Source organism: Nicotiana tabacum, chromosome 4, assembly GCF_000715075.1.
Source record: "Nicotiana tabacum cultivar K326 chromosome 4, ASM71507v2, whole genome shotgun sequence".
In the NCBI taxonomy this organism is placed as follows: Eukaryota; Viridiplantae; Streptophyta; class Magnoliopsida; order Solanales; family Solanaceae; genus Nicotiana; species Nicotiana tabacum.
In genome coordinates, this window is record NC_134083.1 from 90243336 (window position 1) to 90315424 (window position 72089).

At 40.1% G+C, this 72089-nt stretch overlaps 1 protein-coding gene across 1 annotated transcript; it reads right to left on the reverse strand.

The window, feature by feature from the left end:
* Window positions 1-13785: 13785 nt before the first annotated feature.
* On the reverse strand, window positions 13786-49611 carry LOC107765341 (putative ABC1 protein At2g40090). Its single transcript, XM_075252179.1, has 12 exons — window positions 49188-49611; window positions 36360-36514; window positions 36123-36248; window positions 35866-35961; window positions 35687-35787; window positions 24730-24766; window positions 22946-23164; window positions 17996-18107; window positions 16206-16297; window positions 15942-16121; window positions 15246-15359; window positions 13786-14449 (listed from the first exon to the last, which is right to left on the reverse strand). The coding sequence occupies exons 1-12, from the start codon at window positions 49369-49371 to the stop codon at window positions 14249-14251; spliced, it is 1617 nt and encodes a 538-aa protein (XP_075108280.1). The 5' UTR covers window positions 49372-49611; the 3' UTR covers window positions 13786-14248.
* Between the last annotated feature and the right edge of the window lie 22478 nt (window positions 49612-72089).

Sequence of the window (72089 nt, forward strand, 5' to 3'; positions counted from 1 at the left end):
GTATTGCTGGTTGTTTAAAACTTGAAGGATAGCTAACAAAGTCATTGCTGTAGCTATTAGAGCCATCCCCTACATGTTGTGTTACGAAACAAAATGTTTAATATGTATATGATATTTGAAAGAGAGCAGGAGAACGGACAGTGTATGCTAAAAGACAGCTAACTTATTGATTCCTCTCTTTGTAGGTGGCAAAGTAATTATAATCGCCCATTGCCTCTCTTGGCTGGGCTTGGGAGATTAGTGGGAATGCTGATAGTATGTGGACTAGGAGAGGTAACTGTATTAGGCAAATAACTAGAGAGGTGTTACGGGTCTGTGATGACCCAAAAGGTCATCTTATGTTTTAGAACTCGAATCTGCGCTCTTAAGCCTTAAAAATCTCATTTTTTACCCTCCTCGATTTGCGTGCGCAATCCGGGCAGATTTTCGGAAAGCTTTTATATTGAAAACTAATGAAAATAAGAATTTTTGCCTTAAAAGTTGATTTTAGTTGATTTCGGTCAACTCTTTTGGTAAACTAGCCCGGATTCATATTTTGACGATCCTGGTGGGTCCGTGTCGAATTATGGGACCTGCGCGTATGCCCGAAATCGAATTCGGAGGTCCCTAACTCAAGTTATGAATTTTTGATAAAAATTAAAATTTTGAAAATTATTTGTTTTTAAGAATTGATTGATATTTGGCATTGTTAATATCAGGTCCGTATTTTGGTTCCGGAGCCCGGTACAGGTTCATTATGATATTTAAGACCTGTCTGTGAAATTTGGTGAGAAACGGAGTTGATTTGACGTGATTCGGACATCCAGTTGAGAAAATAGAAATTTTAAAGTGTTCTTGAGAATTTCATTTGATTTGGTGCTAAATTCGTAGTTCTATGTGTTATTTTGGCGATTTGATCGCGCGAGCAAGTTCGTATGATATTTTTAGACTTGTGTGCATGTTTGGTTTGGAGCCCCGAGGGCTCGGATGAGTTTCGGATAGGCCACGGAATGTTTTGGACTTTGAAAATCTGGTATTTTGCTGCAGCAGGTGTTCTGGCATGTCCTTCTTCGCGTTCGTGAAGGTCCTCTCGCGAACGCGAAGAGTAAACTGATGAGGCAGGGATTTCTTCTTCGCGAACGCGAAGGCTTGGTCGCGAACGCGAAGCGATGGGGGCATTACCCTTCGCGAACGCGACAAGCCCATCGTGAACGCGTAGTGTTAGGCATTTGGGGAGGGGGAGTCAGTCGTTCCTTCATCGCGAACGCGAGCAGTGCCTCGTGAACGCGAAGGCCAGGGAGGAGTAACCATCGCGAACGCGAGCTAGGTCTCGCGAACGCGAAGGCTTGGCAGCCAGTACCCTTCGCGAACGCGACAGTGCTCTCGCGAACGCGAAGGCTTGGCAGCCAGTACCATTCGCGAACGCGACAGTGCTCTCGCGAACGCGATGAACATTGTCGCCCAGCACTTAACAAAATCCAAAAACGGGATTTTAGCCAAAAATTCATTTTCTCAAAAACCTAAACCTCAAGGGGCGATTTTTCAAAGACCAATTCTTTCCCAAATCATAGGTAAGTGATTTTAAACCATTTTCTTTCAATTACCCATTACATTTTATGAATTATCAACCTAAAATCTAGAGTTTTCATGGTAGAATTAGGGGTCAGGGTAGAAATTAGGGATTTCGGAAATTTGAGGATTTAGACCTCAATTTGAGGTCGGATTCCAAAACTAATTATATATTCGGGCTCGGGGTGAATGAGTAAAAGGATTTTGGTCCGAACCTCGGGTTTTAACCAAGCGGGCCCGGGGTCGATTTTTTAACTTTTTGGAGGAAAATTTTGGGAATTTAATTTATGCAACATAATTGATTTCTTAAGTAATATTTGATATTATTGAGTCATTTTTGAATAGATAAGAGTAGTTTGGAGGTGAGTTAAGAAGAAAAAGCTGTGATTGAGAATTAAGTGGCATTCGGAGCGAGGTAAGTATTATGTCTAATCCTGACTTGAGGGAATTAGGAACCTTAGATTACTTGCTAAGTGAAATTCATGTGAGCGATGTATATGTGAGGTGACGAGTACTTATGCACCGCCAATTTACCTGTTTTTTCATGTTTCTCAGTTTTTCTTATATTGTCTCATTCCTATGCCTAATTGCTTTGTGTTAAACTAGTGTTATTCAATTTATCGTTTTTATCATGTTTATGAATTTTCTGGTGATAATTGAGTTTTTATTTCAAAGTTGAGATTGATGTTATGGAACCAAATGTTGAAGTAAGGTTTGTACTTGTTATTCTATCTCCCTATTGATATTTATGCATTGCATTATGGTAAGGGAGAGTGTTAATGCACGAAGGGTGATGTCGTGCCTTATTGTGAGTGTTAATGCACGAAGGGTGATGCCGTGCCATATTTTGAGTGCTAATGCACGAAGGGTGATGTCGTGCCATATTGTGAGTGTTAATGCACGAAGGGTGATGTCGTGCCATGATATGAGAGTTAATGCACGAAGGGTGATGCCGTGCCATTTCTATTTATTTTATGGTGAGATTGAGAGTAAAAGCACGAAGGGTGATGTCGTGCATTTTTTCTTACTGTATTCACTATTCCTGTTGATTCATGGTATATTGACTGTATCGGTGATCATTCTGTTGTAGTTCTTTATCTTGTATTCCCCTCAGTATGTTCCCCTCCCGACATTTCCGGTTTAGTTCTTCATTTATGTTATTTGTATATATACATTGTTAAATTATACAGGTTGATTTGTAGGTGCCTTGCCTTAGCCTCGTCACTACTTCGTCGAGGTTAGGCTCGATACTTACCAGTATATGGGGTCGGTTGTACTGATACTGCACTCTGCACTTTCTGTGCAGACTTTGATACCGGCTCAGGTTGATCGAGATTTTACTATCGGTCCGCTGTTCGGAGACTCAAAGAGATCTGTCGGCGTTCACAAACCTTGAAGTCCCCGTCTATTTTTTATGTCACTGTTGTTTTCTTTCATTCAGACAGTTGTATTTTTTCTAGACTATTACTTGTAAATTCTACAATGCTCGTGAATTGTGACTCCAAATACGGGTGGTAGTAATTAATACAGTTTTATAAAATTTTGCCCCTTTTATATTTCATCTTAGTTAATTATTGTTATTTACTGAATGGAAATAAGGAATTGGTTTAACGATTTTCTAACGTTAGCTTGCCTAGCAAGTGAAATGTTAGGCGCCATCACGGTCCCGTCGGTGGGAAATTTTGGGTCGTGACAGTTAGTATCAGAGTACTAGGTTACATAGGTATCACGAGTCATGAGCAAACTTAGTAGAGTCTGAAGGATCGGTGCGGAGATGTCTGTACTTATCTCTCAGAGGCTATGAAGTTTAGGAACAATATCACTTCTTTCATTCCTTATCGTGCGGCATTGATTTTTGCTTGAAACCTATATCTCGTATTCCTTTGTATCCACTTGTGTATGACATTGCGCACTCGGTATCAGTTGTGCGTCGACAGTTCGTGATGCCGCAGATGAACTACGAGGGAGCTAGAGATGCTTAAACAATGCCTCAACATGTGATTCCGACTGAAGATGCAGACGTATAAATAGATCGCCCAGTGAATAATGTGGGGGTGTAATGTACCTTGGCATCTGGTTGATTTATACGAGTTGTGAAGGTTAGCATTGTGGACCATCGGACGTGGTGAACTATGACTTCGCGCCGAGTGGGGGAGTCCACTATCGATGAATGGATTGCGAGTCATGTGTTACATCAGTTTTGGCCTGAAATGTATACATGTGGTACTGAAAGGTTCCCCTAAAATTTGCATGTGTTTAAGGCCTGATATTTTGTAGAGGATAAGATTGGGACTTGCGGTATGTCCGCCTCCGTAATAATCTTATACTTCAGTACCAAAGGAGTTAGAGAAACAACATTAAATTTACAGAAGGTCTACTCAGCGTGGACGTCATGGTTGTGGATTTTGGGATGCTTCGGAGGAAGTACAGTGGTTGACGAGATTCTGGACTATGTGGTTTGTGCCAAGATTTGTCTGTATGGAGCTCTACTTTTGTGATCGTTATGTATAAATAGGGGTAAGGGTTACCTCTGAGAAGAATCGAAGAGTATGTTAAGAAATGGGTCAGCTCAACAGTGTTGAGACAGCATAACAAAAGAAGAAATTGGCCTTGGGAGAGATAATTCTCCATAGGTGTCCGTGGCAAGCCTATGAAGAGGGCAGACCAGTCAATACAACACCGCCCACTTGGCTCGGTTCTCAGAAATACTTTTGAAAGAGTTTATTTCCTGGACTCTCCGTAATGCATGGCGCATAGGGTTTGAACGATTGCGTCAGGTCACCATGACGGTGTCATAATATGCCATCGGGTTCAATAAGTTAGCCCGTCATATTCCTACTTTGCTTCCTGCAGCCAGAGAGCGAGTCCACAGACTCATTAAAGGACTTAATTATGATCGTAAAATTTTGTATGACTCGGGAGCTTCAGGCTGATACTTCATTTCCGCTAGTAGTATAAATTTCCAAGTTATTAGAACGTGTTCGGGGTGAGGAAAAAGAAAACTAAGGAGAACAAGACGTCTCGAGGTTTTGGGGGATTCAGTGAATTCTACTTTGCGAGTATAAATCATTATGGCGGGGGCTCGGGTAGTCAGCCAGCCCAGTTCGCACATCGGATTAATCGAGGTGCTACAGTAAGTTCTTTTAATGCACCACTGACATGAGTTTCCTACAATGGTTATTCAAGTTATCTGGCACAGACTCAATATGAGCAGCCAAACCCGCAAATGGGTTGTTATGAATACGGCGATACTAGACACATCATGAGAAAAATTATCCCAAACTTGGGAGAGGCATATTTCATCAAAGCACTTAGGCTACGTGCCTCAAATCAGTTACTACACCACCCACACGATCAGTTAAGGGTAGAGGACATGCGGGTAGAAGGCGTCCTAGAGGTGGAGACCCACCCGTTGTTATATTTGTTTTATGGTATGGTGGAGGTCGTTACATCAGATGGTGTCGTTATAGGTACGACCTCGATTTAAAATAAAGGAATAATTTCCTTAACTTGATTAGGTTCTGAGTATCAAGACGATTCCTCCTATTGTGCTCCACTTATGAGTGAGCTTCGTAATTCTATAATCTACTTATGTGTTTACTTCTGTTGGGAGGTTTTATGGAGATAACTACACCTATCATTCCATGATGGACTCTAATAAGATCTGTGAGGCTAAAGGTGCCTTTCTGGTACTTATTTCGATATGTTTTGATGTATTTCCGTATAATTAATTACAAATTGTGCATTATATACCCTACCGGTGTGGGGTTCATTATGTGTTGTGATTTTGTTTAATGAAAGGTATTTAAAAGGAGAAAATGGAAAGTTTCGATTGGCAAGATGTGCATATTACTTGTGATTCAAAACTGAGGCCGAGGTCCTCGTATTTTAAAATAAATTGATATGTTTAAACCTGGCTATAAGCTGCAGTGGAAATTATATAAGGACGAGATCCTTGTGATAAAAAAAATTCTTGTGTTTAAATTCTTCCTTGTGAAATTAAATTTGTACGATAGTACTAATAGGGAGTCATGCCTGCTAGGCTTATTTATAAATATTTGTATGAAATTCCCTGTGCATACTTGCCAAATTCGTGTTGTAATATTGAGTTGTAACCTACGAGGTAGGTGCTCGCCCAGGTGGCGTTAAATGTGACTCGTTAATTCGGGTAAATAATTATGAGGTCTTCATGCCTCGCATCTCGTTATTAGTATTGTGAAGGTTTGAAACGAGATTTTTGTTAATATGAAGTTAATTGATGATTCTGTAATTGATTATGAACAACTATTAAGACCAGATTGACCCAGAAGGGTGCCCCATTTAGATGGTCAGACGAGTGTGAGTTGAGCTTTCAGAAGCTCAAGAACGCTTTGGCTACAACGCTAGTGTTGGTATTACCCACAGGTTCAGGATCATATACGGTATATTGTGACGCCTCTCACATTGGGCTTGGTGCAGTATTAATGCAAGATGGCAAGGTAATTGCATATGCGTCGCGGCAATTGAAAGTTCACGAGAAGAATTATCCTATTCATGACTTAGAACTGGCAGCCATTGTTCATGCGCTAAAGATTTGGAGGCATTACCTCTACGGTGTCTCGTGTGAGGTATTTACTGATCATCGGTGCCTTCAATATCTGTTCAAACAAAAAGATCTTAATTTGAGGCAGAGAAGATGGTTGGAGTTGTTGAAAGACTATGATATCACCATTTTGTATCACCCCGGAAAGGACAATGTGGTGGCCGATGCTTTGAGTAGAAAGGCTGTGAGTATGGACAGTCTTGCATATATTCCGGTTGGTGAGAGGACATTAGCTGCATATGTTTAGACTTTGGCTAACCAATTCGTGAGGTTAGATATTTCAGAACCCAGTCGAGTTCTAGCTTGCACAGTCACTCGGTCTTCTTTATATGAGCGCATCAGAGAGAGGCAGTATGATGATCCTCGTTTACTTGTCCTTAAGGACATGGTGCAACACAGTGATGCCAAACATGTTGTTGTGGGGGAAGATGGAGTTCTGCGAATGCAGGGTCGAATTTGTGTGCCTAATGTGGATGGGCTTCGTGAATTAATTCTTGAAGAGACACACAGTTCTAGGTATTCTATTCATCCAGGTATTGCCAAAATGTATCAAGATTTGCGGCAACATGATTGGTGGAGGAGAATGAAAAAAAAAGGATATAGTTGCATATGTAGCTCGGTGTCTGAATTGTCAGCAAGTTAAGTACGAGCACCAGAGACCTAGTAGGTTGCTTGAGAAGTTAGAAATTCCTAAATGGAAATGGGAGCGTATCACTATGGATTTTGTTGTTGGACTCCCACGGACTCAGAGAAAATTTGATGTAGTTTGGGGTCATTGTGGACAGGTTGACCAAGTCAGCACATTTCATTCCAGTGGCGCTACCTATTCTTCAAAAATGTTAGCTGAAATTTACATTCGTGAGATTGTCCGCCTTCACGGGGTGCCCATGTCTATTATTTCAGATTGAAGTACGCAGTTTACCTCGCACTTTTGGAGGGCAGTACAGCGTGAGTTGGGTACGCAGGTTGAGTTGAGCACAACATTCCATCCTCAGACGGACGGACAGTCCGAGCATACTATTCAGATCTTGGAGTATATGCTTCGCGCCTGTGTTATTGACTTTGGAGGTTCTTGGGATTAGTTCTTGCCGTTAGAGGAGTTTGCCTACAATAACAGCTACCATTCGAGCATTCAGATGGCTCCATATGAGGCATTATACGAAAGGCGATGTCGTTCGCCAGTTGGCTAGTTTGAACCGGGAGAGGCTCAGTTATTGGGTACCGATTTGGTACAAAATGCCTTGGATAAGGTCAAGATTGTTCAGGATCGACTTCGCACAGCTCAGTTTAGGCAAAGAGTTATGCCGATCGTAAAGTTCATGATATTGCATTCATGGTTGAAGAAAGAATATTTCTTCGGGTATCGCCCATGAAGGGTGTTATGAGAGTTGGGAAGAAGGGCAAGTTGAGCCCTAGGTATATCGGGCCATTTGAGATCCTCGAGAGAGTGGGGGAGGTAGCTTATAGACTTGCGTTGCCTCCAGGGTTATCCTCAGTTCATCTGGTATTCCATGTGTCTATGCTCCGGAAATATCATGGTGACCCGTCCCCCGTGTTAGATTTCAGCTCTATCCAGTTGGACAAAGATTTGACTTACGAGGAGGAGCCGGTGGCAATTCTAGCCCAGCAAGTTCGCCAGTTGAGATCAAAGAGTTATCCTTCAGTTCGAGTGCAGTGGAGAGGTCAGCCTATTGAGGCAGCTACTTGGGAGTCTGAGTTCGATATGCGGAGTAGATATTCCCACCTTTTCACCAGCCTAGGTACTTTTCTATGTCCGTTCGAGGACGAACGGTTGTTTTAGAGGTGGAGAATGTGATGACCCAAAAGGTCATCTTATATTTTAGAACTCGAATCTATGCTCTTAAGCCTTAGAAATCTTATTTTTTACCCTCATCGATTTGCGTACGCAGTCCGGACAGGTTTCCGAAAAGCTTTTATGTTGAAAACTAATAAAAATAAGAATTTTTGCCTTAAAAGTTGATTTTAGTTGACTTCGGCCAATATTTTTGGTAAACGAGCCCGAATCCATATTTTAACGGTCTCGGTGGGTCCGTGTCGAATTATGGGACCTGGGCGTATGCCCGGAATCGAATTCGGAGGTCCCTAGCTCAAGTTATGAATTTTTGATGAAAATTATAAGTTTGAAAATTATTTGTTTTTAAGAATTGATTGATATTTGGCATTGTTGGTATCGGGTGCGTATTTTGATTTCGGATCCCGGTATAGGTTTATTATGATATTTAAGACCTGTCTGTGAAATTTAGTGAGAAACGGAGTTGATTTGACGTGATTCAGACGTCCAGTTGAGAAATAGAAATTTTAAAGTGTTCTTGAGAATTTCATTTGATTTGGTGCTAAATTCGTAGTTCTAGGTGTTATTTTGGCGATTTGGTCGCGCGAGCAAGTTCATATGATATTTTTAGACTTGTGTGCATGTTTAGTTTGGAGCCCCGAGGGCTCGGGTGAGTTTCGGATAGGCAACGGGATGTTTTGGACATTAAAAATCTGATATTTTGCATCAGCAGGTGTTCTGGCATGTCCTTCTTTGTGTTCGCGAAGTTCCTCTCGCGAACGCGAAGAGTAAACTAATGAGGCAGGGATTTCTTCTTCCCGAATGCGAAGCGATGAGGGCGTTACCCTTCGCGAACGCGACAAACCCATCGTGAACGCGTAATGTTAGGCATTGGGGAGGGGGAGTCAGTCGTTCCTTCATCGCGAACGTGAGCAGTGCCTCGCGAACACGAGCAGTGCCTCGGGGGGAGTAACCATCGTGAACGCGAGCTGGGTCTCGCAAAAGCGAAGGCTTGGCAGCCAGTACCCTTCGCGAATGTGATGAACACTGTCGCCCAACACTTAACAGAATCCAAAAACGGGATTTTAGCCAAAAATTCATTTTCTCAAAAACCTAAACCTCAAGGGGCGATTTTTCAAAGACCAATTCTTCCCCAAATCATAGGTAAGTGATTTTAAACTATTTTCTTTCAATTACCCATTACATTTTATGAATTATCAACCTAAAATCTAGAGTTTTCATGTTAGAATTAGGGGTTAGGGTAGAAAATAGGGATTTCGGAAATTTAAGGATTTAGACCTTAATTTGAGGTCAGATTCCTAAACTAATTACATATTCGGGCTCGGGGGTGAATGGGTAAAAGGATTTTGGTCCAAACCTCGGGTTTTGACCAAGCGGGCCCATGGTTGATTTTTTAACTTTTTGGAGAAAAATTTTGGGAATTTAATTTATGCAATATAATTGATTTCTTAAGCGATATTTGATATTATTGAGTCATTTTTGAATAGATAAGAGTGGTTTGGAGGTGAATTTTAAAGAAAAAGCTGTGATTGAGAATTAAGTGGCCTTCGGAGCGAGGTAAGTGTTGTGTCTAACCCTGACTTGAGGGAATTAGGAACCTTAGATTACTTGCTAAGTGAAATTCATGTGAGCGGTGTCTATGTGAGGTGACGAATACTTATGCGCCGCCAATTTATCTGTTTTTTCATGTTTCTCAGTTTTTCTTATATTGTCTCATTCCTATTCCTAATTGCTATGTGTTAAACTAGTGTTGTTCAATTTATCGTTCTTATCATGTTTACGGATTTTCTGGTGATAATTGAGTTTTTATTTCAAAGTTGAGATTGATGTTATGGAACCAAATGTTGAAGTAAGGTTTGTACTTGTTATTCTATCTCCCTATTGATATTTATGCATTGCATTATTGTAAGGGAGAGTGTTAATGCACGAAGGGTGATGTCGTGCCATATTGTGAGTGCTAATGCACGAAGGGTGATGACGTGCCCTATTGTGAGTGTTAATGCACAAAGTATGATGCCGTGCCATGATATGAGAGTTAATACACGAAGGGTGATGCCGTGCCGTTTCTATTTATTTTATGGTGAGATTGAGAGTAAAAGCACGAAGGGTGATGTCGTGCATTTTTCCTTACTGTATTCACTATTCCTGTTGATTCATGGTATATTGACTGCTCCGGTGATCATTCTGTTGTAGTTCTTTATCTTGTATTCCCCTCAATATGTTCCCCTCCCGATATTTCCTGTTTAGTTCTTCATTTCTGTTATTTATATATACATTGTTAAATTGTACAGGTTGATTTGTAGGTGCCTTGCCTTAGCCTCGTCACTACTTCGTCGAGGTTAGGCTCGACACTTACCAGTACATGGGGTCGGTTGTACTGATACTGTACTCTGCACTTTCTGTGCAGACTTTGATACCGGCTCAGGTTGATCGAGATTTTGCTATCGGTCCGCTGTCCGGAGACTCAAGGAGATCTGTCGGCATTCACAGACCTTGAATTCCCCGTCTACTTTTTATGTCACTGTTGTTTTCTTTCATTCAGACAGTTGTATTTTTTTCTAGACTATTACTTGTAGTAAATTCTAGAATGCTCGTGAATTGTGACTCCAGATCCGGGTGGTAGTAATTAATACAGTTTTATAAAATTCCGCCCCCTTTTATATTTCATCTTAGTTAATTATTGTTATTTACTGAATGGAAATAAGGAATTGGTTTAACGATTTTCTAACGTTGGCTTACCTAACAAGTGAAATGTTAGGCGTCATCATGGTCCCGTCGGTGGAAAATTTTGGGTCGTGACAGGGTCTTCAAGAGTAACTTTGATGGTAGAATAGAGAGGTCTAAAGGAAAGTAGAGGCCAAGAAGGCTGCTTTATGAAATTAGTGGAGAGCAAAAACGAGCAGGATAAGAGGACGAATAGGGAAAGGTATAAGACAGCATAAAGTAGGCAAGGATAGCTATTACGGAGGCTAAAACAGCAGCATTTGAACACTTGTATGAAGAACTAAAGTGGAAAGGTGGGGAAAAGAAGTTGTATAGGCTTGCTAAGGCAAGAGAGATGAGGGCTCGTGGCATAAACCAAGTGAGGTGCATTAAAGATAAGGATGACAAAGTATTGGTAGAAGAGGCACACATTAAATGAAGATGGACGACATACTTCTATAAACTCTTAAATGTAGAGGGGGCATGGATATTATGTTGGGTGAATTATAGCACTCCGAGAGCCATCGAGATTTTGGGATTGTAGGTGCATAGAGCTTAAGTAAGCTAAGGGGGCAATTGGAAGATGAGAGGGGGAAGAGTGTCCGGGCCAAATGAGATTCTTATGAAATTTTAGAAGAGCGCAGGGCAAATGGGTATAGAGTGGCTAACTGGATTGTTTAACGTTATTTTTTGGACGACTAAAATGCCTGAATAATAGAGATGGAGTTTGGGATCCCGTTGTACAAGAATAAGGGTTATATTAAATATTTTAATAACTATCGGGGTATCAAACTACTAATTGTCTCACTATAAAAGTTTGGAAGAGGGTGGCAGAGATGTGTCTATTTCCAAGAAGGATTCATGTCGGGATGTTCAACTACGAAAGCCATTCATCTTTTAAGGAGATTGTTAGATCAGTATATGGATAAGAAAAAAGAGTTACATATGGTGTTCATTAACCTAAAAAAATCATACGAGAAAGTCTCAAGGGAAGTTTTATGGAGATGCTTGGAGTCTAGAGGTATACCTGGGGCAAACATTAAGCAATTAAGGACATGCATGATGGAGCCAAGACCCAAGTGAGAGTAGTGGGAGGAGACTCATAACACTTTCTAGTCTAGATGGGGTTGCATCAGGTATCAACTCTTAGCCCATTTTTATTTACCTTGGTGATGAATGAGTTAACACGACATATTCAATGGGAGGTACTATGGTATATATTATTTGCATATGATATAGTACTGATTGATGAGACACCTGGCGAAGTTAACGATAGACTGGAGGTTTGGCGATAGAACCTAGAGTCTAAAGGATTCAGGTTGAGTAAGAATAAAATATAATATATGGAGTACATGTTCAGTGATGCATCACATGAGACGGATGTGGAAGTGAGTATTGATATACAAATCATCCATAAGAGAGGAAGCTTCAAGTATTTTGGTTCAATAATCCAAGAAAATGGGAAGATCACCAATGGTGTCGCATATTGTATTGGAGAGGGATGGATGAAATGGAGGTTCGTATTCGGTATCCTATGTGATAAGAATGTACCACCAAGACTTAAAGATAAGTTCTATTAAGTGGTTGTTAGACCAACTATGTTGTATGAGATAGAGTGTTGGCCAATCTAGAACTCACATGTTCAGAAAATGCAAGTAGCAAAAATAAGGATGCTTAGATAGATGTGGGCATACAAAGAGAGATAAGATTAGAACGAAGATATATGGGGCAAGTTGGGAGTGGCCCCCGTACGTGATGGACAAGATGCAGGAAGTGAGGCTGAGATGGTTCGGACATGTGAATAGGAGGAGCACAAATGCCCCAGTAAAGAGGTGCGAGAGGATGGTAGTGATAGATTTAACTTCTAAGGAAAGGTAGAGGTGGACCGATGAAGAATTGGGGAGGGGTGATTAGACAGGAAATGACACATCTTCAGCTCTCTGAGGCCATGACCCTAGATAGGAGAACTTGAAGGTCGAGAATAAGGGTAGAAGGTTAGTAGGTAGCCGAGCGATTTCTCTCTTTTCAATTGGGAAGCATGGTTCTAGTTTAAACCACCTTAACTACTTCTCTTTTATTTATTAGTATTATTTTAGTATTCTAGTATTATCTAATTTTTCAATTTTATTACTACTATCATTTCTTTTGCTTTGGTTCTCTTTATTATTTTTGCTCGTAATACTTTTCTTTTATTTTCTTCAGTATTTTCATCATAACTTTTTTATTCATGTATTTTTCAAACCTGTTAGGTTTATAAAATTCTTTTTTTGAGTCGATGGTCTATTAGAAATAGTCTCTCTGTCTCACATAAGGTAGAGGTAATGTCTCAGAGGCGGATACAAAATTTAAATTTTATGGGTTCAAACCAATTATATTTTTAAAGTTATGGGTTCATATCTACTATATGTTATAATTTTAGTAATTTTTTACACATAAAGTTATACTCCGCACTGAAAGTACTGGGTTCAGTTGAACCCAGTATCAAAGGGCTGGATCCACCCGTGAATGTCTGCATACACTATATCCTTCCCAGACCCCACCTATGAATGAAAGCACACTGGGTATGTTGTTGTATTGCCTCTCTTGGCTGCTCAATATTGCTAGTGACTTTAGCAGGAGTACCAATATAGATTCGATATCACCAATATAACTAGCCCCCAGTTAACATGCAACAGTCTTTATCTTTTTTATATATACTTGTGAGGTATTGTTCGTGACTTTAGCAAGATACGTGGTTGTTGCAGGAATTTGGTAGCAAAGTTACTCCGCATGAGGTTTGATGCACCTGCGCCATTTCAGCTCAAATAACAAAAGTAAGCTAAGTTTTGAACGAAAGAAGAACTTGTGGGCTATCAAATACGTTAAATGATTCTTCATCTCTTTTAACTCACAGGATGACAAGTCACTGATTGCATCTCTCTGAGAGGGGAGGAATGGGAGCTAAAACAGACTGTCGTTTATTCCAAGGGTACACCTGTTAAAACAGCAAAGGGCCAATATTGCCCATGAAACTATACGAAATGCTACAAGGATTAGAAGTTAGCACCCCCCTCCCCCCCAAAAAAAACGTGAGGGTACAAACATCAAGAGTAGGAGTACTCAAAAAGTTAATGTCGTGAGAGCTAAAGTCGCAAAAACAAAAAACAAAAATTGCACATTTTATTGCCAACTTACCACAATATTCCACAAGTAGGGGTAACGTTTGCGTACACACTACCCGAGACACCATAGTGTGGGATAATACTGGGTATGTTGTTACCACAATATTCCAATAAATATGTTCTCATCTTACGATATCCTCTAAAGGATTGTACAACCAGAAGCCGCTCTTTGGACTAATCCATTTTTCTGTTTCCCTTTCCTACTGTAAAAGAATCATTCTGCTTAAAAAATGTAAACGCGACTTATTACAAAAGAATTGCGATCTTCCAGGCTCTGCTCCAACGGGAGATCAAGCTGAGAGGATGAGTTTGAAAAAGAATCGGTGTATCCGCTCTCTAAATTATAACAAAATTCCAGATTTACCATCTCCTGATTGTTAGTTGCTTTCAGTATGTCAGCTCATTCACGGACATCCAATAAAATTGGAACAATACTTGCTTTCACAATGTCAAGGCTTTCCGAAGTTGCAAAAGCCACACTGCTATATGCATTGCGCAAAGTCGGCCTTCCAACAAAAACTTCTGTACCCAAAAATTGATCCAAGATAACAACGACCTCTTTTGCGACAGCATAGACTCAAGAACGGCTTCAGATGAAACCCTTCCAATGATCAAGAATGACTCAAGAGAAGGCCCTTGAACCTGTTGATAATGCATGAGAGAAATATCAGTTGATAATTCCTGAAGTCAGGTTAGAAAAGGGAAGAAGAAGAATTAACCTTAATAGCCGCTCACTTAATCACTTAAACTAAAAGTAGCCTGGGGATGTATAATATATGTGTAATCCATGTATAGTACGTGTATAACCATGTACAATCAGTGTATGATCCATGTGTACCGGCTAAAAAAAGGAAGCAGTGAATTCGGCCGGCTATTTATGTAAAGATCCCGAAGAAGAATCCACAAGATGCTTCATATAGCAAATTCTTTCAAGAGAGGACAAACAATTTGGGAATACATTCATTTACTAGTTTCTTTAAAATCAGCTTTTTTGGTAGTTCTAGTTATGAAGGTGTTGCAACTAATCTGACTGATATATTTCTAAGATGCAATTAAAATGAAACCTTTTGGAAGACAAGGGAGGGATTGCCTAGTGGTTATGATCTATTGATCTTCCACACCTAACGTGGGGATTTCGAGTCACCAAGGAACAAGGTGGAAACATGCCACCATTGGGCTCACAGTTTTGGGTAATGGATTTTACATTATCAAAATAAAAAAAATAAAGAAAAATAAACCTTTTGGAGAAGGGATGAAAGTTTTTTCCTCAATTTGCCGTCTCAGGAAGGTTGACAGTTAACTAAATAAGGGTCGAGAAGTATTGAATTTCTTATTTCAAATAAGTTGGTTTATGAATCCGACAAAAGAAGGTTCTCAGAGTTTGTAAGATTTTCATTCTAGTCTAACCATATTAATAACAGCAAAAATAAACTCGTACCAATGACCCATTAACTGCTCGTAAGCAGTCATTTGTCTTGAGCATTAGAAGAATAACCCGGGGCAATCTCCTCAGTAGTTCAGTGATTTGCGGAAAATATTGAGAAGCATACATCTGCGGAACAACAGAAATAGTTGATAAAAGCAAATGAAATTAGAGAGATTCAGACCTTCAGTGACAGCAGGCACTAGGACATATTAAATAATAAGAGAATACTTGGTGTTTTACAAGGTAAATAAGACTTCTCTGTCACAAATCATTTTCTCTTCCTATCTTTATTTCAACATAGACCCAAAAAGAGAGGAGCACAGACAGGAAGAAGTTACAGGAGTTAAGGTGAATGCACTATAATTTTCACACAAGCATTACATGATACAGTACTATAATGTTATGTTTGCCCCACAAAATTCAGCTAAAGCTAAAATGAATCAGCCTGCATGACAGAAATATCTCTGTAACCCATTTTACTTACCGGCTTTTTTGAAAATATTCCGTGCAGACTATCCAGAAAAAATAAAAAGGAATTAAGGAAAATATTGCATTGCTAGATAATAAAGCTAAGCCGCCAAAGCTAAGGAGAAATAAGAACTCATCCTAGATTCAGGGAGTGCTTATTTTATTTTCTCCCTGAATCTAGGACGAGATTCTTCGGAGATTCATAATCTTAACTAGCTCCATACTGATAGAATAAGTCACCTGCAGTTCTGAACGGTCACTGTCCGTGCCTTTGACAACAAGATGATCAACTGAAGGATCTATCACTTTATTCCATGGCCTCATTGTGAGAATCCCAGCAAACAATGCGTAAAGATCGTCTCCAGCACCCAGCTTTACACAATTTTCCTTTATTCCATTGGCATCAGAATATACCAAAGCCTGCAGTAAATGCCACATTGTAATGTTAATAGAACGAGTAAACCAACGGCTGTATATACAACTTATCAAGGATATGCAATTCACCTTCCACAGTGAAGCATAGTTTATTCTGGTGTTGTAATCAAGTTCTTTGTATAACCCATGGTCCAAAAGTATCAACTGGGGTTTTCTCCTCCCTGTGCAAGATGGATAAATATAGAGAGAAAGAAACTACACAATGTCATCTTCATTGCTCAAGCAGACATTGAATCTTTTTTGGCAACCATTAAAGCTCATCTCAGGACTGATTAAAAGAGTGGAAAGAATATTAAAACGCGTAACTGGAGAGTGGATTCTGAAGAACCACCTTGTCCATTCCTGAGCAAAAGGAGATTTTTGGATCCTAAATTGGATCTGCTCCTAGTCCGAACACTTTCAGGGTGAGGGACAAGGAAACACATGGCATACATGCATGAAAATACGCATTTTTTATGAGATCTTAAAGGGTTTCACTGAAGCAAAGGGACAAAAAGGATACACCCGCATACTAGAGATTTCGAAGGGGAAAAAACAACCAAAGAGGTTAAGAGTTCCTAATCACGATGCTCATAAGCCATTTATACAAGTTGGCATGAGAATTGTGCTCCAAAAAACAAACAGAAAACATCAGGATCAAGTCCTCTTTCACTGATCTTTCATACCATTTTGCATGATCTACTTCGGCCTAAGTAAAGGTAGGGTTTGACAGTTCTGAGGGTACCAGGGATGGATGAGTTGATGGTCCATGTCTTTTCCATAGATTTGTAAATGTTAAATCTTTCATCGTAATGAACAGTTAAGCTCTGTTTGTATCCTAACATGGTGATTGGATTCAAAAAGCTTATAAACAAACTTAAAACCAACTTTTGGGGGGTGAACAACTCAATTTGGTATCACAATTGCTTAAGTTTTGGATATCCGCCCTTGTCCAGACTTTATGGCCGGACAGTTCCTTTCTCCTCTTTTCTTTCCTTACCCTTTTATTCAATTCATATGGCCAACAAAGAGATTCCCTTTTTTGTTTATTGACCAAGTTGCTAGCAAATAGAGATATTCAGTTGATATTTCTCGTGATCTTTTAACCAACATCTACAATGTCTTAAGGCTTCAGTCATAATGTTTCAGAAGTTTATAACTGAAATCCAGATACAGAAGTTTTTCAAAACCAAATCTTTTTAAAATTAAATCCAAATACACACAATTGTTTCCGGAAACCAAATCCAAAATCAATTCTTTCCAAGCAAATCCCTCAACCAAATCCAAATGGGATCATTTTTAGGTTCACATAGTAACTATAGCTTGACCTAGAACAATTGCATTTGCAATTTTGGAGGTGAAGTATCTCCAGTAGGCAGAGTGGTGGGTGGAGATAAGTCCCCCAATACCCATCCATGCCCACCTTATCTCCATCCTTCAAGATGGCTCACATGCATCGTATTGACAAAGCTTTACCTCCCTAACCTATGTGCAGGCAGACACAGCAAACAGCAGTTTATTCACCTTTGAGGTATGGTGCCACAGATATAACCCAAAAACTGCAACCAATTTGCCTCTCTAGACTTTGTGGGACTCAAAACTAAATCTCCTTAAATCCAATAATTTGGAATGAGTTTGAATGGTAAGAAAAATATTAGAAAGAAAATGTAAGACAAGTGCACATAACTTCAATGCATGATACGTTTAAGATATTTCAACATTGGATAATTGAATTACAGACTTTTCATTAAAGCAAAAGGAAAGACAACTTTCAGCAATATCGAACTTAATTTGAAATTCCTTGGATAGACAGAAGGTATAAATACGATCCAACTCCATCAAGAAACATAACAATATTACGAGAGAGATGAAAGGCTTACCAAAAATGCTCCTACGGCTGGAAGGCAAAGGGCGGACTAGCAAGTTTGCAGCATGTGGATCACAATGCACAAAACCATGTTTAAACATCATTTCAGCAAAGGTCTCACTAACCTACATAGGTGGCATAATGAGCTTTTTATAATTACTTCAAATGAAAAGTATGAACTATATCAGAGAAACTGATGTACACCTATTGATTTAATCTTTTCAAAGAATGTCATGAGATAGAGACATCAAAGAAAAATCAACAGAAATTAAACATAATGTTGGATAATGATTAACCAAAAGTAAAGGTCCTCGCGTCAAGTCATGAAATACCCCAGTAAGGTAGTGTTAGTTTATAGATATATATAGTGTAGTCTTGTCCCACATTGGAAGAGGAGCAATATCTCCTTATAGTGTATAGCTATAAATAGGGACCTCTTGTATTGTATTTATCATCCAATATCAATAACATATTTTCTCTCGTGCCTTCTCATATGGTATCAGAGCATTAGTGAGAAAAGATCGTTGTGCGTCATTCTAGCGTTAACCGGGAAGAAAGAACTTAGTCATCGTGTAATTTTTTCGGTGACCTAAGGCTTGTCTAAGTGAAAGTTACTTTCTGTCGGTGTTGTGCTAAAACAACACCACCACGAGGTAGATCACCCTCCGACTACCAACCGCTGAAATTTTATCCGGCAGAAAAGCCGCTACGCTCCTCCACGCGCCGGCAACAACTTTTCCGGCGAGGGTTCCTGCCACTTTCCGGCCATTTTTTCGCGAAGATTCTTCAGGACAGTGTGCTCTCCTCAAAATTCCGAGCCTACCCATCTAATTCAAATCAAATTCCGGCCACTTTTATATTTTTCCGGCATGAACAGTGACCTTTCTGGCCATTTTTTGAAAATATTTCTTCAGGACAGCTTGCTCGCAAAGGAATTCCGAGTCTATCCATCCTGGTTACAACAAATTCCGACAACTTTGGAATTTTCCGGCTAGCTACAGTGTTTCCGGCGCAGAACAATGTTCTGTTTTCCTGCTTTGAACAGTGTTTTTCAAGCTATTTCTTCAGTTTTCTCACAGGAGTTACTTATTTCTACTATTTCAAGTTAACCCTACTACTACAAATTGTAGCGACATGGGAACCGATGCTTTGAATAGTCGGATGGTTTCTTTAGCAGAGTATATTGAGTTCCTTCAGTATAAAGCATGTAAGCAGACATCTTTTGAGATAGCTTCTGTTGTTCAAACAGGTAATAGCGTGACTTGTTTCTCCCAATCTTCATCCTCTGAATCTTGGGTCATTGATTCAGGTGCATCAGATTATATTTCTGGTAACAAATCTCTTTTCACTACTATTTCGTATTCTCAATCTCTTCCAAAAGTCACAATGGCCAATGGGTCTCAAACCATGGCAACTGCAATAGGTCAAGCAAGCCCACTTCCTTCCTTACCTTTAGATTCAGTCATTTATGTTCCCAATAGTCCTTTTAATCTCATAGTTGTTAGTCGCTTAGCCAAATTACTTAAATGCGCTGTTTTATTTCTTGATGACCATGTTTTTATACAGGAACGCAGTACGGGGCGGATCATTGGTACCGGGCGTGAATCAAATGGACTTTATTACCTTATCCTTGCTAAATCACATGGACTCACATCTTGTCTTCCTTCTACAACTTGTCCTGTTACTGATTCACCAGATTTATTACATAAACGGTTGGGACATCCCAGTTTGTCAAAACTTCAGAAAATGGTATCTGGTTTATCTCACTTGTCAGCTCTAGAGTGTGAGTCATGTCAACTCGGTAAGCATACCCGCTCTCATTTCCCTCGGCGTCTTGATAATCGAGCAGAGTCACCTTTTACTTTAGTCCATTCAGATGTTTGGGGTCCTAGTCGGGTTAGTTCCACCTTAGGATTCCGCTACTTTGTCAGTTTCATTGATGATTATTCCAGGTGCACTTGGATATTTTTGATAAAAAATCGATCTGAGCTGTTTTCTATTTTCCAGACCTTCCACGCTGAAATTCAAAATCAATTTGGGGTTTCTATTCGCACATTTCGTAGTGATAATGCCCGAGAGTATTTTTCTTCCCCATTTCAGCAGTTTATGAAATCTCATGGGATTATTCATCAAACATCTTGTCCGTACACATCTCAACAAAATGGGGTAGCTGAAAGAAAGAATAGACATCTTATTGAAACTGCTCGTACCCTACTCATACAATCTCATGCTTCGTTGCGTTTTTTGGGGGATGCCATTCTTACATCTTGCTATCTTATTAATCGTATGCCATCTTCAGCTATCTAGAACCAAGTTCCATTCTCTGTTATGTTTCCCCACTTACCTTTGTTCTCTCTTTCACCCCGTATCTTTGGAAGCACTTGTTTTGTCCATAACCTTACTCCAGGAACAGATAAGTTAGCTCCTCGTGCTCTTAAGTGCGTATTTCTGGGTTTCTCGAGAACACAAAAGGGGTATCGATGCTACTCTCCTGACCTCCAGCGGTACCTTATGTCCGCTGATGTTACCTTCTTTGAAACCCAATCATACTTCACAGGTTCAGGTCATCACTTAGATATTTCTGAGGTACTACCAGTTTCATCTTTTGGAGATTCAGTCACTCCAGCTCCACCACCTACAGCTCCAGTTGTAGCTCCACCACCTATAGCTCCAGTTGTAGCTCTACCACCTATAGCTCCAGTTCCACCACCTACGGCTCCGGTTGTAGCTCCACCACCTATAGCTCCAGTTCCTCCACATAATCCAGTTCAACCTTCTGCAGCTCCACCATTCTTGACTTATCATCGTCGTCCACATCCAGCATCAGGCCCAGGTGATTCACGCCCCGCATCAGATTCTGCACCTACTGCGGACTTGTCTCCTCTTAGTCAACCAATTGCACTCCGCAAAGGTGTACGATCCACACTTAATCCTAATCCCCACTATGTCGGTTTAAGTTATCATCGTCTGTCGTCACCACATTATGCTTTTATATCTTCTTTGTCCACTGTTTCTATCCCTAAGTCTACAGGTGAGGCACTATCTCATCCAGGATGGCGACATGCTATGATTGACGAGATGTCTGCTTTACATGCGAGTGACACTTGGGAGCTTGTTCCTCTTCCTGCAGGTAAGTCTACTGTTGGTTGTCGTTGGGTTTATGCAGTCAAAGTTGGCCCGGATGGCCAGATTGATCGTTTTAAGGCTCGTCTTGTTGCAAAAGGATATACTCAGATTTTTGGGCTTGATTATAGTGATACTTTCTCTCCCGTGGCTAAAGTAGCATCTGTTCGTCTCTTTTTGTCCATGGTTGCTGTACATTGGCCTCTTTATCAGTTAGACATTAAGAATGCTTTTCTCCACGGTGATCTTGAGGAAGAAGTTTATATGGAGCAACCACCTGGTTTTGTTGCTCAGGGGGAGTTTAATGGTTGTGTGTGTAGATTGCGCAAGTCACTATATGGTTTGAAACAGTCCCCTCGAGCTTGGTTTGGTAAGTTCAGCACAATTATTCATGAGTTCGGCATGACTCGTAGTGAGGCTGATCACTCTGTGTTTTATCGGCATTCTGCTCCTAATCTGTGTATTTATCTAGTGGTTTATGTTGATGATATTGTTATTGCTGGTAATGATCAGGATGATATTACTAATCTGAAGGAACATCTCTTTCAGCACTTCCAGACTAAGGATCTGGGCAGATTGAAGTATTTTTTAGGTATTGAGGTCGCTCAGTCTAGCTCAGGTATTGTTATTTCACAGCGGAAGTATGCCTTAGACATTCTTGAGGAGACTGGAATGATGGGTTGCAGACCTATTTACTCTCCTATGGATCCGAATGCTAAGCTTCTGCCTGGACATGGGGAGCCTCTTAGAGACCCTACGAGATATAGGAGGTTGGTTGGCAAATTGAATTACCTCACAGTGACTAGACCTGACATTTCTTTTCCGGTGAGTGTTGTAAGTCAGTTTATGGATTTTCCATGTGATAGTCACTGGGATCCAGTTGTTCGCATTATTCGGTATATAAAGTCAGCTCCAGGCAAAGGATTACTATTCGAGGATCAAGGCCACGAGCAGATTGTTGGGTACACAGATGCTGATTGGGCAGGATCACCTTTTGATAGACGTTCTACGTCTGGATATTGTGTTCTAGTAGGAGGTAATTTGGTCTCGTGGAAGAGCAAGAAACAGAATGTAGTTGCTCGATCTAGCGCCGAAGCCGAATACCGGGCCATGGCTATGGCGATGTGTGAGTTAGTTTGGGTCAAGCAGTTGCTCAAGGGTTGCTCAAGGAGTTAAAGTTCGGAGAAATCAGCAAGATGGAACTAGTGTGTGATAACCAAGCTGCTCTTCATATTGCGTCAAATCCGGTGTTCCATGAGAGATCTAAACACATTGAGATCGACTGTCACTTTGTCAGAGAAAAAATACTTTCAGGAGATATTGTTACAAAGTTTGTAAAGTCGAATGATCAACTAGCTGATATTTTCACTAAGTCTCTTACTGGTTCTCGTATTAGTTACATGTGTAACAAGCTCGGTACATATGATGTGTATGCACCGGCTTGAGGGGGAGTGTTAGTTTATAGATATATATAGTGTAGTCTTGTACCACATTGGAAGAGGAGTAATATCTCTTTGTAGTGTATAGCTATAAATAGGGACCTCTTGTATTGTATTTATCATCCAATATCAATAACATATTTTCTCCCGTGCCTTCTCATAGGTAGAAATGCGAAATAGCATGATAGTTTAAATGAGAGACCAAGTCAATCCAGGTACCTCAGAAGTCATCTATTTGAACATTGAAAACTGAAAAGGCGGGCAACTATACCCTTGGGACATGATGCATCCAAAAAACATGACCAATATACATAAATTGCAATATACTAGAAATGAAAGCTATAAAGCATCTTGACCAAGGATCCATGAAAGCTTGCCATAAATGAAATCAAACAACTTACCAACTTTACAACATCAATTGGCTGAATTCCAAATCTTTGGATGTTCTTCAAGTCATTTACTTGCGCAGCCTCCATATATTCCATGGTTAACAGCTTTGATGTGCTTAAATTCCAATATACCCTTGGGGCATAAACGTAGTCTGCAATACGAGGAGATAGCTTCCGAAAGTTATCCATACACTTTACGCTGTTTTTGGCCTCAACCAAAAAATCTAGTTCCTGATTAGACAACATTATAACTTATCAAGATTTTGTTAAAACCTTAAAAGAAAATTCTTCATGAAAATAAAAGGTATGAAAAACATTAATATCACAACAAAAGAAAATAAGAGAACGTATAAAGCAGATTATTGACAATAAGTGAAGAGAATTAAAAGAGCAAGCATAAGAGACATGAGTGGCGGAAAAGAAGATAGTTTGCTGAATGCCTGAATCTTTATAATTTCTGCTAACATGGGAATAGCACCTGCAATCACAGACTAGACTCAAGGAGTACGATATGTTCGTGTACCATCAGAACAATTCTACATGTTGCTGCAGCCTTTCCTTTCAACAACTATGTATGATCAACTAATCCATGAACACATGCTAATTTAAATTTTGCATCAAACAGGTGATACTTAAAAACGTACAGCATCGGCTTGGTCCTACTAAAGTTCAAGACCTCATAAGATGAGAATGAAGTCTCATATAGTTATAACATTTAAACATGCAAATGAGTGTTCTCTGACAACTTTCAGGGAATAACAGAAACACACCTTCGATTAATTTTTTCTGTAATATCTTAAAGAAACACAGTAATATTTCAAAAACATCAAAAAGCCATATCTGCAGCAAAAATTGACTTGCATTCTCAGGCTTCAGCTTACAAAATTGCAATAATTGTTATTAACTGCTAATATGTTTTGTATAGATCGTCATGCGTCTGGCTATTTCAAGGATTATGCCTGCTTTCAGAATGTTGACTCCAAGCATTTCAAAATTGATAATTAAAGATAAAGAGCACTATCTGAGTTTCCTATGATGTTTAAATAATGTAGTACATACATTAGAGAAGCACATCAAATAAGTTTTCAGAAGCTTATTTAGCAAAAAACTTTATTGAAACTGTTTTTTGAAGTTGTGATTTAAGAGTGTTACTTTTACTTATCAAAGCAAAAAAAGTTCTGCTTTGAGAGTGTTCTCCAAAGATTTTTTCCAAAAAAAAGACTCACGGACAAAACAATCACAAATCTTCAAAGAAGCTACAAATATCCAAACACATTTCCACAAACTCTTTTTCCAATTATTTTCAAAATTTATTCAAATTTTTTAAATTTTCTCTGTAAGGGACCTACCAAAGAAAATTTCCTTTTTACAGGAAACACGAAACAGTACCAAAATCAGAGCACCAGCTGGTACCTACTAGCACTAGAGCATACTTTCTCCATAATTTCAGGAGAAGGGGAAACCCCGTGTGCAAACTGTATACAAAAATATTAAAATCTTCTTGACTTTGAAAAGGAGAACTCATATGTATATAGGAATTAATGACTGCACCAAAAATATTCAGGAAACAAAAAGACTCCAGTACATGGGGACAAGAATTCTCAATGCTTTCTCATGATGCAGGTTTGGAAGACATCAAGATCAAAGGAGCTAAAAGACGCAAGAAAAGTTGGAAACTTAATAAAAGTCGTCCTAAAACATGCAGTGCTCACAGAATTAAGCACCCGTCATGAATAAGAGAAATGGAAATCAGTCAAATTGATACTAGGAAGATTTGACTGAGTTTCAGCAGCTACCTTAGGTATACTTTCACGAACTTCAGCAACCAACCACCTGCATTCTTCAAGGAAGCTTGGTCAGAAACAAACGCAGATCATAGTCAAACAAATAGGAACTAGGCATTGCATCATGAGTGTCCTTGAACTCCTTTTGAATTAAGGGTTTAGTTTTTACTTTTAAGCATCAATCTGATTAATGCAACATACTATTTTTTTTTATATGCATACGAAGACAAAACCAAACAGTATAATATATCGTGCAAAGTAAGTAGTTGGATATTGGTGTATACAATATATATGTATATATAAAAAGAGTCAGATTCAGATAGGTGGAAACATAGGCTCGTTGACAAAGAAGTCAATAGACTTGGTGGATATCTCTAAGAGAAGAGTTAATCTTGCATGTCTACAAGAGATAAAAGGGAAAAGGCCAGAGAGATCTACAATACAATACGGTTTCAAATTTGTGGTATAAAAACAGAAAAGGATGAGAATAATTGTAAGACGAAAACATAAGAATGAAGTTGCAGCAGTAAACAGAATTGATAGGATTATCTCATGGACTACTATGCAGATAGGAGACAAGACATAATTATTATTCTGCAAATAAGATTCGATGAGGCAACTTAAAATAAAATCTGAAAAAGATACAGATATCCTGGTCCAAAGGATCTGAATGACCAAAAAGGTCTTTATTGAGGAATCAGAATGGACAAGTGGGTAAATATAGTGATGGCTTTGGATAAATACGTGGGAATATAGTTATGGTGCTAGGAATGGAAAATGAAAGCCGGTTTTAGAGTTTCACTTAATTTATGATTTAAGTTTAGGTACCACCTACTTTAACATTTTCCATTTCTATTACTCTCTCTTCACCCTCTCTCTCTTCGCTCTCTTGACTGACCAAACGCTACCGTCCTTAGCACCACCTCCTCCAGCGAGTCACCGGTTTCAACAGGTAAGTAACCCTTTCTCTTCCTCTTCTCCTATCTTCTCTTCTGACCTTGTTCTTCTCGCCTCTGCCCTTCTCTTTCTGTTTCTTCTTCTCGTCTCTTCCTCTTCTCTATCGCCTTTCTCCTCTAACCCCTCCGCCGGCGACTGTTTGGGTCCTTAGCACCACCTCCTCTGGCGAGTCACCGGTTTCAACAGGTAAGTAGCCCTTTCTCTTCCTCTTCTCCTATCTTCTCTTCTGATCTTCTTGTTCTTCTCGCCTCTTCCCTTCTTTTTCTTTTCTGTTTCTTGTTGTGGTAGCCACCGCCGGCGACTGTTTGGGTCCAGATCTGGACGGTGACCAGTTCTGGGGTAACAGTGACAGCGCCGTCTCTTCTTGTTTGGAAGCCTGCTTGCTTGGCTTTTGTGTGCAGGTACATATTTTTCCGGCTACAATCAGAGGTCGCGTGAGGCTCACGCCCCGGCGAGAGGGAACAGCCGGTTGGCAGCAGAGTTAGGCGCGTGGAATCTGGGATTTGATTCTGCCGTGCAGCAGCAGCTACGACATTGGAAACCGAACCTGTTATCAAACTGCTGGAGAATATCAAGAAGAGGCGAGTGAAACCCTCGTGCCGGCGAAGAACAGCAAAGACCAGGGCAGAGGAGGCATGTGGGAGTGAGTGGAAGGCCAATGTTACAGCAACGCCTCGACATCCAAATCGGTGATCCAGGTTCTATCCACCTGGAGTTGGTACCTCCGGATCTCCTGTCTCCTTTCTCTTTCATTCTTGCAGAATTGCTTTAGATAACAGTGCATATTTGTTTGTTTGTAGTTTCGTGCATTGGTCCTAGTAGAGTACTTATCTTCTTGCTTGTAGTATCGATTTGGTATTTTAGTTTAAATTTTTGTACATTGCCTATTAGCTTGTTGTTGCTTTGCTCTTATCTGTTGCTTTGCTTCTACTGCGTTCTTTATTAGTCGTTGTGCTCTAATCGTGGTTAATCTATTTAGCTCAATTGCATCTGTTTACGAACCTTTTTAGCACTCTTTAGGGTACTTAGTCTCACATACCTTGCTGCTAATATCATCCCTAGTTCATTAGCCGAGCCCATACTTCTGTGCCTTTAGATCATTAGTTCGTCGCTACTTCTGTGATAGTTTGTGCGTAGAGTGTATTAGATTATAGTGGCTGTACTGAATGATGGCAGGGTAAGATCATGTCCTCGGAGGGGTTCTCAGGGGGGTGGGGGTGTAGGGGGCAAGAGGGGTAAGGGTAGTAAGGATGCCTCTAGGTTGCGAGTTGGGTCTTGGAATATAGGGACTTTGACTGGTAAGTCTGTAGAGTTACCGAAGATTCTCCATAAGAGGAAGGTCAATATAGCTTGTCTACAGGAGACTAGATGGGTGGGAGATAAGGCACGGGATGTAGATGGGTTTAAGCTTTGGTACTCTGGACGCGTGGGGGGCAAGAACGGGGTAGGTATTTTGGTTGATAGGGAACTTCGGGAGCTCGTGGTGGAGGTTAGGATGGTGAACGACAGGTTGATGGGCATTAAGCTAGTTATTGGGGTTTTACTCTAAATGTGATTAGTGCATACGCACCTCAAGTGGGGTTGGATGGGGAGGTCAAAAGGCGTTTTTGGGAGGATTTTGACGAGGTTGTATGTGGTATTCCGCACATTGAGAAGCTTTTCATAGGAGGGGACTTCAATTGCCAAATTGGGGCAACGTCTGGGGGCTACAATGACGTGCATGGCGGTTTCGGTTTCGGAGTTAAAAATGGAGGTGGTACGTCCCTGTTGGATTTTGCTAAGGCTTTCGATTTGGTGATTGCTAACTCTAGTTTCCCGAAGAAGGAAGAGCACTTGGTCACCTTTCAGAGTTCGGTGGCCAGGACCCAGATTGATTATCTACTCTTCAGGAAGTCTGATAAGGGTCTGTGCGCGAACTGTAAGGTCATCCCGAGTGAGAACCTCACGACTCGGCATAGGCTTCTGGTCATGGACTTGGAGATCATGAGGAAGCGAAGAAAGAGGGTTGTATTTGGTCTACCTAGGATCAAGTGGGGATTTTTGACAAAATACAGAGCACAGGAGTTGGGAGATAAGTTGTTGGCTATGGGAGCATGGAGGAGTAGTGGGGACGCGAGTAGTATGTGGACCGCGACTGCGAATTGCATTAGGGAGGTTGCTAAAGAGGTATTGGGGGTCTCGAAGGGCTCATCTGGTGGTCGTAAAGAGGATTGGTGGTGGAGTACTGAGGTTCAAGGTAAAGTGGAGGCCAAGAAAGTGGCATATCTGAAGCTTCTGGAGAGCGTGGATGAGGAGGCGAAGAGGACGAATAGGGAACGGTATAAGATGGCTAAGAAGGAAGCGAAGCTAGCAGTTATTGCGGCCAAGACCGCTGCATTTGAACGCTTGTATGAAGAACTCGAAGGTAGATGATGGGATAAGAAGTTGTACGGGTTAGCCAAGGTGCGAAAAAGGAAGGCTTGTGACCTGGACCAAGTGAAGTGCATCAAGGACGAGGACGGCAGAGTTTCGTTGCATGAGGCACTGATCCGGCATAGATGGCAGACTTACTTTCATAAACTCTTGAACGAAAAGGGGGATAGGAACATTGAGATAGGCAACTTAGAACACTCTGAGTGTCGTTGGGACTTTGGGTATTGTAGGCGTATAAGAGCTGAGTAGGTTGAGGGAGCTATGTGTAAGATGAGCAGGGAGAGAGCGACCGGCCCTAACGAGATCCCCATTGAATTTTGGAAGAGCGTGGATGGGGCGGGTTTGGAGTGGCTCATTGGGTTATTTAATGTCATTTTTAGGACGACGAAGATGCCCGAAATATGGAGATAGAGTACGATGGCCCCGTTGTATAAGAATAAGGGGGATATCCAAAGTTGCAACAACTACCGGGGCATCAAGTTACTAAGTCATACTATGAAAGTCTGGGAGAGGGTGGTGGAGCTGAGGTTGAGGAGGATTGTGGATATTTCTGAAAACCAGTTCGGATTTATGCCAGGACGTTCGACTACAGAAGCTATTCATCTTGTTAGGAGGTTGATGGAACAGTATAGGGAAAGGAAGAGGGATTTACATATGGTGTTCATCGACCTAGAGAAGGCTTACGATAAAGTGCCCAGAGGTTCTATGGAGATGTTTGAAGGCTAGAGGTGTTCCTGTTGCTTACATTAGGGTTATTAAGGATATTTATGATGGAGCTAAGACTCGAGTGAGTACCGTGGTAGGGGACTCAGAACACTTTCCAGTTATAATGGGGTTGCATTAGGGGTCAGCCCTCAGCCCATTTCTATTTGCCTTGGCTATCGACGCGCCATATACAAGGAGAGGTGTTGTGGTGCATGTTATTTGCAGATGATATTGTTCTGATTGACGAGACGCGAGGAGGTGTTAATGGGAGGTTAGAGATTTGGAGGCAGATCCTGGAGTCTAAAGGTTTCAAGTTGAGTAGGACCAAGACAGAGTACTTGGAGTGCAAGTTCAGTGGGACAACTCAAGGTGAGGACGAAGAAGTGAGGCTTGATTCTCAAGTCATCCCTAGGAGAGACAGTTTTAAATACCTTGGGTCAGTTATACAAGGGAATGGGGAAATCGACGAGGATGTTACACATCGTATTGTGGCGGGATGGATGAAATAAAGGCTCGATTCAGGTGTTTTGTGTGATAAGAATGTGCCACCTAAACTTAAAGGTAAGTTTTATAGAGCGGTGGTCAGACCGACTATGTTATATGGGGCTGAGTGTTGGCCAGTCAAGAACTCCCATGTACAAAAGATGAAGGTGGCTGAAATGAGGATGTTGAGATGGATGTGCGGGCATACCAGGCTGGATAGAATTAGAAATGAAGTTATTCGGGATAAGCTGGGCGTGGCCCCTGTGGAGGACAAGATGCGGGAGGTTCAGACATGTGAAGAGGAGAGACGCAGATGCACCAGTGAGGAGGTGTGAGAGGTTGGCCCTGGAGGGCCTAACGAGAGGTAGAGATAGGCCGAAGAAGTATTGGGGAGAGGTGATTAGGCAAGATATGACGTTGCTCCAGCTCACCGAGGACATGACCATGGATAGAAAGGTGTGAAGGTTGAGAATAAAGGTAAAGGGTTAGAATAGGTAGCCTAGCATTGTCCTTGTCTGTAATGGTAGCTTTAGTACATGAGTTAGCGTTATTTATATACTTTCGTATTCTTTGATTTATGTGATTACTTGTCGTTGCTTTCGTTTCGGCCTTCTGATTACAATACTCACTTTTAGTTTTGTATCTTTGTATTTTTGCTTCGCTTTTATAACTAATGTGATTGTTGTTGCCCTTTCTTTTATCTTTCCTAAGCCGAGGGTCTTTCGGAAACAACCTCTCTACCTTCTTGAAGGTAGGGGTAAGGTCAGCGTACATACTACCCTCCTCAAAACCCACTTGTGGGATTAAATTGGGTCTGTTGTTGTTGTTGTACCACCTACTTTAACTACAGGGGATCACACTTGATCACATTTAAGAGTTGATAGCCATAGCCAGCAACAGTTAGACAAACTTCATTCTTACAAAAAAAAAAGTAAAAGGGCCACAAATAAAAACTGCAAGGGTATACCGGGAGAAGCTGTAATCACCTAACACAGACTGGCGATCCTCGATGTGAAGTAAAAAACTAGAGAGGAAAAAGGGGAGTTACATTCAACCACAATTTGGTGGACACTAGAAGGCATAAACCAAAAGCATTTAAGGACAAGCAATTGAAGGGGAGAGCACGAGGCTTAGAAGCTAACACAAATAGTGTGTGGAAGGCAATGGCATGTTACATTAAAAAAGTAACAAGTTAGTCCGAGGGCTTCATGACTAGAATCATGGTGGTAGGATGAGAACGTGCAAAGATTATTAAAGTGAAAAAAGAGTGGTATAGAAACTTACCAATAGCAAAAGATGGAGAAGCATTTGAAGAGTACATGAGAACAAAGATAGAAGCTAAGGAGGCGTTTAACGAGTCCCAGAGTAAGCTTTAAAAGTTTAATTCCAAAATTACAAACAGAAAAAGGAAAGTGTGAAATGTATAAGCTAACACAATTAAGAGAGTAGAAGGGTAAAGAACTGAACTAAACCAAGTGATTTTATATCACCAAGTTCTGAGAAAGAAATAAAGAGATAAAAGAAAGATGAAGATGCTTTTGATCAATTGCCCAATACAAATCTCGAGAACAAGTTTACAGACCTTCATACATCGTTGACAGACAAATTGCCTTTGTTACGGTCGTGGAATTATATCTAAGTAAAGGTTGTCATGAAAAATGTGAAGATCATTAGACTGTTCCGCATTGAATGAGAGAATAGGATGGTGTCTCTTTATATGGCTTTGGGCAATCCTTGCTTTATGAATTAGTTTTTTAGGTTGAGTTAGGCCCAAAATCCATTTTTTTAACATGCTATCAGAGCCAGAGAATCCTATCTGTGGTCTACCTGATTACGCCCCTATTCTATGTTGTCAACGCTCTGATGTTCAACACTGGGCCCCACATTGGTTAACGGAATGGTTGTTGTCTCCTTAAATGGTTTGGATGATCTGAAACTGTTATAGTCCAAATAGTCATAAGGTAGGAATGCCTGCTTCCCCAAATGAGCTAGCTTTTGAGGTTAAGTTAGGCCCAAGGTTCATTTTCATAACATGGAATCAAAGAAAGACCCGTTCCTATACTTGGTCTACCAAACGTTGGACCCTCATATTATGTTGTCCACACTCCAAAAGTTCAATGCTCGATTGTTGGACTACCTCAAATTGGTTAAGGGAATGGGTTGTTGTCTCTTTATAAATCTTGGACGATCTTCACCTCACGAGCTAGTTTTGAGGTTAAATTAGGCCAAAGGTCCACTTTCTTAAAGGTTACAAATACATGTGGTTCAAATGATACCCTATAGGAGGTGTTTTGATGGAGTAGTGTTGTAAATAGCGAGCGCTACGTCGCTAATAGCGTGTGGCGACGCGACGCAAGGCAGTATCGCCATTTTGCTCTGTTGCATTGCGATTCAGAAAAGGCGCGCGCCTCTACCTGTGTAGCGAGAGGTGCTGAGAGGTGAGTGGCGTTGTGAAGCGACGCTATTTGGAAAAAAAAAAAAAAAAAAAAAGGAAGAAAAGGCAGCGACCAACAGAGATTAAAATACAAGTTTAGGGCTTGGGTTTTTCACTTCTTCTCCTTTAGCGACCTTTTCTTAGCAACAGAAAAATTAGGGCTTGGGATTCATCTTGTACCATCATCAGCCATCAGCGACAGTAACCCAGGTATGTTTCTTTCTTTTCTTTTCTTCTTCTTCTACTTTCTTCTTCTTCTATTTCAGCGACAGTAACCATTGTTGTCTTCTTCTTTTTTTCTTCGACAGTTCGACTTCGACCATTGTTGTCTTCTTTTTTATCTTTTTCTTCTTCTTTCTTCTTTCTTTAGTGATCAACTCTTTCTTCTTTCTTTCTTCCTTTTTCTTCTTCTTGTCTCTTTTTTTGTGCTCTGTTTTTCGACCAGCAGAGCAGAGCAGAGGCTCTTTCCTTCTTTCTTCCCTTCCTCTTTCTTCTTCTCTTATATTTTTTTTTGGCTCTGTTTCGAGCAAGCAGCAGAGGCAGTAGAGTCTCTTTTTAGGCTCTGTTTTTTTTTTTTTGCTCTGTTTTTCGGTTATATACTTATAGTCTTATAGAGTAGAATTAATTGCATATTGACTTGATAATTTTTTTTCTATAAAACAACATTGAAATGGCGTCATCCGATAGTAATAAACGAAATGATATAGCTTGGAATAATGCTATACAAGGCTCATCAAGATCCGCAATTAAATGTGTGTTTTGTGAAAAAAACATATCATGGTGGAATAACTCGTCACAAGCAACACTTGATAGGTGGATTTAAAAATGTAGTACAATGTCCTCTTTGTCCGCCCAAGGTTAGGAAGGAAGTAAAAGCATTTGTTGAGAAGAAAAATGTGACAATAACTCAAATGAATTATGAAGCATCGGTGAATCTAATTGATGAAGATAATGAAATGGATGAAGATGATGAAATGGGAAACCTCCCCCCTCCCCCTTCCCCACAAAAAAAACTCAAAAGATATTTTCAAATAGTTCTAGTGGGTCATCAACGGCACGTACGGTGACAAAAGGTCCTCTCAATCTTTATTTCTCGGCAAAACAACAAGAAAAGGGAAAAGGTGATTCTGGTTCAGGTTTAAAAGCCAAGAAGATTTTTGAGGGATCGCGTTGTAAGTGCCTTTGCAGCATGGATGTACGATACAGGGCTTCCTTTCAACTGTGTTAACTATAAAACTTTTGATAAATTCATTAAGGCCGTAGGACAATATGGCCCAGGAATGAAGGCTCCTAGCTATCATGAAGTTAGAGTAACTCATCTTAAAAAAGAGGTGAAGAAGATAGACAAAATTATTGAGGAGCATAAAGTGGAATGGAACAAGTTTGGATGTTCCATTATGATGGATAAATGGACAGCACAGAATGGAAAAATGATCATAAATGTGTTGGTGAACTCTCAAAGAGGGGGTGTTTTTCTTGAATCTTACGATGCTAGCAACTTTTCTACGGATGGAAGCAAAATGTACAGCTTGTTTAGAAAGACTATTGATAAAATTGAAAAAAAAATGTTGTACAAATTGTTACAGATAATGCTAGTGAGAATGTTAGTGCGGGTAGGATGATGGAAGCTATGTATCCACACATTTATTGGACTCCATGTGCTGCCCATTGTATCAACTTGATGTTTGGTGACATATTCAAGGAAAACCCATATGCTTCAGGTAACTTTAATATAGTTATCTTTAAAGCTTTAACTTTATTTATACTTATGTCCTATTAAGTATTAACTATAAAATTGTTATTGTTACTTTTACAGTTTTCAGTAAGGCCGTCAAGATATATTCTTACATCATACATCAGTCAGAGGCCGTTGTTGTTGAATTTGATGAGGAAATTCACAAATGAAAGAAATTTAGTGAGACCGGCCAAGACCAGATTTGCAACGGCTTTCTTGACTTGACATAGTTTTTACTTGCAAAAAAAAAAACTTGAGAAAGCTAGTTCTTTCAAATGAATGGAAAGATAATAGATATGCAAAGGAAGCTGCGGGGAAAGAAACTGCCAAAGTTCTTATTTCTCCATCATTCTGGAATGATGTCGTTCGGGCTCTTAAAGTTGGCGGTCCTTTGATTAGGGTGCTTCGTATGGTGGACGGGGAGAGAAAACCACCAATAGGCTATCTTTATGAAATTATGGATAGAGCCAAAGAGACTATTGAAGCGTCATTTGAGGGAGATGTTAGGAAATATGAGAAAGTTTTTGAGATTATTGATAGCAGGTGGTCGAATCAACTATCGACCTTTGCATGCAGCATGCCATCTTCTGAACCCGGGATTATTTTACAAGAACACTAGAGATGACACTTTGGATTCAGAGGTGTGGGTTGGATACCATCAATGTCTTGAGAAGTTGGTCCCCGATTGAGCGATGATAGATCAAATAGGGGAGGAGTTTGGTAGGTACTTACAAGCATATGACCTATTTGGTTTACATGCGGCCAGTAGGGCCAGATACATAAGGTCGCCAGGTAACTAACTTTAATATAGATATCCTTATAGCTTTAATTTAATTTATTTGATTTATACTTATTAACTTTTAAAATATTTTTCTACAGTTGAATAGTGGATACAATTTGGACATCAAACTCCAAACTTGCAAAAGTTTGCCATCAAAGTACTAAACCTAACTTGTAGTGCATCTGGATGCGAGAGAAATTGGAGCGTATTTGAGCATGTAAGAAGCAGATTTATTATATTAATATATTCTATATCGTATTATTATTAGTATCTATTAATTAATCTAAACAACTTATGCGCAGATTGACTCCAAGAAAAGGAATAGGCTTGAGCTATCGTGTCTCAATGATCTAGGGTATATTGAATACAATAGAACATTGAGGCGACGTTATGAAGCTCGCGATACCATTGATCCAATTTTGTTGGATAATATTGACGAGGCAAATGAATGGTTAACCGGAGCCCCCCAAAATCATGAAGATGAACAAGTGTATGTAGGAGATGATCTTGATTGGGGTACTGTTTCTATGGTGGCTGGAGTTGAGGAGAATATCTATGGTCTTAGAGGGAGTTCTTCAACTTCAAGTTACAAGGGAAAGGGAGTAGCAAGTTCAAGCCGGTCCCTAATTGATGAAGACTCCGAGGATGAAGAAGATGATAGCCAATATAATGCTAACATTCATGAAGTTGTAGAATTTGAAAATCTTGAAGAAGAATAGATGTTGCTTGTTTTAGACTTTTAGACTTTAGTTTATGAATCTACTATGACTATCTATTGAGTTTTTAATTTTTGAATTGATATATTTATTAATATATTATTGTTATTGAGTTTTTAGTTATATATATAATATTTTATTTTTTTTGTATAAATTGTCGCTTCACATCAAAAAGGCGGCTTCACATCAAAAAGGCGAGTGCTTCGCTGCGCGCCTCTCGCCTCAGTGAAGCGGGCCCTCGTCGCTATTTGTCGCCGCACGCTATCCAAAACATTGTGATGGAGATAGCAGTTTTAGAGTATAATTGTTTAGAAAATCTGTTTCAATGGTGTAAGGAGAAGACAGTAGAAGACTTCTCTAATGTTCTAGACTTTTTAGATTCATTGAGATGAGTGTACTTAATTGCTATATGGTGATTTCTGTATTGTTGTAAAGTTGTTTTTGCAGCACCATCTTGGTACTTGCCTTAATAATCTTTACTTATCTTATCAAAAAAAGATACCCTATAAAGGTTTGGAGTAGTTGGGCTTGAGGAATAGTTGATTGCTATTGATTGATCAATATACATGATCCTAAGTGCTTAATACTCTACATGCGAAAAGTGAAGGGGTGAGCCCATTATCCACCGAGTTACAAACCGTGTGCCAGTGGTTCGTGAGATTTCTCGGTTATCAAAAAAATACTCTCCCTGGGAACAAATCGTATTAGGATTCATGAAACTTAGTAAAAAGTAGAATATTTATAACCTGTAATCAAAGGAAGGAAAATATCGATGCAATGTGTTTACTATCAATTCCACAGTTGCATAATCTGCAGCAGCAGTATCTGTCATGTGTGTGTGCTGAACCTGAAATTAGCGAAATGAGATCCCTAAAAGTTTTGAAAATTCTCCACTCCAATTTATAACAATATTAACATTTAGGACCTTGACAGCAACTTTTTGCCCTTCATGCGTTTGAGCAACATGGACTTGAGCAAGAGAAGCACTTGCTATTGGAACCGGATCAAATTCATCAAAAATCTGTAGACAAAAGTTTTAACTTAGTTGAGTGCACAATAAAGCAACGAAGTCCAAGAATTTATAAGACATTTATTCACCAAATATCAGATTGACTGTGCTGGCAGATTAAACAATAACATCCGTTTTGAGGAGAATTTGATAAATTAACAGTTAAAACATACTTCATCAGGTGCACCTCCAAGCTCTTTTTTGACAACTTCACGCACTTGATCAAAAGATGAATGAGGACATCTATTTAACATGGATTCCCTCATTATACGAACGTACTCTTCTGGTACTAAGTACTCCTGAGCAAACCAAAGGTCAAGTTGAATAAGCCCAAGCCCGCTAGTGCCTCAGAATAAATATAAATATGATACAGTTATCTATACAATAACCTAAGTAGAGAAGTAGCATACCAGCTGTCCTAAATGTTGACCAAGCTTAATGTAAATTCCACCATTTCTGAAACAAAGTTCTTCAAGCCTGCGTGCACCCCTCATGTGAACTTCATGTTTGACTTTTGCTCTCTCTGCGCTACCTTCTGGCAGTCCCCAGAGTGAATATTCATAATCTAACAAAAAAACACAATTGGATCATATCTTAGCATATTGAAAAGTACTTCCCCTTTAAAAATTCCTAAAGCAGACTTTTTTAACTATCAAGCTTATCGTATTATCACATGAAGGGGTAGCAATGATTATGCGTACACGTGTTATTTCATAAGATCTCATCAGCGACCCAAAAGTCTTACAATAGCTTATATTGAAAGATAATCACCCCACAAAGCCAAAAAGAACGCAAAAAATTTCATCCCCCCCCCCCCCCCGCCCGCAGCTTTATGATTGCAAGTTAACGAGGTTAAAGGAAAAGGCAACGAATTCTCAAACGAGGCTCATAGCATGTATATCCAAACTGTCTAACTGTCAGGTAGGTCTTAACAGAAAAACAGCTAAAATACAGAATGAGTCTGCATGTGCACAGCTAACTCATAGCTCCATTACTTGACATTCCGAATGACACACTGAACTTTCAACTAAGAGCGCTACATGATAATGATCGAAGTAAGATGATGGTTAATAAAAGCCACAATCCCAGTCAAGTTTCTTCAAGATGCATTTTAGTATTTTCATCCCTCATGAGCACCAAAAATGGCCTGTCATTAATTTGCTCAAATGTCTAAAACCAACCCTTAACTTACATGCAAGGAAAGCATATGAAGGTACCACATACATGACAATCAATCCTTCAATAAGGCTTCATGAACCTACTAAATCATGCATGTTAAGCTGTTAAATATGAAACAGACAATTTACTCCAAGGATGTATAACTCAATACAAGCAACCATTCTGATCATCTAAAATACACACAAATAATTTGTATGTTTTACTTGCACAAAAGCCATCATCTATAGAACTTGCCCCTCATTCCCACTATTCCCTCCCTGCTACAAGAACTAAGGGTTTATTCTCCATGTTTGACAGAATAGACTCAAAGCCTACATACCGGAAACCCAAAAATGAGTGCCCTACCAATCATGCATACAAAAACTTAGTCATGAGATTTTTCAAAAAAGCAAGTAAAACAATAAGATGAGATGAACTAATTCTTTGATTAAAAATTTCTGCTGAAAAGCATATAGAATAGCATGAGTATGAGACCGGAAGTGTTCACATTATGTTTTTCCTATCTTTGTAGAGCACTTTGAGCTCAGAGCCTCAGACTTGGGTATGTGAAAAAGGATCACGTAAATTCAAACAATATATCAGCTAGGAATACCTTCATTCTCTGCTTAGCTAATATGGACTTTTTCTGTGTTCGGTTAAGGGAAGAGGAGGGGTTGCAAAGATTAAAAGTAAAGTGAAGCAGTAGGCTCCTCTTGTTTGTAAGAAAATACAAGGAGGTGATGAAGTGAAGCAAAAGAGTAAATAAAGACAAAGAGGAGTTTGGTTCCCTTCCTTGTCAACTTTTTCAATCTGTTAGAAGCAAGGCAGAAAGGAGAAGGTATTACTTTTTATTGAGTTTGTTCCACATCGGTTGTGGGATGGGAACGTATAACCATCTCATCTAAAACGTTAAGCTATTAGAGAGAGCACACTTCTATTTATTAATTATGTCTTCAATACGCCCCCTCACACGCGGGCCTATTCCTTGTTTCAAATGTTACGTAGGAGTTGGCTGAAAAACTTTGCTGCTGTATTAGTTCCTTCCCAACTACTTATCAGGGGCTCCAACTAGGTGCTAACTACAGAGCTGCTGCTATCTGGAATGGTGTGATTGAGAAATTTGAAAAGAGATGATTAGCTATGGCAAATGCAATATCTCTCTCCGGTTTGTGTGTGTGTGTGTTGGGGGGGGGGGGGGGAGGTCTTAGGCTTGATAAATAGTGTCCTGGACAGCATTGCAACATACAACTCTATTTCCCATTCCAAACAAGGTCCTGAAGCAGATTGATAGGCTCAGAAGATCCTTACTGTGGGAAGGTAACAGCAAGGGGCATAAATTTCATCTAGTGAACTGGTCTAAGCAAGGCCAAAATTTTATGGGGGCCTGGGCACTAAAATTCTTGCAGTGTATGACAAAGCACTATTAATGAACTTGCTGTGGAGGTATACACAAGGGATCAAGTCCTGTGGAACGAGGTAGTCAACACTAAACATGTTATTTAGAATCACTGGTGTACCAAGTTATGGAGAGCCCCATATGGAGTTGGCCTTTGGAAGGGCATATGCAGACTTTGGGGAAATTTCTTCCAAAATTCTCACTTTGAACTTGGAAATGGATAGGTAGCTGTAAGCTAAAGGATGATCATCCTAACCTGTTCCAATTTTCTTGTGATCCTGATTCCTCTATTCCCCAGAATAGAGAAGGTAGCACCTGGAATGTACTTTTCAGGAGAAATAAACAAGATTGGGCGTTTGAAGAACTACTTAACCTTCTCTCTAAACTGGAAAGCTGTGCTATCAATCCTCAGGCAATGGACAAGTAAAATGGGGCAACTCCAAAGATGGGAGATACTCGGTCAAAGCTGGATATGCATCTTTTTGTGCACAAAGTAAAATGGTGGACTGCTGGCCATGGAAGTTAATATGGACAACAAAATAATCTCAGTAAAAGAAGCATACAGGTTGCGAATAGATTTTATATGTGTCTTTAGAGTATAGAAACCAACAATCACATGTTTCTGCATTGTACAGTTGCTGCTGATTTGTGGAACATGTTTCTATTTATTTTTGGAGTTAGTAGGGTCATGCCACAGAGCATTATAGCCTTTGAACATTGGAGCTGTTGGAAAGTTGGTAAAGCCATCAGGAACATTTGAAAAATGATCCCTGCTAGTATTTGTTGGTGTCTATGGACAGAAAGGAACAGAAAATGTTCTTATGTGTTTATTAACTCCTAATCACTCTATTAGGCTAGATGTCTCTTGTAACTATTTTGCTGGAATGACATGTCTCCTGTAGATTCCCCTGAGAGGCACTTTATGAGCTCCCTGGCCTTACAATAGCCAATTATGTTTTGGAGCTAACTTAATATCTTTTGTAACCTCTTTTCTACTACTTTGCATCTTCTTGATGCCAATCCATGAAACTTTTTACTCATAATAAAAAAATTCTTCTTTCAGATTTTGTGTACCCAAAGTATAATTTAACATATAAACGGAAAAATTTGTTCCTCATACTTAAATATTATTCTTTTGCGTGCAGAACTACATTATCATATTTTATTGGATCATGAATTTAACCCAACCATTCTCCATTCAACTTCTTCAGATGATTTTGCATTATTAAAAAAGATAAAAATCTAAGAATATGAAGGGACATGCATGCTACTAAGACTATCGGTGAACAACTATAAACTACCTAATAACCTTCTACCTTAATCCTCGACCTCCACACCCTCCTAACAAGGGTCATGTCCTCAGGCAGGACATGGCGCTGCTTCAGCTCACTGAGGACATGACCCTTGATAGGAGGGTGTGGAGGTCGAGGATTAAGGTAGAAGGTTAGTAGGTAGTTTATAGTTGTTCACCGATAGTCTTAGTAGCATGCATGTCCCTTCATATTCTTAGATTTTTATTATGTTATGTGGTTTTGTTCGCCTCAGGTATTGTATTCCCTGTTGCTATTATTTGGTACTACTTATCCTTTATCTCTCCCTTTTCTTTTCTCTTCCATCTTTCTTCCTTCCTTGCTTTCCTCTTCTTCTTCTTGCCTTTCCTGAGCTGAGGGTCTATTGGAAACAGCCTCTCTACCTGCATTATGTAGGGGTAAGGTCTGCGTACAGACTACCCTCCCCATACCCCACCTGTTGGGATCAAACTGGGTTTGTTGTTGTTATTGTTGTAAAAAGATAAATAAATAACAAAACTATTAAAATTTGCAAAATAAAATAGACAAGAAAGAGAAAAGCAATAGGTTTTTTTCTTATTTCTTCTGCACTTTTCTCTTTTGAAGGAAATTATTCTGCATTTCTTTCTGCTTCTCATTTTTTTATCTTTTTTTTTTTCATTGTTATTATGTAAGAATATGATGATTCATTTATGAGAAAGAAGCTAGATTTGCTACACATAAATACGAAGTAGAAAACTTTGGAACAAAGATTGCACTCATACCATGCCCATAGAACTCTGATTTGCTCGTGTTTTCCATTTAGCATGTTATTTTCTTTGAAAACACATCTTGATTCGAATGAATTGTCATAATCACGAGTTAGCTACTCTTTACTGGCAGAATTTTGACAATTAGAGGGCTAGAACTCTTCCCCTGTAAAACAGAAGTCTGAACCCTAGGTCTGCTATGCCTGAACAGTGCTTTCTATGGCCGAGCCTCTTCCATCTCTTCGTATTCCTAAACTTCCACCACACCCATCAAGAGCCAAGCTCCCCGCGACCAAACCCCAGTAAATTCCCCCAGCAACCGAGATCGCACGCGCCCTCACGCGCCGCCAACTAGCCTGACTTTCCGGCGAGTTCCTGCCACGCGCCAGCGCGTGTGGCCTTTTCCGGCGACTTTTCAAAAAAACTTTCTTCAGACAGCCTCTTCTCGAGGCATTTCCGAGCCATCCCGTACAAGTTTCACCAAATTCCGACGACTTTTTCTTATTCCGGCCTTTAAACCCCAGATTCTGACCTTTGTCTCCTTTGTTCAGTACGAGAAAACCTTACTCCCTTCCTATATACTGTTTTCACCCACTGTGAATACTGTTATTCCAACTATTGAGGTTTTTTCCGGCCAGTTTTTCCGGGACATCCGCATTTAGAATATGATGGATTATACAGAGAGAAGCTCATTTTTCTCTTTAGAATCCAGAAAACTGGAAAACATGTCTTTTATCAAAGCTGTCTCTTGGCCAGCCCTAGAACTTGGGGGAAGATGCCATCGAAAGCTCGACGTAGGACAAGAACCGCACTTCACGCTGTCCGAGGAGCACACTCTCAGACGCAAGGGTTTCTTGGAATCTAGTCTCATTGGGTCTTTCTCCAAATGGGTTGGTTCTCCGGAGGCTGTAAGAAACTGGGCAGCAGAGGCATGGAACGTCAAGGATGGGCTGAAAATATCGCAATTGGGGGACACTCAATATCTCTTTCGTTTTGTTGACAAGTCTCAAGCTTCGGAAATTCTTGTCAGAGGAAACAGGTGGTTCGATGGGAACTTTTTAAATCTAGACAGATGGGTGGAGCATGATGGGTGTCTTGACCCTCGCTTCACTGGCGAAACTTTGGTGGTCAACATGGTGGGTCTCCCGATGCAACTTTGGTGTGTTGACCTATTCAAGAAGATAGGGGAAGTCTGTGGGGGTTTTATTGATGTCACTTGCAGTTTACACGATCTCTCGCGAGTGAGGATTGTGGTGAGGAAAGGGGGCAGAATCCTTGTCTCCACTGTGGTGGAAGATGGCTACTTGAGTTATAGGGTTTGGCTGAGCCCTGAATTTCGCCCTATCTTTATGCCTGTGATAGCGACGGAAGAAAAGGGAAGGTCAAACAGAAGAGAAGGGAGGGGAAATCAGTCTCTGAGAGGAGGGGAGGGTTCACCGGATCACTGGATTAAGCCGAAATCAGACGTTAGATCGAGAAGAGACGGGAGGTTTGAAATTGGGGGAGGAAGACAAAATTATAACAGGAGAAGACATGAATGGGCCAATGATGCGGTCTGGAAAGGCAAAATGGGACGGTCCTCTTCTACTTATCATAGGGCCGGGCATGTTGTCAGCAAGTATAGGCCTGGGCCTCCTCACATGGGCCCAGCAACTTTCCCCAATTCCATTAGAATTGATCCTAAGGGGCCCAGTTTATTTCAAGCTGCGGATGATAAGGCTTCTAAGCATATGGGAACAGTGGTTCCTCCTTCCTCTGGCCATGGTGCTTCACACAGTGACACTCCTTCACCAAGCTCTAGTGACATGTGCCCCTCTACGATGGCCGCCGCTGCAGGGGCAGAACCGGCAAAGGATGGTGCTGTTAATCCACGGCCCCCCACCTCTGTTGGGCCTGGTTCCATCAACCACTCAACTGCTCCTGGGCTTAGTTGTGCTGAGGACACACTCAAACTTTCTTCTTTTTCTGGGGAGATTGGTGAGCATGTCCCAATTGATGTTAGTGTCGGACCAGTATCTTCAGTTAATATGCCACCAAGGGTTCCATGCTCTCTTCCGCCATGCTACCCTACTGATGGTTCAGGACATTCCTATAGCAGCGGGGTGTTATTTTCAGAGATTGTTAACCCCCAAGGAAATGGTGAGACCCTTTCGAAGGTTAAAACTCCTAGTGCTAGCAATGCTATGGTCTTGTATTCCTCTGGTAGTAGCAAGGAAAGGGCACATACAGAAGAAGCCTGCCCAATTTCGTCAAGGACCGGAGGAGGGGATATGTCTTTTTGGATGGAGGACAAACTCTTAAACTTTGGGAAGTTTCTAGGTGTATCTGTTGCAGGGAAGGAAGATAGGGTGTTAGAACTGTTGAGGGAGATTGAGCAACAATCTCTTTACGATGGTGCAGGGAGGGAGTTAGGTAAAGGTGTTAAGCAAAATAATTTAGGGGATGTAGTAGTGTATCAGAGAAGGGGGCGAGTGTGTGACAAAGAGAAAGGGACCTCGGCTAGGGGAGGTGGAGAAATGGGGGCTATTGTCGCTTATGGAAGTTAAGATCCTTTCATGGAATGTGAGGGGGATGAATGACCCAAACAAAAGGGTCATCATCAAAGTGGGAGTTAGGGAGTGGGGTGCCAACCTAGTTTGTTTTCAGGAGACCAAAATGGAAGTTTTGTCGGATGCAATCGTGAGAAGTGTCTGGGGAGGTAGTTGGGTGAAATATGACTGGGTCCCAGCAGCGGGAAGTGCGGGGGCATCCTACTTATGTGGGATGATAGAAGCTTGGAGGTAAAGGAGATTAGGAAGGGAGTTTTCTCTTTGGCAGCTCTCGTCAAAGATAGAGTGAGTGGGGTGGAGTGGGGATTTGGGGGAGTGTATGGGCCGGTAGGGGAAGGGTCCAAGGTGTCTTTCTGGGAGGAACTGGCCAATATTATGGGGGAATGGGACATTCCATGGGTTCTAGGGGGAGACTTTAACACTATTAGATTCCCGGAGGAGAGATTAGGGTGTAGTGTGTTTTCGAGGGCCATGGAGGAGTTTTCTAACTTCATCAATGATCACCTTCTCATTGACCTTCCTCTGTCAGGGGAAAGGTTTACTTGGGCCAGGGCAGAGGATTCCAACTCAAGGTCTAGAATTGATAGATTCCTGACATCTCCCTCATGGGATGAGCTGGTACCGAATGCGCTGCAGATTCCTTTACCTAGGTTGACTTCAGATCATTTGCCTATTTTGCTAGATGGATGCAGAGGGAGGGGGGTGCGTGCTCCCTTCCGATTTGAAAACATGTGGTTGAAGGTGCCAGGATTCGGTGACAAGGTGAAAGAATGGTGGACAAGCTATGGGGTATCAGGGACACCTTCATACCGGCTTTCGAAGAAACTCAAATTGCTCAAGGGAGATATTATTAGGTGGAATAAGGAGGTTTTTGGGAGGGTAGAGGTTAAAATGAGGGAGCTTATGCATGAATTGGGGGATTTAGAAAGAGGGGATGGGGCGGGGGAGTTAGACGAATCTGAGAAAGAGAGATTGGGGGAGGTTAAGAGGGAAATAGTCGAGTTAGCAATAGCTCAGGAGACTAGTTGGCGGCAAAAATCGAGGGCGCTCTGGCTAAAGGAGGGGGATTCGAATACCAAGTTTTTTCATAGGGTGGCGGTCGCAAATCGAAGGAGAAACTTCATAGAGTCCTTAGTTGTGGATGGGGTGAGGATTGAGGGAGAGGAGGAAGTAAAAGGGGCGATAGTGGGGTTTTATGAGAACTTATATAAAGAAGAAGTTAGTTGGAGGCCGACTTTGGGGGGAATAGAGTTCAACCATATAGGGGAGGGAGACAACGAGTGGCTAGAAAGGGTTTTCGAGGAGAAGGAGGTGCACGAGGCTGTGTCGTCTTGTACTGGTGATAAGGCCCCCGGGCCTGATGGTTTCTCCTTGGCTTTCTTTCAGCTCTTTTGGGACACCATCAAGGGAGAGTTGATGGAAGCCATTGAATACTTCCATGCGAATGGTGTTTTCGAGAGAAGTATCAATGCTTCCTTTATTACTATTGTGCCTAAGAAAGAAGGTGCATCTTGTATCAGAAACTACAGGCCTATTAGTCTCGTGGGGAGCATTTACAAGATTATTTCTAAAGTGCTTTCCAACAGACTTAAGAAGGTACTTGACATGACTGTTTCGTCCTCCCAGAATGCGTTTGTGGAAGGTAGGCAGATCCTGGATGCTGCCTTGGTGGCAAATGAACTTGTAGACTCCAGAAGGAAAAATAGAAAACCCGGCTTACTATGCAAGTTAGATCTTGAGAATGCTTTCGACCATGTCAATTGGGAGTTCCTGGACTTCATTATGATGCGGATGGGGTTTGGGGAAAGATGGAGGGGATGGATAAAGTTTTGCATTTCCTCAGTCAGATTCTCTGTCCTGGTTAATGGTAGCCCATGTGGTTTCTTTGGCAGCTCCAGGGGTCTCAGGCAAGGTGACCCCCTATCCCCCATGTTATTCATTCTAGTGATGGATGCTCTGAGCAAAATGATGGATCGTGCGGCTGGCGGAGGCTTCTTGAGAGGATTCTCAGCTCCGATGGGGGTGCTCAGTGCCCGAAGAGTCTCACATTTGCTTTTTGCGGATGACACACTGGTTTTCTGTGATGCCGATATGGATCAGTTGACCTACCTGAAGCAGGTCCTGCAGTGGTTTCAGTTAGTATCAGGACTCAAAATCAACATCGGCAAGTGTGAGATTTTCCCGGTAGGTGAGGTTACTAATTTTGATGCCTTGTCTGGTGTTCTCAGATGCAAGGTGGGCTCCCTTCCCACTACTTACCTGGGCCTCCCTTTGGGCGCTTCATATAAGGATACTACGGTTTGGAATCCAGTGATCGAGCGGGTTGAAAAAAGATTAGCAGGGTGGCAGAAACGGTATTTGTCAAAAGGAGGTAAGGAAGTGCTTATCAAAAGCACTTTATCGAGTATGCCAACCTATTACTTATCCCTGTTGCAAGCACCGGTGAGCATCACAGAAAAACTGGAGCGACTCCAAAGGAACTTTCTATGGGATGCGGCGGATGGAACTAGAAAGTTTCATCTAGTGAATTGGCAAACAGTCACTTCCCCAAAGAAGTGGGGTGGACTTGGAGTGAAAGATCTTAGGGTATTTAACAGAGCTTTAATGGGAAAGTGGCTATGGAGATTCGGGGTAGAAGAGCATGCTCTATGGAGGGAGGTCATAGTAGAAAAGTATGATTCAACGGGAGGGAGTTGGAGGACCAAGGCGATCACAACACCTTTCGGGTGTGGCATGTGGAGGAGTATCATGAAGAATTGGGAAGCATTCAGTGGCAACATCACTTACAGGGTGGGGGATGGAAGGAGAATCAGCTTTTGGAATCATAGGTGGTGTGGAGAGGATCCTTTGAGGGTCTCCTTCCCCCACGTCTTCAGAGTTTCAAACCAGAAGGAACTGATGGTCCAACAGATTCGCAAGGAGCATGAAGGGGGTAGTATGGGACCTCTCATTCAGGAGGAACATGCAAGATTGGGAGATTGCGGAGCTTCAAGTTTTGTTGGCATTGCTATGCGGGCAAGACATGCTCCAGCCATCCTGCGACTCTTGGAGATGGGGCTTGCATGGCGATTGTTTGTTCACCGTAAAGTCATTTTACCAGAGTATGTTGGTGAGAGAGGAGACCACTTTTCCATACTCCTCGATCTGGATTCCTAGGGCGCCCACGAAGGTGTGCTTTTTTGCATGGCTAGCGGCAAGGGGAGTGATTTTGACTGCTGAAAATCTCCGAAAGAGGGGAATTACACTTGTTAGTTAGTGCTACATGTGTAAAAGCTCAGGAGAAGAAGTTGATCACCTTATGTTGCATTGCCCTGTGTTCTCAGCTTTGTGGAGGGCAATCCTGAATCTCTTTGGTGTTCAATGGGTGATGCCAAGCACTGTAAAGGAAATGTTATATAGCTGGGGCGGTTTCCGTAGAAGAAGAAAGCAAAAGGCGTGGAAATTCGCTCTGTTAGCTCTCATGTGGGTAGTATGGGAGGAGAGAAATAGGAGAGCTTTTGAGAAGATTGAGTCTCCTTTTTCACATCTTAAGAATAGCCTTTTATCTTTGATCGCTTTTTGGTGCACTCACTTAGCCCCTACTTGTATAGAAGATTGGGCGTCTTTTGTAGAGAATCATGTTCTGATGTAAATTCTCTACGTCTTTGGTATACTTTGTGTACACGGGAGTTCTCTCCCTTTTGATTAATACAATTTACCTTATCAAAAAAAAGAATATACTCTGTTTGTTCCGCTTTGTTTGACACAATTACTATTTGGATACTCTGTTTGTTCCGCTTTGTTTGACACAATTACTATTTGGAGAGTCAAAGAGATTCTTCTTTGACTATGCTTTTCTTAAATATTTTCTAATATTTTGGATTATTAACCACTCCGACTTATGGTACTTTTTATGTAGTTATAAAATGTGTAATTTCATAACCAAACAAAGTGAATAAGGGGGAGTAATAGAAAAGTTTAGTGGCATAAGAGGATTAAATGATGCATCCAATAATACGATATCAGCCTAATAAAGTAATCTTGATAAATGAAATAGAACAAAAATAAATGACCACATGGTGGAAAACTTATCCGTTTTACATCACAGTATAGAAAAAAGGGCAGCCCAGTGCACTAAGCTCCCGCTATGCGCGGGGTTCTGGGAAGGGCCGGACCACAAGGGTCTATTGTACGCAGTCTTACCCTGCATTTCTGCAAGAGACTGTTTCCACGGCTCGAACCGTGACCTTCTGGTCACACGGCAGCAGAGTTGTATGTAATATTTGGAACCACAGGGGAGACGTGTTACAACTACAAACCTCACGGGAGGTTTATGTAATTCTTTTCCATAATTAAAATAAAACACAATGTACATAAACTTATAATGGTCTTCCTAAACCCTTCATATTCCTTCCGCAAGAATTCTAACTCATTATGGAATACCATGTTTGGTTCTTAAATGAGACCAAATTAGATCTGAAGCAAATGGCCCTTAAAAAAGGTTCAAAATTAGCTTCCAACTAAAATAGTTGCAGAAGAGGATTAAACCCTAGCTTCCTCCATTTTAAATTATGTGATCCATCCACTTTTTTTGTGGGTATATGTGGTTCATACCCTATATTCATAAACTAATGATGAAAGAAATCTTTTTTAAAATGGTAATGAGTATTAGACTAAAGAAAGTAATGTAAAGAACCCAAAAAGCCATAAAGGCTAAAAAATAAACCTTTTCCTTCAGTTTATCTTTGAAGTACATTTCAAATTCTGTTAATATCTTGGCTAAATGGTTGAGGAATAATATGATATGAGTAAAAATCTGGAGACCTTAAATTCAAATCCCAACTACAACATTCAGTATGAGCCCATTTACTCCAACTTTAGTGGGCAGTTTTGATATCTATGTTTGAACGTTACTCAATGGATCAATCAATGCAAACACAAGATTGAACACCACCATTATAAAAAATAATAACTGCATGTATTTGATTGTTCTTCTTGCCACAACTACCACCACTTTTGATGTTATTGTTCTCATTCCTACCTATTTTATCATATCGTATGCGCCATCATGATCATTTAATTTCCAAATTAACTGGAACTCCAAATGCATCTTATTCCACAAGGTTTCCCTAAAAGATGACTTATTTCACCTGCTCCCCATAAGAGAAACACTATCGACCGACAAAAAGAAGCATTAATTGACTCAATGATCTTCTACCCACGATAGCTGGGCACCATGAATCATCTCATTTGATCCAAATCCAACTTATATCATGAATGAAATGTGTGCTTCATATTGACATGTGATCCATTTCCAAATATTCCTGGAAACTTTAGCTGGGCACCTTGGATAAACTTTAGCATGAAAGGGAACCTCAAAAGTGCAATCTCAGTGCTTTCATATACTCCTGATTCCTCTTATGGCAGCAAATTTTGTAATCTTGATTTAAGTGACCTAACATCCTGGTTCCATGTATATTCTGAAAGGGTTTGAATCCACATAAAAGAGAAACACCATTTAATCAAATGAAATGCACGCCATATGGAACAAACTGCAGAGTCCTTCTTCTTACAACCTTAAATATATAAATGGGACAAGTGAAGAAATGACAGTCCTTCGCAAGTCTTTTCTTTGTATAGGTCAGTCCTTCGCAAGTAATTAAAGCCTCAGAAATCCAACAGTCTATGAAGCCAATGTGCACCCCGGTTGTCTTTTGTCTATTAGCAAATGGCTTGAAAGTAGCAAAAATTACGCTTCCAATACTCTTAAGTATGTTCATGACTAGGCCAATGAAGCGACTAGCGGGGGCCAAAGCACTATGGACCCACAAAAACAAAATAGCTCAAATTTGATCATGTTTTGCCGCTAAGATAACACCAACATCATGATAATAATAAAATTAAGAGACACATGTACTTAAACTTTAGGATGAAGCGCAACCCATCAGCTTGCGCGTCCATACAGAGCTTCAAATTTTCAGAAACTCACATACGGATCCAGCATTAATTATAATATAAATAAAGTTGTTCTAGCCAAGGCTACAAGCTTCATAGGACGGAAAACGAAAAAGAAAGAAAATAAAAAGGATAATTTGTGTGGATTGAATGAGAAGCGTACCGAAAGCAATGGTGGCAGCGGTGACGGCATCGCGAAAGAGGCGGAGAGGGACAATTGTGCAAAGCTTGAGTGCCATGGCTGGGTCGTCGGAGCTGGCAATTGTGGCGGCGGCGGCTCCGCCACCTAGGGCGGTGCTCGCCACTAACAGCTTGTTTGTGGCGCGCCACAGAGACCTACCAGCCATTGTTTTTTGGGTGGGGCCCCTGTTGACGGAGAATGTAAACAGAACAATATGCTAAATGGTGCTGCTACCTTCTCCTATATTTTATTTCTTACATTAGCCCCCGCTATTTTTACGCTTTTATATCTTTACGACGCTTTAATGCCCACTCCAACTGCCTAACTTCCCCGTCTATAGTTTTCTTCCTTTTTTCCTTTCTTTTCTTTTCTGCCCTTTTTTTCCAACCTACGTGTCTCTATTTCGATCTTACTTTTCTCCTCTCTTTCTCGTGTTGATTTGGCACGAAATTTAAGAAGAAAAAAATTAAAATTTATTATTTAAAATTTTTAATTGACTAAATATTTACATGCAAAGTACGTATATCTATTTATATCTATATTATTATAAAAGCACGAATAATTTATGCTAAATATTGAGCGATGAAAATATCTCTAAAATATTGATCGACTTTTATAACCTTAAATATTTGTATAATTCAAGGACATAATTGTAAATCACCTAAGGCTAAAATTCTTTTTCGATTTAAATTACAGATACACCGAACCTACAAAGTTGATTTTGGGTCAAATCGTTAACCACTTCTTCTTGGATAATTTAGGATTTTATCGTTAGCCTACTTCTTGGACAACATATGCTTCATATAGTAGCCTTATTCTTTTTGGACAACAATATACTTCGTTCAGTTATTCTTCTTCGTTTTGTATGAGATTTAAATTTATTCCATGAATTCATGTTGAAAAAAAAAATTCAGTCACGAATATTTCATACTAAATATTGAATGACGAAAATATCTCTGAAATATTAATAAATTTTTATGTCCTCCTAAAGATAATTATTTCTTAAAAAAATAGAATATCAGATAAAATTAGTAACATAGAATGTTGAACAAAAATGTAACATTAAGTGAAGTTTGAAACCAACTAATAGCAGAAGTTTTTAAAGCCATAACATAATTGTGAAATGCCAATGCCACACAAATTCACTCGGACAATAATAACGGTCACTTAATTGACTTTGACTGAACTTTCAATTTCAATTTCTTTCGATTGTTCAAATAATATAATACTTGAAAGAGTAATTTCTTCCCTTAAAAAAAAATTATAATATTTAGACTTTCCCTAATTTTAGGACTCTGAGTTTAATTATATATTTGCAATATTTTGCTAAAAGAGACTTAATTTAAATAGGAATGAATTAATTTAGAGTTTATTATTGAAGGGAGAAATAGGAACCGCTCCCTATAATTTTTTATATAGGCAGATTATCACCTTGAGACGTGCAGCTGGATGCAAGAGGTCAAGATTATGAGGACTCTGAACTGTGCTTATGGTGGAGTTAGACGGTATTGTACGTGAAAGGTGTATTATTTTGTTTATTAGAGTATTATAAACCTTTAAGATATAATTGATATTTTCTTGCAAAGAATTGTTGGACGGAGGCAAAAGCCTGGTACTTATTTTTGGTGTACGGTTTACTTATTTTCACACCTTAAACTTGGTTGGTCAATTTCTCAATTTGGTTCCTAAGGCGAAAAGAAGTAGCTAAGAATATTAATTCTATGACCTCTTGGCTTTTGAGACTATTCACGATCTACTCTTTTTTTTTCATGACAAAAAAACAATGCTGGCAGAAATGACTAAATGACTTTTCATCTTTGTTTTCACCGTCATTACTGAATCTTAATCTTAAAAAATAACTTTCATATACCTTAATCAACATGGTTTAACTAAAGTTAATTTTTGCATCACAAAGGAAAATATTACGTGTTGTTGCATTTTTAACATGATTTTACAACTTTAATCGCAAATTATGTGATTCTAAAATATTTAGTTCCATATTGTTCTTTATGATTGTGTCGAAACTTTATTAATTATTTTGTTTCGACTATAAGCTGAATTCTTCTATTTTTTTTGACTATAAGCTGAATTCTTCTATTTTTTTTTAGTTTTAAAGAACTGATTATTGAATTTCGTATCATATTCATTAACAATTGATTTTAGAATATTTGTGTAATTGTTTATTACTTTCGGCACGTGTGTTGTAATATTTGACAAAAAAATATACGTGCAACGTACGTACATAGAGACTTGTTATATTAAAAGTACGAATACCCTTAGTGAAATGTCATTCTTTTTTTTTTACCCTTAAGAAATAGAATTCACACTAAACAAAATAGCCATTCGATTATTTATCTATCTAATATTAGAAATATGAATATTCATTTAATAGCTTCCTAATATTTATGAATTCGATATCAATTAGATTTTATGTATTAAATATTTTCTTATTTGAACTATATAATATAACATATTAGTATAAGAAGAAGAAGAATAACAAAGAAAAATCACAATATTTTGTGAAGAGTTTCAAAAAAGTCGTTTACTACTTTTACGGTTTGGGAGTCCTTTTGTTTGTCATACATTTCAACAGCTAATTCTTTAAAAACATTAGGTTATTTAGGTAAAAGTTTTGAGTACTTTCAATTCTTTTTAGGTTTAGGAGTTTTTTTATTTGTTATTAGTTATAAAAACTTTGAGTGCTTTGACCTCTTTTTAGGTTTAGGAATCTTTTTATATAAAAAAAAATTAACTGATTAATTTTGTCACGACCCAAAATCTCACCACAAGCGTCGTGATGGCACCTAGTCTCTAAGACTAGGTAAGCCGATTTTTATTACATTTTGAAGCCATTTTTTTTTGAATTAAAATCTAATAGCGGGAATAATTACAATACACAACCTCCCAAGATTGGTAGTACTGAGTCACGAACTCTAACCGAATACATAGAATGGTCACGAGGACCGAATATACAATACAACAACAACAACCTAGTATAATCCCACTAGTGGGGTCTGGGGAGGGTAGTTTGTACGCAGACCTTACCCCTACCCTAGGGTAGAGAGGCTGTTTCTGATAGACCCTCGGCTCCCTCCCTCCAAGAACTCTCCATCTTGCTCTTGGGGTGACTCGAACTCACAATCTCTTGGTTGGAAGTGGAGGGTGCTCACCACTAGAGCAACCCACTCTAGTGAATTAAAATCTAACAGCGGAAATAATTACAATACACAACCTCCCAATACTGGTAGTACTGAGTCACGAACTCTAACTAAATACATAGAATGGTCACCAGACCAAATATACAATATTGTTTGATTATAAGTTAACAGTACAATGAAAAGAAAAGACTCCAAGGGACTGCGACGACCAAGCAACTCTACCTTGAATCCTTACGATCCCGCTTTAACTCTGCTCAAGTCCGTTATCTTCAATACCTGGCTCTGCACAAAAATGTGCAGAAGTGTAGTATGAGTACGCCACGGTCGGTACCCAGTAAGTATCAAGACTAACCTCAATGGAGTAGAGACGAGGTACAGTCAAGACACTCACTAGTCTAATAATCTGTGCAATATAATATACAAAATAATAGGAAACAAATAACAATAGAGCAACATGAAACAACCAGTGATATGCACAGCAGACCATTAATATTGCTCAACAATTAATAAGTACAATTACACCCAATTAAATCAAGTCCTTCAAATAAATGTCTTTCCCATATAATTCTTCCAAATAATTCTCTTTCAAATATAATTTTCTCAAATAATTATTTTTTAAATATAATTCTTTCAATAAATTTTTTCAAATATAATTTCCTCAAATAAATATATTTCAAATACAATTCTTTCATATTATACTTTCTAAGTAAAATCCTTCCAAATAAATATTTTAAATATAATTCTTTCAATTAAAAAGTCACCACGTGACACCTCATTTCATAATCATAAGAAAATACGGGTCTCAGCCCATTTTTATATTTTTTTTATAAACACGGGTCTCAGCCCATTTTCATATTTCCGCGGCACCTCGTGCCCATAATTAAATCATCATATTTCCCCGGCACCTCGTGCCCTCATTTCATATCACAACTGCACGGACAATTCACGTGCCAATTATCATTATTATTTCATCACAGCACCTCGTGCCCACATTTCATATCACAACTGCACGGATAATTCATGTGCCAAATATTCTCATTATTTACTTACGGCACCTCGTGCCCACATTATATTTTATAATCCGCCTGGCAATAGCCACAGGCTTTCAATTTCAACATAAATCAGATTGTTATCAATTTACCAACAACAAGACAAGTTGCACACAGTATAGAAATAAACACAAGAAAATCACAACATCACGTGAAATTATCAACACCACAACCCCACATCATCACATATCGTCCCTGACAATAGCCACCCTTATTGATCATATTGCCACCCTTATCGCTCCTATAGCCACCTTTATCGTTCCGCTCAGATAATATCAATAGCCATCATTATCGCTCTTATTGCCACCTTTATCGCTCCTATAGCCACCCTTATCGCTCCGCCCAGACAATATCAATAGCCAACAAACACAACGGTGAAATGCCACCCTTATCTCCCCAAAATAACAACTCATACAACACAACAATTTACACGGAAAATTATCACAATATAACAAAAATCAATTCATATCATAATTTGCTCAATGGCCACAACCAAATTTTAAAGCTACAACCAAGTCAATTAATTTCACAACAAATAGCCAAAAGCTCCACACAATGTATACAACACCCAAAAACAATCAATAGAGATAGAAATTATTTAACATAAAGCAAAGACTTTATTTAAATTTAATTTTTCAATAATTATATAAACACCTCTTCTTAAGCTCATTTAATTAATTATTTGCATAAGGAAAATCCATAATGAAATTAAATTACAATAATTATCAAACCAACAAATTCACGAAATTTCATAAATAATAAAACAACAATCACATCACATTATCATATAACAACAAAGTCAACAACAAGGATTTAGGCACGACAAGTAGATGATTAAATATATGCCAACAATTATCCAATTTACTACACAATATGCTCAAGACTTTAACTCAATAAAATTTGCACATATAAACCAAGTACGTACTCGTCACCTCGCGTACATGGTTTTCAATTACACAAATGACACATAAGACTCAATGCCTAGGGGAAATTCCTCCACTCGAGGTTAAGCAAGACACTTACCTCTTTGAAGTTATGCTGATATTCCAAAATCGCCTTCTTACTTGAATTGACCTCCGGACCGCTCAGATCTATCCAAATAAATTGTATCGCTTTATTAAAATTTATCGGAAATAATTCCGGATAATAATACGTCAACTTAAAATTTTATTCCAAAAAGTCAACAAAAGTCAACGCATGACCCGCCTCTCGGAACCCGACATAATTTTCATGAAATCCGAATACCCATTCCGATACGAGTTCAACCATACCAATTTTATCGAATTCCAATAACAACTCGACTTCCAAATCTTAAATTTTCGTTTTTGGAAGATTATACAAAAATCTTGATTTTTCTCCATTAAATCCGAATTAAATGATGGATTCAAAGACATAATCATGAAAATTAATCAAAATTGGATAAGAATCACTTACCCCAAACAACCACACAAGAAATCTCTCCAAAAATCACCTTCTACCGCAAAAAAATGATTTTGAGTTATGAATTCAAACCCTCGTTTTTGGGACTTTTAATTCTGCCCAGATAGGCCTTCTTCACGTTCGCGACCATTGCTTCGCGTTTGCGAAGGCCAAAACCCAACTGCCTCAAATCCTTCATCGCGTTCGCGACCTCCTCGTCGCATTCGCGAAGGCCAACTATTTCTGCCCCATCATTTCCTCTTCGCGTTCGCGAACTCCTCGTCGCGTTCGCGATGACCAGCTGACCAACTCTTTCGCATTCGCGAAGGCCAAACGACCTCAGGCCACACTCTTCCTTTCTTCTTCTCGTTCGCGTTGCCTTGGCCGCGTTCGTGAAGGCTTGCCCAGTTCGTTCTTCGCATTCGCGTCCCCTGCTTCGCGTTCGCGAAAGCCAAACCAGCAGCCCCACAAATTCCTCTTCGCGAACGCGAGACTCCCTTCGCGTTCGCGAAGAAGGAAACCAGATGACAGAAAACAATAGTTCAAAAATAGAAGGAAATAGCCCGTAGCCCATCTGTAACACACCAAAGGCCCCCGGGACCCCGTCTAATCATACCAACAAGTTCCATAACCTATGACTTCCAAAATTTTCAACTTCTAAAACTCGTGCCGAAACCTATCAAACCAACCCGGAATGACGTCAAATTTTGCAGGAAAGTCCCAAATAACATAACGGGGTTGTTCCAACTCTCGGAATCGCATTCCGACCCCGATATCAAAAAGTCAACCCCGGGTCAAACTTTTCCAAAAACTTCGACTTTTGCCATTTCAAGCCTAAATTGGCTACAGACCTCAAATTCATAGTCCAGACACGCTCCTAAGTCCAAAATCACCCAACAGAGCTAACGGAACCGATATAACTCTATTCCGGAGTCGTTTTCACACAGTTCCGACTACAGTCGAAATCCTAAGACTTAAGCTTCCGCCTTAGGGACTAAGTGTCCCAAATCACTCTGAATCATCCGTAAATCAAACTCGACCACACAAGCGGGTCATAATACATATTGCGAGGCTACTCAAGACCTTAAGTCACTGAACGGGGCGTAAATTCTTAAAACGACAAGTCGGGTCATTACAAATTTCTTATAATAAAAATATTACTAATTCGTTGTAATTATGTTAGGTAAAAATTTATTAATTATTTATAAATATTTTAGGTAAACTTTTCAAGCGCTTTATCCTCGGTTTAGGTTTAGAATTTTTTTTCTTTTTTATTGTAAAAATCTTGAGCACTTATACCTTGAGTTTTTGAGTATGCGTTCATGCATGGAATCCTAATATTTAGGACTTTAAATTTATTAAAAATTTACTTTATATATATCCTCATTAATTATATTATAACATGACTGTAATTTCTTACATCTTTTTTCATAATTTCTTTACTTTTTAGTTACCTAAGGGACATTGTGAATGAATATTAGAGGTAGGGGTGTTCATAGTTTGGTTTGGATAGGTTTTTCTCTAAAATAAAATCAAACCAAGTAAGTCGGTTCTTAAAATATTGGAACCAAACCAAACCAATTAATTCGGTTAGCGATTCAGTCTTTGTCGGTTTTTATCTGTTTGTTTCCTAAATATGAGACATATACTACCAAACACATATTCCGGCGACTACATTTTCAATGTAACACTATCAAACCAATTGCTCTTTGAGAAATCTATCATTTGCCATGATATATTGATGATAATTGAATTGAATAGTGATGAATAATTTAAGTATTCAATTAAAAAATAATTATTTTTAACATAAAATAATTCTTGTACTTAGCAAAAGTAAATTACCAATCAAACTAGAATGTAAGGGAAAAGAATTAGATTATTGTAATAGCAAAGAACTAGACTTAAAATACAAACGACTAATATGTACCACAACATTTTAGAAACTTTATATAAAAATATACATGTATATAAGTGTAATAATAAATTTAAATAACTACTTCTATATTCGGTTTGGTTCGGTTTTTTTCAGTTATTTTTTGATTAAAACCAAAACCAAACCAAATATGATCGTTTTTAAAATTCAAAACCAAAACCAAACCAGACTTAAAAAGTATCGATTTTTTTGGTCAGTTTTGTTCGGTTATCGGTTTGGTTCGGTTTTTCAGATTTTTATGAACAACCCTAATTAGAGGCATCCAATATAATTTCATAACCTTTGTTTTTAGTAATTGTTAACACAAGTCCCCGTAGATATCTGTCACGACCCCAAATTCCCCTTCGTAGGATACCGTGATGGCACCTAGTCTCTAAGACTAGGTAAGCCTATCAATATGCGGAATAACCAACATTACAATTTAAAAACTTCTAAAATCTCAATCCTCTAAGTACATAAAAAAATTCCCAAAACTTGGTGAAATACAAGTCATAAGCTCTAAAGAAATAGTACGAATATCTTTATACATCAGAGTCTAATGTGATTAGAGAAAACAACATAATAAGGATAGAAGGGGACTCCGGAGTCTGCGGCCGCTGGCAGATATACCTCGAAATCTCCGTACACAGGTAGCGCACTGATGCCTGGTCTGATAGGGAGTACATGGATCTGCACAAAAAGATGTGCAAAAGCGTAGTATGAGTACACCACAACGGTACCCGGTAAGTGCCAAGCCTAACATCGGTAGAGTAATGACGAGGTCATGTCAGGCCCTACTGGAATAATAAAAGACATGGTGGCATGTTTAACAATATACTAACAATAAAATGACAATGGAAATGAATCTGGTAAATAGTATGTCACCATTTAACTGCACAGAATAAGGGCAAATAATACCTCGCGGAAACAAAACATAATTTTCAACTTTAAGAAAATCATAACAATAATCAAAGGCAACTGCGGCCATAAATAAATATCAACAAGGGCACTCCCTATGTACCGCCTCGTAGTCCCAAATAATAAATAATTTCACAATATCTCATTTCCTTATATCACTGCGGGAGCCTTCACATTTAATTTTAAAGAAAATATTTTTCCAGAAATAGCATCCCACGTTTTAGACATCTTTATCACACCGCATGACTTCTAATAATTCCCCTACTAGCCACGCATATCAAGCCATCCTTTTCTCACCGTATGTGTTTCAACACCGAGACCTTATACCACCGCATGTGTATCAATATCACAATATATCACAATTTGCGGCTCAAGTGCCAAAATATTTCAACTTGCCAAAATAAATCAATAACAATATTTTTTCACAATAAAGAGCTCGCGGCTCATGCCAAAATAAATCAACAATAATATTTTTCATAATAAAGAGCTCACGGTTCCATCACAATGAGTACGAAAATATCACAAAATATTCAGCAAAAAAAAATTGTTTCACAAATTTAACACCTTGTCTAAATATTAAATTTTAAAATGTAAAATACGTCATTTTTAATAATATTTAAATTAAGATATCCATCTTTCAAGTAATGCACAGAACAAAAGAAAACAGAGTTTCAACTAAACAGGTAAAACACTTAGCAGGAACAAGTTAGGCCAATTTAAAATACGAAAATATATTAACGATGATGAATATAACAAAATAAAGTAATTTAATTAATATGCAACAATGCTCTACACAATTTAAAGACATAATCTTCCACATTTAGCCCGTGTACACACTCGTCACCTCGTGTACACCACTTTCAACACATTACAATTATCATATCAATACCAATCCTAGGGTGAATTCCTCCTCCCCCCTCCCCTCCCACAAGGTTAGACAAGTCACTTACCTCGACTTGCTCCAATTTAATCAACTAGTAGGCCTTTTCCTCGATTATCCAACTCTAAATGGCTCGAATCTAGCCAAAATAATTCGATACAGTCAACAAATATTATATGAATCAATTTCATGAGAAAATACTACATTTTTCAATAAATTTCGAAATTAACTCAAAAATCGCTCGTGGGACCCATATCTCAGAATCCGGCGAAAGTTGCGAAATATGAACACTCATTCAACCACGAGTTCAACCATATAAATTTTACTAAAATACGACATCAACTCAACCTTCAAATCTTCAATTTAAACCAAGAGGGTTTTCTAAATCTTCCAACTTAATTTACCAATTAAATGTTAAAAACAACCATGAATTCGGGTAATTTGACCAATATTGAGTTAAGAAAACTTACCCCGTTATTTTTGTTTCCCGAAAACCGTCTCTTCCCGAGCTCCAATTCGTCAAAAATGGTTCAAAACTTAAACTTTCTGCCCAGGCTTTTTCTTCTATGCGATCGCGGCCAAAGGCATGCGATCGCGAAGAACAAAATAAGGTTGCCTAGAATTAAGCTTCTGCGATCGTGGATGAAATAACGTGATCGCGAAGAACAAATCCCCACTGCCCAAAATTGACATTGTGCGATCGCGGATAAATCCACGTGATCGCGAAGCACAACATTCCCAGACCTACGCGATCACGGACTCATCCACGCGATCACGAAGGGTTAAGCGCGTGGACCAGCTTCTGCCTCATTTCCTCTTCGCAAACGTAGTCTCAGTCACGCGTTCTCATAGCACATCTTGACAAACCTTCTTGGTCGCAGACTTGCCCACGCGATCGCATAATACAAAATTTCTAGCTGCCCAATTAAGTCTACGCGATCGCGGACCTTCTCACGTGATCGCATAGAAGGAAACCAGACACCAGATTTCAGCAACTCTTAGTGCAAATGTTTGGTCAGTTAATCGTCTGAAACTCACCCATGACCCCCGGGACCTTAACCAAATACACCAACAAGTCCTAAAACGTCATACGAACTTAGTCGAAACCTCAAATCACATCAAACAGCGCTAAAATCACAAATTACACCCCAATTCAAGCTTAATGAAACTTAAGAATTTCGAACTTTTACATTCGATGCCGAAACCTATTAAAATCAAGTCCGATTGACCTCAAATTTTGCACACAAGTCATAAATGACATAACGGAGCTATAAAAATTTTTGGAACTGGATTCCGACCCCGATATCAAAAAGTCACCCCTAGTCAAACTTCTAAAATTAAATTTCTATTTTAGCCATTTCAAGCCTAATTTAACTACGGACTTCCAAATAAAATTCCGATCACGCTTCTAAGTCCAAAATTACCATGAGGATCTGTTGGAATCATCAAAATTCTATTTCAGAGTCGTTTACATATTGGTTGACATCCATCCAACTTTTTCAACTTAAGTTATAAATTTTAGAACTAAGTGTTTCAATTCATTCTAAAAACCTCATCGGATCCGAACCAATTACCCCGGCAAGTCATATAACAATTATAAAGTAACAAATGAGCAGTAGATAGGGGAATATGGCTACAACTTTTAAAATGACTTGTCGGGTCATTACATCCTCCCCATCTTTAACAAACGTTCGTCCTCGAACGTGTTTAGAATTATACCTGGAGTGGTAAAAAAATTAGGATAAGAGCTGCGCATATCATGCTCGGTCTCCCAAGTTGCCTCCTCGGCCGGATGACCCCTCCACTGAACCTTCACGGAAGCAATGTTCTTCGACCTTAACTTTGAACCTGCCTGTCCAAAATAGTCATTGGTTCCTCAACATAAGATAGATCCTTGTCCAATTGAACTGAACTAAAGTCTAACACATGAGGTGGATCGCCGTGATACTTCCGGAGCATAGAAACATGGAATACCAGATGAACTGCAGAGAGACTAGGTGGTAGTGCAAGTCTGTAAGCCACCTCTCCAACTCTCTCAAGAATCTCAAAAGGTCCGATATACCTCGGGCTCAACTTGCCTTTCTTTCCGAACCTCATAACACCCTTCATAGGTGAAAACCGGAGCAAGAACTGTGCACCAACCATGAATGCAACATCACGAACCTTCCAATCCGTATAACTTTTTTGTCTAGATTAGGGTGTACGAAGTCGACCCTGAATCAATTTAACCTTTTCCAGAGCATCTGGAACCAAGTCTGTACCCAATAGCCTAGCCTCGTCTGGTTCAAACCAACCCACAGGAGACCCGCCTACCATACAAGGCCTCATACGGATCCATCTGAATGCTCGACTAGTAACTGTTGTTGTAAGAAAACTCCGCAAGTGGCAAGAACTGATCCCAAGCACCCCCCAAAAATCTATCACACAAGCACGAAGCATATCCTCCAGTATCTGAATAGTGCGCTCAGACTGTCCGTCCATCTGAGGGTGAAATGTTGTGCTCAACTCAACCCGAGTACCTACCTCCTGTTGTACAGCCCTCCAAAACTGTGATGTAAATTGCGTACCCCGGTCAGATATGATGGATATCGGTACGCCATGAAGCTTGACGATCTCGCGGATATAAATTCTAGCCAACTGCTCGGAAGAATAGGTAGTCATCACAGGAATAAAATGAGCTGACTTGGTCAGCCTATCCACAATCACCCAGACTGCATCAAACCTCCGTTGAGTCTGTGGGAGTCCAACAACGAAATCTATAGTGATCCGCTCCCATTTCCACTCCGGAATCTCTAACTTCTGAAGCAACCCACCTGGCCATTGATGCTCATACTTCACCTGCTGGTAATTTAGACACCGAGCTACATATTCCACTATGTCTTTCTTAATCCTCCTCCACCAGTAATGTTGCCTCAAGTCCTGATACATCTTCGCGACACCTGGATGAATGGAGTACCGTGAACTGTGAGCCTCCTGGAGAATCAACTCACGCAAGCCATCTACATTGGCTACACATAGCATGCCCTACATCTGTAATACAACTTCATCTCCAATAGTGACTTCCTTGGCATCATCATGCTGAACTATATCCTTAAGGACAAGTGGACGGGGGTCATTATACTGATGCTCCCTGATACGATCATAAAGAGAAGACTGAGAAACCACACAAGCCAAAACTCGGCTCGGCTCGAAAACATCCAATCTAACAAACTGATTGGTCAAGGCCTGAACATCTAAGTCTAAAGGCCTTTCTGCTACCGGTAAGTATGCTAAGCTGCCCAAAACTCTCCGCCTTACGACTCAAGGCATCGGCCACCACATTGGCCTTCCCGGGATGATAGAGAATAGTGATATCATAATCCTTAAGCAACTCCAACCATCTCCGCTATCGTAAATTAAGATCCTTCTATTTAAACAGATGTTGTAGACTTGGGTGATTGGTATAAACCTCACAATGGACACCGTACAAATAATGTCACCAAATCTTCAAGGCATGAACAATAGTTGCTAACTCAAGGTCGTGGACTGGATAATTATTCTCATGTACCTTTAACTGTCTAGACGCGTAGGCAATCACCCTACCTTCTTGCATCAACACTGCACCGAGACCAATACACGATGCATCACAATACACAGTATAAGACCATGAACCTGTAGGTAATACCAATACTGGGGTTGTAGTCAAAGATGTCTTGAGCTTTTGGAAGCTCTCCTCACATTCCTCGGTCCACCTGAACGGAGCACCCTTCTAGGTCAATTTGGTCATAGGTGCAGCAATAGAAGAGAAACCCTCTAAAATCAGCGATAATACCCTGCCAAACCATGGAAACTCCGAATCTCCGTAGCTGAGGACGATCTGGACCAACTCTGCACTGCTTCAACCTTCTTCGGATCTACCTTGATCCCTTCGCACAAAACTATATGACCCAAAATTCCCACTGAATCAAGCCAGAATTCACACTTTGAAAATTTTGCATATAACTTCTTTTCTCTCTAAGTCTGAAGCACAGTTCTCAAGTGATGCTCATGATCCTCCTGACTCAGGGAATACACCAGAATGTCATCAATAAATACAATGACGAATGAGTCAAGATAGGGCTGAAATGCATTGCTCATCAACTGCATAAATGTTGTTGGGGCGTTTGTTAGCCCAAATGACATTATAAGAAACTCATAATGACCATACCGAGTCCTAAAAGCAGTCTTCGGGATATCTGGCTCCCAAATCTTCAACTGATGATAACCTGAACGTAAGTCAATTTTAGAGAATACCTTGGCACCCTGAAGATGATCAAATAGGTCATCAATACGTGGCAATGAATACTTGTTCTTCACTGTAACCTTGTTCAGCTGATGGTAATCAATACACATTCGTATAGAACCATCCTTATTCTTCACAAATAAGACAGGAGCACCCCAAGGCGATACATTGGGCCGAGTGAAACCTTTATCAAGCAACTCATGTAACTATTCTTTTAATTCTTTCAACTCTGCTTGGGTCATACTATATGGTGGAATAGAAATGGGTTGAGTGCCCGGTAACAAATCAATGCCAAAGTCAATATCCCTATCGGGTGGCTTACCCGGAAGATCCGCTGGAAATATATCAAGAAAATCCCTTACTATAGGAACTGACTCCACGGTAGGAGTATCAACACTAACATCTCTCACATAGGCCAGATATGCATCACACCCCTTCTCAACCATCCGTTGAGCCTTAAGAAATGAAACAACCCTGCTTGGAACATAATCTGAGGTACCTCTCCACTCTAGCCGCAGTAGACCTGGCATAGCCAACGTCACCATCTTGGCGTAACAATCAAGAATAACGCGATAGGGCGACAACTAGTCCATGCCCAAAATAATATCAAAATCCACCATACTAAGTAATAATAAATCAGCTCTGGTCTTAAAACCACTGATAATAATTAAACACGACCGATACACGTGGTCTACAATAATAGATTCACCCACGGGTGTAGATACATAAACAGAAGAACTCAAGGAATTATGGGATACGCCCAAATACGAGGCAAAATAAGATGACACATAAGAATAAGTGGAGCATGGATCAAATAATACTGATGCATCTCTATGACAGACCGGAATAATATATGTAATAACAAAATCAGATGCAACGGCCTCTATCCTAGCAGGAAGGGCATAATATCTGGCCCGACCTCCCCCTCTAGGGCGACCTCTACCTGTCCGACCTCCACCTCTAGGTGGATGTGCAAGTGGAGTGGTAGCTGGTGCAGTAATCATGGCCTGAGAAACCTGAGGGCTCTATGGAATAGGTGGGGCTTGAGAAATCTATGGAGGTGCACCCCTCATAAGTCTGGGAAAATCCTTCATGATATGACGAGTGTCACCACACTCAAAATAATCCCTCGGAGGATGTGGCTACTAGGACTAGCTCGGGCCTGATCGACTAGACTGCCCGCTGAAGGCAGCTCGTACAGGAGGTACAGAAGACACTGGCGGTGCATAATATGGAACCTAAGGTCTAGGAGTAGCCGGAATACCACTGGAAGTCGGAAGTGCTGAATGAATAGGACGACTCACATAACCTCTACCATGACGGGCTGCAGCTGAGGCACGAGAATTATTATATGTGCCATAATCTCGGGGTCTATTAGTTTCCCTCGCTTCTCTCTCCCGAGTCTGTATACCCTCCAATCTCCTAGCAATTGACACCACCTGTTGGTATGTGATGTCCATATCTAGTTCTCGAGCCATACCGAATTTGATACTAGGGTGGAGACCCTCAATAAATCTGTGAACCCACTCTCGAACAGTAGCAACTAAGGTTGGTGCATGCCTAGCCAAATTACTGAATCGGACCACATATTCTGACACGGTCATAGAACCCTGGCGTAACTGCTCAAACTCTATGTACCATGTATCTCTAAGACTCTGAGGAACATACTCCCTCAAGAACATATCTGAGAATTGAGTCCAAGTGAGTGAAGCTGCTTCAGCCGGACTATCCAACTTGTATCCCCACCACCACTGTTAGGCCGCTCCTCTAAGCTGAAATGCTGTGAAACAAACTCCACTGGAATCCCTAATACCCATAGTACGGAGGATACAATGACATTCCTCAAGAAAACCCTGAGCATCCTCTGAAGCCAATCTGCTAAAAGTGGGAGGGTGATACTTCTTGTACCTCTCGAGCCTGAGCTGCTCCCCCTCTGAAACTGTTTCCCTAACCTTAGGCCGAACTGGGACAACTGGCTGCACTGATATAACCTCTGGGGCATGGTCAACTTGGGCCCATGGCTCTAGGGTATGGGCGGCGGGAGTCTGTGCTCCTCCCCTAGCCTGAGATGTGGCAGGAGCAAGTGGAATTAGCCTTGCCTGAGCTAGAGTTCCAAACATGCTCAAAAACTGGCCAAGAGTGTCCTGAAGTGCAAGAGTGGTAACAGGCGTCTCAGGTGCATGTTCTCCAACAGGAGCTACTGGTGGATCTACTGCAGCAGCTCGTGCAGGTGCTCTGGCTGCACCACGTGGTCTTCCTCGGCCTCTTCCCCGACCCCTGCCTCTTACGGCTCCAACAGGGGGCGCGGGTGTCTGATCATCAGATCCAGTTATGCGTGTCCTCACCATCTGTGAGAGAATATAAAGATAATGGTTTAGAACTTCGAAGTCAACAAATGCACACGATAAGGAATCAAAGAAGTGAATATTTCCTAACAGTTCCATAGCCTCCCGAAGATAACTATAGACGTCTCTGTACCGATCCACAAGACTCTATTAAACCTGCTTGTGACTCATAACACCTATGAACCTAGAGCTCTGATACCAACTTGTCACGACCCCAAATTCCCCTCTATAGGATATCGTGATGGCACCTAGTCTCTAAGACTAGGTAAGCCTATCAATATATGGAATAACCAACATAACATCTTAAAAACTTTTAAAATCTCAATCCTCTCAGTACATAAAGAAATTCCCAAAACCTGGTGAAATACAAGCCACAAGCTCTAAATAAGTAGTACGAATATATTTATACATCAGAATCTAATGTGAATAGAGAAAACAACATAATAAGGATAGAAGGGGACTCCGGAGTCTGCGGACGCTGGCAGATATACCTCGAATTCTCCGTACATAGGTAGCTCACTGATGCCTGGTCTTATAGTGACGAGGTCAGGTCATGCCCTATTGGAATAATAAAAGACATGGTGACATGTTTAAAAATATACTAACAATAAAATCACAATGGAAATGAATCATGTAAATAGTATGTCACCATTTAACTACACAGAATAAAGGCAAATAATATCTCGCGAAAACAAAACAAAATTTTCAACTTTAAGAAAATCACAACAATAATCAAAGGCAACTTCGGCCATAAATAAATATCTACAAGGGCACTCACAAGGTACCGCCTCGTAGTCTCAAATAATAAATAATTTCACAATATCTCATTTTCTTATATCACCGCGGGAGCCTTCACATTTAATTTTTTTTAAAATATTTTTTCCGAAATAGCATCCCGCGTTTTAGCCACCCTTATCATACCGCATGACTTCTAGTAGTTCCCCTACTAGCCACGCGTATCAAGCCACCCCGAGTGGTCGTTTTGAGACCTGGTGTGTCATTCAGCGGTTTGAGGCCTTGAGTGGAATCACTTTAGGTGTTATGACTTGTACATATGGTCGGAATTTAATTTCGGGAAGCTCAGAGTCGATTTGGAAAGAAAATTCTAAATTTGGAAACTTTAAGTTGAAAGAGTAGACCAAATTTGACTTTTGAGTAAAGGACCTCAGAATTGGGATATGAAGGTTCCAACGGGTTTGTATGATGATTTTGGACTTGGGCGTATGTTCGGATCGGGTTTAGGATGACCTGGGAGCGTTTCAATGCCTATTATGGAAGTTGCCATTTGGGAAGAATTTCATTTAAATTGAGTTGAAGTGCATTTCAATGTTATCAATGTCCGTTTGGGATTCTGAGCTTGGGAATAGCTCTGTATTGTGATTATGGTATTGGGAGCGCGTCCGAATGTGGATTTGGAGGTCCGCAGGTCATTTTAAGGTCATTTGGCGAAAGTTGAATTTTGGATGATTTTTGAGAAAATTCACCGGGAGAGAACTTTTTGATATCGGGGTCGGATTTTGATTCTGGAAGTTGAAGTAGGTCCGTAATGTCGAATGTGTCTTGTGTGCGAAATATGAGGTCAATCGGACGTGATTTGATAGGTTTCGGTATCGAATATAAAAGATTGAAGTTCTAATGTTCATTAAGCTTGAATTGGGATGCGATTCATGATTTTGATGTTGTTGGATGTGATTTGAGCCCTCAAGCAGGTATGTGTTATGTTATTGGACTGGCTGGTATGATTGGACAAGGTCCCGGGAGCCTCGGGTGGATTCCGGGTGGTTAACGGATTGTATTTGAATTTGAGGAAGAGCTGAAGGAGCTGGGCATCTTGTAGAAATTGTGAGGGTTTTGGTAGATAACCTAGAATTTGGTATTTTGGATTTTTACCACGAATTTGGGCATGAAATTGGGAATAAATCATATATTTGAGTTCATAAGGTTATGGGTAATGATTATCTTCGAAAATTTTCGGAATCCGGGCAGTGGGCCCGATGGTGATTTTATCGACTTTTCGAGCGGAGTTGGGAATTGTTGTAAATTGAATTATTATGAGTATTAGAGTATATTTTTAATGGTTTGCACATTGTCTGGCTAGTTTGGAGCGTTGGGCATTAGTTTGAGGTGCTAAAGTGGCGTTAGAGCGGGTTATGGAACTTCGGAGCGAGGTAAGTCTCCTTTCTAACCTTGTAAGATGTAATTAACCCCATAGGTGAATTAAATAAATATGTGTACCTATTTGTGGGGGGCAACGTACGTATGAGGTGATGAGAGTCCGTACGTAGCTACTATTGTGCTATTGTCCGGGTAGTCTAGGAACCGTATCATACCTTGTTAGAAATGTTTGTGCCCTTACTTGCTAATTAAATTACTCGAATCATGTTAGAATTTGACAAAAGAATTCGAAAAAGGGCTAAGTTCACCTATTTAAAGAGTTTATTCGAATACTTGATTTTAAAATGAGAATTTGTATTTCCTTAAAAATAAGTGCTATTTGTGGATCGGGCCGAGCGCCTCGATATAAAATAGATGCATATATGGTTCGCGCCGTTCGACCCTCCGACAGTGCACAATTTAATATTATGTTGGATCGGGCCGTACGACCTTGGCATGATTTGCGTATGACATAATTGTTTGTTTTGGAATTTGCAATAAATAATATTGCCTCCTCAGCCTGAGATAAATTGTACTCGGTGTAGCGACGTTGGAATATGTCGGCATGTAATTTCCACAGGTGGGTTATCTTCTGCTAGTAGGTTAGCGGTCTCGTGCTGTTGATGAGGCTTCTGCGAAGAATTCTACTGGCTACCCGATAAGAGATTGAATATGTAAATGTGGCTAGTGGTTCAGAGTGTTCATTAAAGGTTAATAGAAAGATTTCGAGGAATTTGGCGGGTTGATTATGCAAGATCATGTCAATAGGAGATAAGGAATCTTGGTGGGTTCCAGGGTTATGCAATGGTAGCTTCAGGCTAAGTGGGAGAGCCCCACCGTCTATGATTGGATTGTGTAATTGTCAACTAGTGTGGTTTCTAGTTATCAGTGTATTGATGGGTCGCTATGACTAAGGGTAGAGAACATCATCAGTAATTTGAGCAAAGTATTTGAGGGATGTGTGCTATATTTGGCCTTATCGATTCGTGTTCAAGTTTGGGGAAGACTCAGAGTCTAGGCTTCGTGTGAAAGTGGTGTATAAGGAAAATGATTTAGCCGGGTACTTCTTTGAGAGGGCGTTCATGTGCTAGTGGAGCCTTGGAGTTCGATTATGTTCGGGACCAAGTCAGAGTGGGTGACTCCCAACAATGGTCCTAGTAGGTTCAAAATTTAAGTGTGGTGCCTAAGGATTTTGAGCCAGTAGTATGGTTAAGTATTGAGATTTTGCAGTGGATTATGAAAAGTGGCTTGGAGTGTTCTATATTGTCTTCGGTATGCGGTGTAGCAATGGAATAATGGGAGAAAATAACTTCGGAATCGTAAAGGAAATATCAGAATGGATGTACCAGTTGAAGATGCGGATGTGCGCACAAGGAAGGTGTGAGATGGTTCGTGGGTTTTGGGGACAATGTGGTAGCGTGAAATGGGGTCACTCAGGATGAGTGCGGATTGAGTTCGTTATATTGATAAAGAAGCAGTTGTTATTTCTAAGAAAGATCCAGAGTAAATTAGGAGAAGTCGAGTTCGGTTAGCAATGGTTGAATTGGCATGATGATGGCAATGATCAGCTCCTTCAACGTGTTGAGTTGTACATGTGATTTGTGGCGGTACGTGCGAGGCTTGTTATGGCTTGTTATGCGTAGATGGAACCTGGAAGAATTATGATGGTTTAGACTACTACTCAAGGTTTGTATTTTGATGCAGTTTGAGAATTTAGTTGCGTGTTGCATTGGTTCTTCTAGAATGAGCTAAGTAGAAGGGTTCTATATGATGAAATGTGTACCTATTGGTGGTTCGGGAGTTATGATGGAATTCTGGTACTCTTACGTATTGGCATGTTAGGTGCATTGAGCGGCATGAGAAATTGGAAGCTGAGGACTAAGGTTGCGGTTTGGTGTTGACAAGAATGTCACGAGCTCGGACGAGCAGGAAATAAATTTAGATATTTAGAGTAGGCTGGTATTGTCTTCAGCGTCACCTAAGATCGGTGTCTTGTGTAAGAGGCTTTGTGTATTGATTTATGGATCCTTGATTCGCTTTATAGCATTAGCGCGGTCGATGGTATGAATGTACAGACTTGTTACCTGGTGCGGAAGGTCATGGGAGCATATCCCACAGGAAGATTGTATAAGTGTCACGTGTAGTCACTTGATTGATTGAAGAATGGAAACCAAGTATGGAGATTGTGGTAATACCGTTGATTTGGGAATTTGTGCCTGAAGGACGCTCAGTTCGTTTGGTGGTGGACTGTAGAAGTTTGTCCCGGTTATGATGGATGTTCTTATGTGTTATGGGAAAAAGGGTTATTATGGACACTTGAAAGGTTATTAGCCTAGTACGGTGTGATCAGAATTGGCTTGAGGTCCATGAAAGGATTTAAATATGAATATGGGCTCCGTATCATGCTGGATGTGTTCATTTCAGCGTAGTGCTCCTTATGGAGGAGTATTCGGACGCTGTATGTCGTTTCGTCGTCGGATATTTCATGTAATATTATATTGTACTGTGTGGGTTGTGAAACGGCTTGATAAATTTCACATGTGCCGAGGTTCTGCATTGCAATGATGTTATGTGAGCAGGATAGCTCCCGAGATTCATATCACATATCGCACCTTAGTTGTGTTTGACTTTTGTAGCGTGTGGCACTATCTATCTCCCCAGGTATGGTATTATGCACTTAGCGTGCTTGTGGCCGATATTCGGGTATTTTGTAATAATGAGCATTCTAGCTCGGGAAGTATCTCCTTATATAGATTTTATGTTTGGATCCGATTTCGTGCCGCAATAATGTGATATTGAGTACAATCCCCTATATCTATTTTCGTGTGTTTTATTTTCCATTTTCTGAGGAAGGTTCATAACACCTTTTCGGTTGTCTAGTTAGTTACGTGGGTCGAGTAGTCCTTTCCAGAGTTCGTTTTCTTTATGTATCACATTCGAGTTGGTAGCTTGTTGGCACATTGTGGCATCACATGAGACCTTTGATAGTGTGTGGGGTGGCTTATTGCTTGAGCAACTTATAATGGTAGAGACGAGATTATTGGATCTGGGATAAATGAGATCGGATTATATGCAGTATATTAAAGAGCAAATACCATTATTTGGTTCATAATGAGGTGATGATTCTAGTCAAGAGGGGAGATTCAATGGTTTGTTGACTCGGCAGTTGGTTATGAATTTCTACACATCTCTTCCGTTGTGGCGGTATTGCAAGGGTAGGAGCAAGACTTATATATGCCATGAGGTGATTTGTGAGCATCGAATTCATAAAATTTTGGTTATTGTTATCAGGGGAATTTTTTATGGTCATGTGAGTTAAGCAGTGCATAGTGTGGATTCAGCAAAGGTATGCAGTCATGTATTGATGCGTCGCATAGAGGTTGATACAATGTTCATATGATGGAAACAGGCCTGGCTGAGAATTCTGAATGTTGGAATTGGGTTTTAAAAGCCCATTTGGGTGAGTAAAAAGGGAGTATCTTCAGATTAGCTCGAGCTAATGTACTCAACTGAGTTGTGATAGCACAGGGTGAGTACACAAGGTATTGACTAGTGATTTCAGACAACTCCGGAACAATCCGTAGCACGTTCGATGACGAATGTATGTTTAAGTGGGAGAGAATGTAACGACCCGACTGGTCGTTTTAAGCCCTGGCGAGTCATTCGGTGGTTCGAGGCATTGAGTGGCTTCGCTTCAGATGTTATGACTTCTACATGTGGTCAGAATTAAATTTCGGGAAGTTCAGAGTCGGTTTGGAAAGAAAATTCTAAATTTTGAAACTTTAAGTTGAAAGAGTTGACCAAAATTTGACTTTTGAGTAAACGACCTCGGAATCGGGATTTAAAGGTTCCAACAGGTTTGTATGATGATTTTGGAGTTGGGCGTATGTTCGGATCGGGCTTTGGATGACCTGGGAGCGTTTCGACGATTATTATGGAAGTTGGCATTTTGGAAAATTTTCATTTAAATTGAATTGAAGTGCATTTCCATGTTATCAATCTATGTTTAGGATTTCGAGCCTAGGAATAGCTCTGTATGGGGATTATGGTATTGGGGAGCACGCCCGGATGTGGATTTGGAGGTCCGCAAGTCATTTGGCGAAAGTTGGAATTTGGATGATTTTTGAGAAATTTGACAGGGAGTGGACTTTTTGATATTGGGGACGGATTATGATTCTAGAAGTTGGAGTAGGTCCGTAATGTCGAATGTGACTTGTGTGCGAAATTTGAGGTCTATCAGACGTGATTTGATAGATTTCGGCATCGAATATAGAAGTTTGAAGTTCTAAAATTCATTAAGCTTGAATTGGGGTGCGATTCATGATTTCAATGTTGTTGGATGTGATTTGAGGCCTCAAGCAGGTCCGTGTTATGTTATTGGACTAGTTGGTATGATTGGACAGGGTCCCGAGGGCCTCGGGTGGATTCCGGGTGGTTAACGGATCGAATTTAAATTTAAGGAAGAGCTGAAGCAGCTGGGCATGTGGTGTAACCGCACCTGCGTGAAGAGGGCCGCAGGTGCGAGCCCGCAGGTGCAGGAGATGGCTCGCAGATGTCGAAGGAGCCAAGGCTGCTGAGAACCGCATAAGCGGAAGGGTTTGCGCACCTACGATGGCGCATGTGCGATGTCAGTAGCCGCAGAAGCGGCAAGGGTCGCAGGGGCGGATGGAGTTCCGCAGAAGCGGCCTAAGAGCCGCAGGTGCGAAAATGTCGTTGGGCAGTGGGGTTTCTTTAAAACGGGACTTGGCCCATTTTTCTCCCATTTTCGTTTGGTTTGGGCGATTTTGA

Excerpts from the sequence above, each read along its gene's own strand:
- LOC107765341 (XM_075252179.1), bottom strand. The coding sequence starts at position 49,371 with ATGGCTGGTAGGTCTCTGTGGCGCGCCACAAACAAGCTGTTAGTGGCG. Across the intron at positions 16,122-16,205 it reads ACTATGCTTCACTGTGGAAG|GCTTTGGTATATTCTGATGC; the intron begins GTGAATTGCATA and ends CATTTACTGCAG. Across the intron at positions 15,360-15,941 it reads GTGACCGTTCAGAACTGCAG|ATGTATGCTTCTCAATATTT; the intron begins GTGACTTATTCT and ends GTTGTTCCGCAG.